The following is a 70,313-nucleotide window of genomic DNA, read 5'->3' on the forward strand; positions in this document are numbered from 1 at the left end:
CCACCCCCTTGGCCCCCAATCCTCACCCCCCTACTGCACCATGGTAGGGCATGGATTGGGATAGTGGGCGGGCAGCAGGCAGAGGGAGCAGACGGGGTGATTCCGGGCTTGGGGTTGGGTTGGGGTTGGGGTTGGGGTTGGGGTTTGGGTCGGGGTTGTACCTGAACTCGATACTCCTGCAGATCCAGCATGGCCGCCAGGGCCTCGCGTTCCTCAAACGTCCCATAGGGTTTCTCCTTAAAGAATGTCTCCAGGACCCGCAGCTGTTCTGCGCTGAACACCGTGCGCGGCCGCTGCCTCCTCTTCCTCGGGGCGCCCGGGGACAGCCCGAAGCCTGGCAGAAGGGGGAAAGGGCGTCAGAGGAGCTCCGGGGCTGTCCCCCGCCTAACGGGCCTGGGCCACCCACACCCGTAAGCAGGTGGGGGCTTCGGGCTTGAGGGCGGGGGGTGGGGGGAAACAGGGCTTGTGCGTGGGCGCATGGCATGTGGCCCAGGGGCCCCGACCCGGCCCCTGCCCGCCCGGGCCACCCGCCGCTCTAGGGCTCGGCGTCCGCATCTCCCAAAAGAGCCTGGGACCAGCGCCCGTGTTCTTTTTTCCGGGGCCCAGAGCCAGGCAGGGCGGGGCCCTCAGACTCACCCAGGCTTCCCCTCCCGCGGCCCTCACCCCGCCATTGTCGTCCCACCCCCCAAAACGCACTAAGCCTGACAGAGAAGCTGGCCTCGGCCTGGATGCCCAGGGGTCTCCATCCCCCACCACAGGATCCCACCTACGGTTCCCAGGCCCTCACGGTGGGCCCAGACTCACCGCTGGGAGACCCGGGTCCTTGCATCCTGGATGCTGCTGGGCCCTCTGCGTTTGACGCTCTGGCAAGCAGCCCTGTGATCGCCTCCTTAAATCCGTGGTAGGCACTCGCCACCCACACGTCACAACCTATGGGGCTCTTCCCTCAGGCCCCGCCCCTTGTGCAGCTGTGTGTTTGCGTGTGCGTGCGTGCGTGCGTGTGTGTATGTGTGTGGGCGGGCGTGGTGTGTAGCGCCTGGGGGCAGGGTGCGCGGGGAGGCGCAATCATTGATTAGTCGTTTGATGGAGCACCTACTGCACCCGCTGCACGCCCCCGGACCTGGGAGACCTCAATGGACAGACAGCCTCGTTCCTGCCCTTAAGAGGACTGCCCCCGGGGGACTTTTTATTAGAATCCACAGGAGAGACAGTGACCTGGGTGATGAATGCTAAAGGGAAGGAAAGCATGAGATGTCATTGCTAGACTCAGTTCACCTTCTGAACTGCCTCGCCCTGTCCCAGGGTCGGGTCTCCCCTAACTGGCCGTGATTTCTGCTTTCCTGTCAGCACGTTGGTCACCGCGACAGTGGATGGCCCTGATGTCCCCAAGGGACAACCCAACCGATTCCTTGTTTTATAAATTGTGTCCAGAGGTTCCCTTCTCCATGACCTCTAAATGAAAAACAGGGTGTTAGAATCAAAATAGTAGGTGTGACATGCTGCTGATTGGATGGGCAAAGCTGAGAAGAGGGGCCAGGCTTGGCTTTGGGGGAGAGGATTGGGAACCGGGCCTTTTTTTTTTGCCTTGGCGTGTGGGCTGCTCTATGAGACAGACTTGTTGATATCTGTACAGCTCCCTCAGCCAAAGACCACGAGTAGGACACCAGTGGTGGAGCAAATGTCGGTTTCTTTACTTTTTAAGAACGTTTTGAAGAAATGTTGTTACTTTTTGATGAGAGAGAGAGAGAGAGAGAGAGAGAGAGAGAGAGAGAGAGAGATGTGACAGAAACATGGGTTGATTGCCTCCCAAAAGCACCCTTACCAGAGCCAGGGATAGAACGTGCAACCAGGTGTGTGCCCTTGACCAGGACTCCTTTGACCCAGACCGGAGCCCTCAGCTTTCCAATCCCTGACAGGATGCTCTAACCTCCTGAGCCACACCGGTAGGGCCCCATTTGTATCTCAATGGGAGCTGGTCCGCCATTTACATGTAAAGAGATTATTGCTACTTAGGTGTTCTTGTCATTGTTTGGGTTGCTGATTGCCTTAGGGCCCTCTGTTCCTCTTCACACCACACCCCCCTTTTTTTGGTATGACACCGCTCTCTTGTCCAACATGTTGAGGACTTTCTGCAGTGCTATGTTTGAATTCCTTTCTCTTATTTCTTGTGTACCTCCTGGTGTGTGGTTACCTGGACCCTTAACTTATGCCAAATTACCAGCCTCCCCATAAAGTGGAGGTTGAACTTTCGGAGGAAAGGAAGACGGACAGACACACACACACACACACACACACACACACACACACACGCACGCCCCGCTGCCCAAACCACCCGGAAGCTAAAGCCCCACCTCACACCACACACGTTCACTGCTAGATGTATTAAAGGACAGTTTACAACCGGGAAAGCAGAGACCGTGGTGGACAGGGGGGTTTCTGTAGAGTTTTATGTCAATTTGAAAATAAACCACCTCGTCAAAAATCATTTTTAACTTTTATTAATAAATTCATTCGGTTTTACAGCACCAGTTTGTCACAGATGGAACGGACAAACAGATATATGAAAAGGCAATGGGAAGCACTGAAATAGTCATTAAAATCCAGCAATTCTACCGATTGAAAAAAAATTCAGGCCGGACAAATGTTTGTGACACTTCATTGGCAGGAAATAGAGTCAACTGCAGTTAATGAAGAAAAAGGAGCCCTATATGCGGGCCATTATTACAGTAAAAGCCCAAACACGTGAGGAGTCCTCCTGGTGTCCAATTTTGCCGCGAGAAGGGGGTCCATTGTGCGAGTGCAGGGAATGCCGTAGGAGAAGCACAAGGCAGCCAGGACTCACAGGTGTGCAGACAGGAAAAGCTATCCCAGTCCTCTGGGTGCCATGGCGCGCTGCCAGGAGGAGCATGGAGGCTGGGCCGGGTTCCTCGGAAAGTTCTGGCAGCAGTTCCTAATGGGGGCAGCCTGGGCGAGGGAGGTGCAGCCCTGGGGACTCCTGGCCGCCTGTCCAGGACACCACGCGCATGCGCAGTGGGGGCGAGGTGGATGCTTAGAGCAACTGGCGGCCATGACGCACTGCCCAGCGCCTCTGGCGCCAGCCCGGCCCCGCGTGGGCGCACACTCTGGTCGCCTAGGGTGCCGCGGCATCTGCAGGACTTGGCGACCCGGTAACTGGAACAGGTCCACGTCGCTGTCGCCCACAAAGTCATACATACCAGGGCCTGGGGGAGGAGAAGGGCTCCTCCAAGCCCTCTAGGGCAGAGAGCAGTTCTGTGAAATCAGGCTCTGGGGAGGCATTCCGGGCGGCTTCGGGTTCGTCTTCGGCGTTGACTTCATCACCGGGGACCTGAGGCCAGACTGTGGCCTCGGCTGGAGCTGGAGCTGGAGCTGGAGCTGGATCTGGATCTGGAGCGGGAGCGGGAACGGGAGCGGGAGCAGGAGCGGCAGCAGGCGTAGGTACAGGTGCAGGTGCAGGTGCAGGTGCAGCGGGGACCATGCCCCGGACGCCCAGGGCGGGGTGCCAGCAGGCCTGGCTGTAGCTGGAGGCGCTGGCATCTGCTGCTGGCAAGACTTGCCAGGAGCTGTGCGGAGGGAGCACGGGGCTGGCAGGGAGCGCAAGGCCCTCCTGGAAGGAAGGGTACGCAGGCGCAGGCGCGGGCTGAGGGGCGCAGGCTCCCGGTTCCTGGGGCAAAGCGTGCTGGGCTCCAGGGCTTTTCTGCCCGCGCGGTGGTCTCTGCAGCCTGCGCTCTTTGGCCCTGCGGTTCTGGAGCCACACCTAGGGAGAGAGGGAACGGAACGGGAGCAAGTGTGAGAGGGGAGAAGCTCAGTGTGCACACACCTGCGATCGCCGGCCAGGGGCTGAGGAGGCTCAGGGAAGAAGGGCCGGCCTAAAACCTCTCCCTCCGCCCCCAGATCCCACAATTGGCCCCGGGTTGGCCAGGGCTCCGGGAGAGGCGCAAAGAGCAGGAGGGGCAGAGCTGGGACACCCAGAAACCAGGAAGGGGTCTGCGTGAGAGGGTCCCCGTGTTCCCAGAGGCTCGGCGGTCTGGGGGCGAGCGTGGGGAGAAGCGAGGGGCTGTATCGTGTTGGCCAGTTTGTCCCACACCGGGCTGAGGTGGACTCGGGGGCCAGGCCCTGGACCACACGGGTGACCCTGGGCAGCGCTAGGTCCTTCTGGCCTGGTCTCCCGCTTCCCACGCCCTTCTATCTCCCCCCTCTCCCTTCCCCCCACCCCCTTGGCCCCCAATCCTCACCCCCCTACTGCACCATGGTAGGGCATGGATTGGGATAGTGGGCGGGCAGCAGGCAGAGGGAGCAGACGGGGTGATTCCGGGCTTGGGGTTGGGTTGGGGTTGGGGTTGGGGTTGGGGTTTGGGTCGGGGTTGTACCTGAACTCGATACTCCTGCAGATCCAGCATGGCCGCCAGGGCCTCGCGTTCCTCAAACGTCCCATAGGGTTTCTCCTTAAAGAATGTCTCCAGGACCCGCAGCTGTTCTGCGCTGAACACCGTGCGCGGCCGCTGCCTCCTCTTCCTCGGGGCGCCCGGGGACAGCCCGAAGCCTGGCAGAAGGGGGAAAGGGCGTCAGAGGAGCTCCGGGGCTGTCCCCCGCCTAACGGGCCTGGGCCACCCACACCCGTAAGCAGGTGGGGGCTTCGGGCTTGAGGGCGGGGGGTGGGGGGAAACAGGGCTTGTGCGTGGGCGCATGGCATGTGGCCCAGGGGCCCCGACCCGGCCCCTGCCCGCCCGGGCCACCCGCCGCTCTAGGGCTCGGCGTCCGCATCTCCCAAAAGAGCCTGGGACCAGCGCCCGTGTTCTTTTTTCCGGGGCCCAGAGCCAGGCAGGGCGGGGCCCTCAGACTCACCCAGGCTTCCCCTCCCGCGGCCCTCACCCCGCCATTGTCGTCCCACCCCCCAAAACGCACTAAGCCTGACAGAGAAGCTGGCCTCGGCCTGGATGCCCAGGGGTCTCCATCCCCCACCACAGGATCCCACCTACGGTTCCCAGGCCCTCACGGTGGGCCCAGACTCACCGCTGGGAGACCCGGGTCCTTGCATCCTGGATGCTGCTGGGCCCTCTGCGTTTGACGCTCTGGCAAGCAGCCCTGTGATCGCCTCCTTAAATCCGTGGTAGGCACTCGCCACCCACACGTCACAACCTATGGGGCTCTTCCCTCAGGCCCCGCCCCTTGTGCAGCTGTGTGTTTGCGTGTGCGTGCGTGCGTGCGTGTGTGTATGTGTGTGGGCGGGCGTGGTGTGTAGCGCCTGGGGGCAGGGTGCGCGGGGAGGCGCAATCATTGATTAGTCGTTTGATGGAGCACCTACTGCACCCGCTGCACGCCCCCGGACCTGGGAGACCTCAATGGACAGACAGCCTCGTTCCTGCCCTTAAGAGGACTGCCCCCGGGGGACTTTTTATTAGAATCCACAGGAGAGACAGTGACCTGGGTGATGAATGCTAAAGGGAAGGAAAGCATGAGATGTCATTGCTAGACTCAGTTCACCTTCTGAACTGCCTCGCCCTGTCCCAGGGTCGGGTCTCCCCTAACTGGCCGTGATTTCTGCTTTCCTGTCAGCACGTTGGTCACCGCGACAGTGGATGGCCCTGATGTCCCCAAGGGACAACCCAACCGATTCCTTGTTTTATAAATTGTGTCCAGAGGTTCCCTTCTCCATGACCTCTAAATGAAAAACAGGGTGTTAGAATCAAAATAGTAGGTGTGACATGCTGCTGATTGGATGGGCAAAGCTGAGAAGAGGGGCCAGGCTTGGCTTTGGGGGAGAGGATTGGGAACCGGGCCTTTTTTTTTTGCCTTGGCGTGTGGGCTGCTCTATGAGACAGACTTGTTGATATCTGTACAGCTCCCTCAGCCAAAGACCACGAGTAGGACACCAGTGGTGGAGCAAATGTCGGTTTCTTTACTTTTTAAGAACGTTTTGAAGAAATGTTGTTACTTTTTGATGAGAGAGAGAGAGAGAGAGAGAGAGAGAGATGTGACAGAAACATGGGTTGATTGCCTCCCAAAAGCACCCTTACCAGAGCCAGGGATAGAACGTGCAACCAGGTGTGTGCCCTTGACCAGGACTCCTTTGACCCAGACCGGAGCCCTCAGCTTTCCAATCCCTGACAGGATGCTCTAACCTCCTGAGCCACACCGGTAGGGCCCCATTTGTATCTCAATGGGAGCTGGTCCGCCATTTACATGTAAAGAGATTATTGCTACTTAGGTGTTCTTGTCATTGTTTGGGTTGCTGATTGCCTTAGGGCCCTCTGTTCCTCTTCACACCACACCCCCCTTTTTTTGGTATGACACCGCTCTCTTGTCCAACATGTTGAGGACTTTCTGCAGTGCTATGTTTGAATTCCTTTCTCTTATTTCTTGTGTACCTCCTGGTGTGTGGTTACCTGGACCCTTAACTTATGCCAAATTACCAGCCTCCCCATAAAGTGGAGGTTGAACTTTCGGAGGAAAGGAAGACGGACAGACACACACACACACACACACACACACACACGCACGCCCCGCTGCCCAAACCACCCGGAAGCTAAAGCCCCACCTCACACCACACACGTTCACTGCTAGATGTATTAAAGGACAGTTTACAACCGGGAAAGCAGAGACCGTGGTGGACAGGGGGGTTTCTGTAGAGTTTTATGTCAATTTGAAAATAAACCACCTCGTCAAAAATCATTTTTAACTTTTATTAATAAATTCATTCGGTTTTACAGCACCAGTTTGTCACAGATGGAACGGACAAACAGATATATGAAAAGGCAATGGGAAGCACTGAAATAGTCATTAAAATCCAGCAATTCTACCGATTGAAAAAAAATTCAGGCCGGACAAATGTTTGTGACACTTCATTGGCAGGAAATAGAGTCAACTGCAGTTAATGAAGAAAAAGGAGCCCTATATGCGGGCCATTATTACAGTAAAAGCCCAAACACGTGAGGAGTCCTCCTGGTGTCCAATTTTGCCGCGAGAAGGGGGTCCATTGTGCGAGTGCAGGGAATGCCGTAGGAGAAGCACAAGGCAGCCAGGACTCACAGGTGTGCAGACAGGAAAAGCTATCCCAGTCCTCTGGGTGCCATGGCGCGCTGCCAGGAGGAGCATGGAGGCTGGGCCGGGTTCCTCGGAAAGTTCTGGCAGCAGTTCCTAATGGGGGCAGCCTGGGCGAGGGAGGTGCAGCCCTGGGGACTCCTGGCCGCCTGTCCAGGACACCACGCGCATGCGCAGTGGGGGCGAGGTGGATGCTTAGAGCAACTGGCGGCCATGACGCACTGCCCAGCGCCTCTGGCGCCAGCCCGGCCCCGCGTGGGCGCACACTCTGGTCGCCTAGGGTGCCGCGGCATCTGCAGGACTTGGCGACCCGGTAACTGGAACAGGTCCACGTCGCTGTCGCCCACAAAGTCATACATACCAGGGCCTGGGGGAGGAGAAGGGCTCCTCCAAGCCCTCTAGGGCAGAGAGCAGTTCTGTGAAATCAGGCTCTGGGGAGGCATTCCGGGCGGCTTCGGGTTCGTCTTCGGCGTTGACTTCATCACCGGGGACCTGAGGCCAGACTGTGGCCTCGGCTGGAGCTGGAGCTGGAGCTGGAGCTGGATCTGGATCTGGAGCGGGAGCGGGAACGGGAGCGGGAGCAGGAGCGGCAGCAGGCGTAGGTACAGGTGCAGGTGCAGGTGCAGGTGCAGCGGGGACCATGCCCCGGACGCCCAGGGCGGGGTGCCAGCAGGCCTGGCTGTAGCTGGAGGCGCTGGCATCTGCTGCTGGCAAGACTTGCCAGGAGCTGTGCGGAGGGAGCACGGGGCTGGCAGGGAGCGCAAGGCCCTCCTGGAAGGAAGGGTACGCAGGCGCAGGCGCGGGCTGAGGGGCGCAGGCTCCCGGTTCCTGGGGCAAAGCGTGCTGGGCTCCAGGGCTTTTCTGCCCGCGCGGTGGTCTCTGCAGCCTGCGCTCTTTGGCCCTGCGGTTCTGGAGCCACACCTAGGGAGAGAGGGAACGGAACGGGAGCAAGTGTGAGAGGGGAGAAGCTCAGTGTGCACACACCTGCGATCGCCGGCCAGGGGCTGAGGAGGCTCAGGGAAGAAGGGCCGGCCTAAAACCTCTCCCTCCGCCCCCAGATCCCACAATTGGCCCCGGGTTGGCCAGGGCTCCGGGAGAGGCGCAAAGAGCAGGAGGGGCAGAGCTGGGACACCCAGAAACCAGGAAGGGGTCTGCGTGAGAGGGTCCCCGTGTTCCCAGAGGCTCGGCGGTCTGGGGGCGAGCGTGGGGAGAAGCGAGGGGCTGTATCGTGTTGGCCAGTTTGTCCCACACCGGGCTGAGGTGGACTCGGGGGCCAGGCCCTGGACCACACGGGTGACCCTGGGCAGCGCTAGGTCCTTCTGGCCTGGTCTCCCGCTTCCCACGCCCTTCTATCTCCCCCCTCTCCCTTCCCCCCACCCCCTTGGCCCCCAATCCTCACCCCCCTACTGCACCATGGTAGGGCATGGATTGGGATAGTGGGCGGGCAGCAGGCAGAGGGAGCAGACGGGGTGATTCCGGGCTTGGGGTTGGGTTGGGGTTGGGGTTGGGGTTGGGGTTTGGGTCGGGGTTGTACCTGAACTCGATACTCCTGCAGATCCAGCATGGCCGCCAGGGCCTCGCGTTCCTCAAACGTCCCATAGGGTTTCTCCTTAAAGAATGTCTCCAGGACCCGCAGCTGTTCTGCGCTGAACACCGTGCGCGGCCGCTGCCTCCTCTTCCTCGGGGCGCCCGGGGACAGCCCGAAGCCTGGCAGAAGGGGGAAAGGGCGTCAGAGGAGCTCCGGGGCTGTCCCCCGCCTAACGGGCCTGGGCCACCCACACCCGTAAGCAGGTGGGGGCTTCGGGCTTGAGGGCGGGGGGTGGGGGGAAACAGGGCTTGTGCGTGGGCGCATGGCATGTGGCCCAGGGGCCCCGACCCGGCCCCTGCCCGCCCGGGCCACCCGCCGCTCTAGGGCTCGGCGTCCGCATCTCCCAAAAGAGCCTGGGACCAGCGCCCGTGTTCTTTTTTCCGGGGCCCAGAGCCAGGCAGGGCGGGGCCCTCAGACTCACCCAGGCTTCCCCTCCCGCGGCCCTCACCCCGCCATTGTCGTCCCACCCCCCAAAACGCACTAAGCCTGACAGAGAAGCTGGCCTCGGCCTGGATGCCCAGGGGTCTCCATCCCCCACCACAGGATCCCACCTACGGTTCCCAGGCCCTCACGGTGGGCCCAGACTCACCGCTGGGAGACCCGGGTCCTTGCATCCTGGATGCTGCTGGGCCCTCTGCGTTTGACGCTCTGGCAAGCAGCCCTGTGATCGCCTCCTTAAATCCGTGGTAGGCACTCGCCACCCACACGTCACAACCTATGGGGCTCTTCCCTCAGGCCCCGCCCCTTGTGCAGCTGTGTGTTTGCGTGTGCGTGCGTGCGTGCGTGTGTGTATGTGTGTGGGCGGGCGTGGTGTGTAGCGCCTGGGGGCAGGGTGCCCGGAGAGGCGCAATCATTGATTAGTCGTTTGATGGAGCACCTACTGCACCCGCTGCACGCCCCCGGACCTGGGAGACCTCAATGGACAGACAGCCTCGTTCCTGCCCTTAAGAGGACTGCCCCCGGGGGACTTTTTATTAGAATCCACAGGAGAGACAGTGACCTGGGTGATGAATGCTAAAGGGAAGGAAAGCATGAGATGTCATTGCTAGACTCAGTTCACCTTCTGAACTGCCTCGCCCTGTCCCAGGGTCGGGTCTCCCCTAACTGGCCGTGATTTCTGCTTTCCTGTCAGCACGTTGGTCACCGCGACAGTGGATGGCCCTGATGTCCCCAAGGGACAACCCAACCGATTCCTTGTTTTATAAATTGTGTCCAGAGGTTCCCTTCTCCATGACCTCTAAATGAAAAACAGGGTGTTAGAATCAAAATAGTAGGTGTGACATGCTGCTGATTGGATGGGCAAAGCTGAGAAGAGGGGCCAGGCTTGGCTTTGGGGGAGAGGATTGGGAACCGGGCCTTTTTTTTTTGCCTTGGCGTGTGGGCTGCTCTATGAGACAGACTTGTTGATATCTGTACAGCTCCCTCAGCCAAAGACCACGAGTAGGACACCAGTGGTGGAGCAAATGTCGGTTTCTTTACTTTTTAAGAACGTTTTGAAGAAATGTTGTTACTTTTTGATGAGAGAGAGAGAGAGAGAGAGAGAGAGAGAGAGAGAGAGAGATGTGACAGAAACATGGGTTGATTGCCTCCCAAAAGCACCCTTACCAGAGCCAGGGATAGAACGTGCAACCAGGTGTGTGCCCTTGACCAGGACTCCTTTGACCCAGACCGGAGCCCTCAGCTTTCCAATCCCTGACAGGATGCTCTAACCTCCTGAGCCACACCGGTAGGGCCCCATTTGTATCTCAATGGGAGCTGGTCCGCCATTTACATGTAAAGAGATTATTGCTACTTAGGTGTTCTTGTCATTGTTTGGGTTGCTGATTGCCTTAGGGCCCTCTGTTCCTCTTCACACCACACCCCCCTTTTTTTGGTATGACACCGCTCTCTTGTCCAACATGTTGAGGACTTTCTGCAGTGCTATGTTTGAATTCCTTTCTCTTATTTCTTGTGTACCTCCTGGTGTGTGGTTACCTGGACCCTTAACTTATGCCAAATTACCAGCCTCCCCATAAAGTGGAGGTTGAACTTTCGGAGGAAAGGAAGACGGACAGACACACACACACACACACACACACACACACACACACGCACGCCCCGCTGCCCAAACCACCCGGAAGCTAAAGCCCCACCTCACACCACACACGTTCACTGCTAGATGTATTAAAGGACAGTTTACAACCGGGAAAGCAGAGACCGTGGTGGACAGGGGGGTTTCTGTAGAGTTTTATGTCAATTTGAAAATAAACCACCTCGTCAAAAATCATTTTTAACTTTTATTAATAAATTCATTCGGTTTTACAGCACCAGTTTGTCACAGATGGAACGGACAAACAGATATATGAAAAGGCAATGGGAAGCACTGAAATAGTCATTAAAATCCAGCAATTCTACCGATTGAAAAAAAATTCAGGCCGGACAAATGTTTGTGACACTTCATTGGCAGGAAATAGAGTCAACTGCAGTTAATGAAGAAAAAGGAGCCCTATATGCGGGCCATTATTACAGTAAAAGCCCAAACACGTGAGGAGTCCTCCTGGTGTCCAATTTTGCCGCGAGAAGGGGGTCCATTGTGCGAGTGCAGGGAATGCCGTAGGAGAAGCACAAGGCAGCCAGGACTCACAGGTGTGCAGACAGGAAAAGCTATCCCAGTCCTCTGGGTGCCATGGCGCGCTGCCAGGAGGAGCATGGAGGCTGGGCCGGGTTCCTCGGAAAGTTCTGGCAGCAGTTCCTAATGGGGGCAGCCTGGGCGAGGGAGGTGCAGCCCTGGGGACTCCTGGCCGCCTGTCCAGGACACCACGCGCATGCGCAGTGGGGGCGAGGTGGATGCTTAGAGCAACTGGCGGCCATGACGCACTGCCCAGCGCCTCTGGCGCCAGCCCGGCCCCGCGTGGGCGCACACTCTGGTCGCCTAGGGTGCCGCGGCATCTGCAGGACTTGGCGACCCGGTAACTGGAACAGGTCCACGTCGCTGTCGCCCACAAAGTCATACATACCAGGGCCTGGGGGAGGAGAAGGGCTCCTCCAAGCCCTCTAGGGCAGAGAGCAGTTCTGTGAAATCAGGCTCTGGGGAGGCATTCCGGGCGGCTTCGGGTTCGTCTTCGGCGTTGACTTCATCACCGGGGACCTGAGGCCAGACTGTGGCCTCGGCTGGAGCTGGAGCTGGAGCTGGAGCTGGATCTGGATCTGGAGCGGGAGCGGGAACGGGAGCGGGAGCAGGAGCGGCAGCAGGCGTAGGTACAGGTGCAGGTGCAGGTGCAGGTGCAGCGGGGACCATGCCCCGGACGCCCAGGGCGGGGTGCCAGCAGGCCTGGCTGTAGCTGGAGGCGCTGGCATCTGCTGCTGGCAAGACTTGCCAGGAGCTGTGCGGAGGGAGCACGGGGCTGGCAGGGAGCGCAAGGCCCTCCTGGAAGGAAGGGTACGCAGGCGCAGGCGCGGGCTGAGGGGCGCAGGCTCCCGGTTCCTGGGGCAAAGCGTGCTGGGCTCCAGGGCTTTTCTGCCCGCGCGGTGGTCTCTGCAGCCTGCGCTCTTTGGCCCTGCGGTTCTGGAGCCACACCTAGGGAGAGAGGGAACGGAACGGGAGCAAGTGTGAGAGGGGAGAAGCTCAGTGTGCACACACCTGCGATCGCCGGCCAGGGGCTGAGGAGGCTCAGGGAAGAAGGGCCGGCCTAAAACCTCTCCCTCCGCCCCCAGATCCCACAATTGGCCCCGGGTTGGCCAGGGCTCCGGGAGAGGCGCAAAGAGCAGGAGGGGCAGAGCTGGGACACCCAGAAACCAGGAAGGGGTCTGCGTGAGAGGGTCCCCGTGTTCCCAGAGGCTCGGCGGTCTGGGGGCGAGCGTGGGGAGAAGCGAGGGGCTGTATCGTGTTGGCCAGTTTGTCCCACACCGGGCTGAGGTGGACTCGGGGGCCAGGCCCTGGACCACACGGGTGACCCTGGGCAGCGCTAGGTCCTTCTGGCCTGGTCTCCCGCTTCCCACGCCCTTCTATCTCCCCCCTCTCCCTTCCCCCCACCCCCTTGGCCCCCAATCCTCACCCCCCTACTGCACCATGGTAGGGCATGGATTGGGATAGTGGGCGGGCAGCAGGCAGAGGGAGCAGACGGGGTGATTCCGGGCTTGGGGTTGGGTTGGGGTTGGGGTTGGGGTTGGGGTTTGGGTCGGGGTTGTACCTGAACTCGATACTCCTGCAGATCCAGCATGGCCGCCAGGGCCTCGCGTTCCTCAAACGTCCCATAGGGTTTCTCCTTAAAGAATGTCTCCAGGACCCGCAGCTGTTCTGCGCTGAACACCGTGCGCGGCCGCTGCCTCCTCTTCCTCGGGGCGCCCGGGGACAGCCCGAAGCCTGGCAGAAGGGGGAAAGGGCGTCAGAGGAGCTCCGGGGCTGTCCCCCGCCTAACGGGCCTGGGCCACCCACACCCGTAAGCAGGTGGGGGCTTCGGGCTTGAGGGCGGGGGGTGGGGGGAAACAGGGCTTGTGCGTGGGCGCATGGCATGTGGCCCAGGGGCCCCGACCCGGCCCCTGCCCGCCCGGGCCACCCGCCGCTCTAGGGCTCGGCGTCCGCATCTCCCAAAAGAGCCTGGGACCAGCGCCCGTGTTCTTTTTTCCGGGGCCCAGAGCCAGGCAGGGCGGGGCCCTCAGACTCACCCAGGCTTCCCCTCCCGCGGCCCTCACCCCGCCATTGTCGTCCCACCCCCCAAAACGCACTAAGCCTGACAGAGAAGCTGGCCTCGGCCTGGATGCCCAGGGGTCTCCATCCCCCACCACAGGATCCCACCTACGGTTCCCAGGCCCTCACGGTGGGCCCAGACTCACCGCTGGGAGACCCGGGTCCTTGCATCCTGGATGCTGCTGGGCCCTCTGCGTTTGACGCTCTGGCAAGCAGCCCTGTGATCGCCTCCTTAAATCCGTGGTAGGCACTCGCCACCCACACGTCACAACCTATGGGGCTCTTCCCTCAGGCCCCGCCCCTTGTGCAGCTGTGTGTTTGCGTGTGCGTGCGTGCGTGCGTGTGTGTATGTGTGTGGGCGGGCGTGGTGTGTAGCGCCTGGGGGCAGGGTGCGCGGGGAGGCGCAATCATTGATTAGTCGTTTGATGGAGCACCTACTGCACCCGCTGCACGCCCCCGGACCTGGGAGACCTCAATGGACAGACAGCCTCGTTCCTGCCCTTAAGAGGACTGCCCCCGGGGGACTTTTTATTAGAATCCACAGGAGAGACAGTGACCTGGGTGATGAATGCTAAAGGGAAGGAAAGCATGAGATGTCATTGCTAGACTCAGTTCACCTTCTGAACTGCCTCGCCCTGTCCCAGGGTCGGGTCTCCCCTAACTGGCCGTGATTTCTGCTTTCCTGTCAGCACGTTGGTCACCGCGACAGTGGATGGCCCTGATGTCCCCAAGGGACAACCCAACCGATTCCTTGTTTTATAAATTGTGTCCAGAGGTTCCCTTCTCCATGACCTCTAAATGAAAAACAGGGTGTTAGAATCAAAATAGTAGGTGTGACATGCTGCTGATTGGATGGGCAAAGCTGAGAAGAGGGGCCAGGCTTGGCTTTGGGGGAGAGGATTGGGAACCGGGCCTTTTTTTTTGGCCTTGGCGTGTGGGCTGCTCTATGAGACAGACTTGTTGATATCTGTACAGCTCCCTCAGCCAAAGACCACGAGTAGGACACCAGTGGTGGAGCAAATGTCGGTTTCTTTACTTTTTAAGAACGTTTTGAAGAAATGTTGTTACTTTTTGATGAGAGAGAGAGAGAGAGAGAGAGAGAGAGAGAGAGAGAGAGAGAGATGTGACAGAAACATGGGTTGATTGCCTCCCAAAAGCACCCTTACCAGAGCCAGGGATAGAACGTGCAACCAGGTGTGTGCCCTTGACCAGGACTCCTTTGACCCAGACCGGAGCCCTCAGCTTTCCAATCCCTGACAGGATGCTCTAACCTCCTGAGCCACACCGGTAGGGCCCCATTTGTATCTCAATGGGAGCTGGTCCGCCATTTACATGTAAAGAGATTATTGCTACTTAGGTGTTCTTGTCATTGTTTGGGTTGCTGATTGCCTTAGGGCCCTCTGTTCCTCTTCACACCACACCCCCCTTTTTTTGGTATGACACCGCTCTCTTGTCCAACATGTTGAGGACTTTCTGCAGTGCTATGTTTGAATTCCTTTCTCTTATTTCTTGTGTACCTCCTGGTGTGTGGTTACCTGGACCCTTAACTTATGCCAAATTACCAGCCTCCCCATAAAGTGGAGGTTGAACTTTCGGAGGAAAGGAAGACGGACAGACACACACACACACACACACACACACACACGCACGCCCCGCTGCCCAAACCACCCGGAAGCTAAAGCCCCACCTCACACCACACACGTTCACTGCTAGATGTATTAAAGGACAGTTTACAACCGGGAAAGCAGAGACCGTGGTGGACAGGGGGGTTTCTGTAGAGTTTTATGTCAATTTGAAAATAAACCACCTCGTCAAAAATCATTTTTAACTTTTATTAATAAATTCATTCGGTTTTACAGCACCAGTTTGTCACAGATGGAACGGACAAACAGATATATGAAAAGGCAATGGGAAGCACTGAAATAGTCATTAAAATCCAGCAATTCTACCGATTGAAAAAAAATTCAGGCCGGACAAATGTTTGTGACACTTCATTGGCAGGAAATAGAGTCAACTGCAGTTAATGAAGAAAAAGGAGCCCTATATGCGGGCCATTATTACAGTAAAAGCCCAAACACGTGAGGAGTCCTCCTGGTGTCCAATTTTGCCGCGAGAAGGGGGTCCATTGTGCGAGTGCAGGGAATGCCGTAGGAGAAGCACAAGGCAGCCAGGACTCACAGGTGTGCAGACAGGAAAAGCTATCCCAGTCCTCTGGGTGCCATGGCGCGCTGCCAGGAGGAGCATGGAGGCTGGGCCGGGTTCCTCGGAAAGTTCTGGCAGCAGTTCCTAATGGGGGCAGCCTGGGCGAGGGAGGTGCAGCCCTGGGGACTCCTGGCCGCCTGTCCAGGACACCACGCGCATGCGCAGTGGGGGCGAGGTGGATGCTTAGAGCAACTGGCGGCCATGACGCACTGCCCAGCGCCTCTGGCGCCAGCCCGGCCCCGCGTGGGCGCACACTCTGGTCGCCTAGGGTGCCGCGGCATCTGCAGGACTTGGCGACCCGGTAACTGGAACAGGTCCACGTCGCTGTCGCCCACAAAGTCATACATACCAGGGCCTGGGGGAGGAGAAGGGCTCCTCCAAGCCCTCTAGGGCAGAGAGCAGTTCTGTGAAATCAGGCTCTGGGGAGGCATTCCGGGCGGCTTCGGGTTCGTCTTCGGCGTTGACTTCATCACCGGGGACCTGAGGCCAGACTGTGGCCTCGGCTGGAGCTGGAGCTGGAGCTGGAGCTGGATCTGGATCTGGAGCGGGAGCGGGAACGGGAGCGGGAGCAGGAGCGGCAGCAGGCGTAGGTACAGGTGCAGGTGCAGGTGCAGGTGCAGCGGGGACCATGCCCCGGACGCCCAGGGCGGGGTGCCAGCAGGCCTGGCTGTAGCTGGAGGCGCTGGCATCTGCTGCTGGCAAGACTTGCCAGGAGCTGTGCGGAGGGAGCACGGGGCTGGCAGGGAGCGCAAGGCCCTCCTGGAAGGAAGGGTACGCAGGCGCAGGCGCGGGCTGAGGGGCGCAGGCTCCCGGTTCCTGGGGCAAAGCGTGCTGGGCTCCAGGGCTTTTCTGCCCGCGCGGTGGTCTCTGCAGCCTGCGCTCTTTGGCCCTGCGGTTCTGGAGCCACACCTAGGGAGAGAGGGAACGGAACGGGAGCAAGTGTGAGAGGGGAGAAGCTCAGTGTGCACACACCTGCGATCGCCGGCCAGGGGCTGAGGAGGCTCAGGGAAGAAGGGCCGGCCTAAAACCTCTCCCTCCGCCCCCAGATCCCACAATTGGCCCCGGGTTGGCCAGGGCTCCGGGAGAGGCGCAAAGAGCAGGAGGGGCAGAGCTGGGACACCCAGAAACCAGGAAGGGGTCTGCGTGAGAGGGTCCCCGTGTTCCCAGAGGCTCGGCGGTCTGGGGGCGAGCGTGGGGAGAAGCGAGGGGCTGTATCGTGTTGGCCAGTTTGTCCCACACCGGGCTGAGGTGGACTCGGGGGCCAGGCCCTGGACCACACGGGTGACCCTGGGCAGCGCTAGGTCCTTCTGGCCTGGTCTCCCGCTTCCCACGCCCTTCTATCTCCCCCCTCTCCCTTCCCCCCACCCCCTTGGCCCCCAATCCTCACCCCCCTACTGCACCATGGTAGGGCATGGATTGGGATAGTGGGCGGGCAGCAGGCAGAGGGAGCAGACGGGGTGATTCCGGGCGTGGGGTTGGGTTGGGGTTGGGGTTGGGGTTGGGGTTTGGGTCGGGGTTGTACCTGAACTCGATACTCCTGCAGATCCAGCATGGCCGCCAGGGCCTCGCGTTCCTCAAACGTCCCATAGGGTTTCTCCTTAAAGAATGTCTCCAGGACCCGCAGCTGTTCTGCGCTGAACACCGTGCGCGGCCGCTGCCTCCTCTTCCTCGGGGCGCCCGGGGACAGCCCGAAGCCTGGCAGAAGGGGGAAAGGGCGTCAGAGGAGCTCCGGGGCTGTCCCCCACCTAACGGGCCTGGGCCACCCACACCCGTAAGCAGGTGGGGGCTTCGGGCTTGAGGGCGGGGGGTGGGGGGAAACAGGGCTTGTGCGTGGGCGCATGGCATGTGGCCCAGGGGCCCCGACCCGGCCCCTGCCCGCCCGGGCCACCCGCCGCTCTAGGGCTCGGCGTCCGCATCTCCCAAAAGAGCCTGGGACCAGCGCCCGTGTTCTTTTTTCCGGGGCCCAGAGCCAGGCAGGGCGGGGCCCTCAGACTCACCCAGGCTTCCCCTCCCGCGGCCCTCACCCCGCCATTGTCGTCCCACCCCCCAAAACGCACTAAGCCTGACAGAGAAGCTGGCCTCGGCCTGGATGCCCAGGGGTCTCCATCCCCCACCACAGGATCCCACCTACGGTTCCCAGGCCCTCACGGTGGGCCCAGACTCACCGCTGGGAGACCCGGGTCCTTGCATCCTGGATGCTGCTGGGCCCTCTGCGTTTGACGCTCTGGCAAGCAGCCCTGTGATCGCCTCCTTAAATCCGTGGTAGGCACTCGCCACCCACACGTCACAACCTATGGGGCTCTTCCCTCAGGCCCCGCCCCTTGTGCAGCTGTGTGTTTGCGTGTGCGTGCGTGCGTGCGTGTGTGTATGTGTGTGGGCGGGCGTGGTGTGTAGCGCCTGGGGGCAGGGTGCGCGGGGAGGCGCAATCATTGATTAGTCGTTTGATGGAGCACCTACTGCACCCGCTGCACGCCCCCGGACCTGGGAGACCTCAATGGACAGACAGCCTCGTTCCTGCCCTTAAGAGGACTGCCCCCGGGGGACTTTTTATTAGAATCCACAGGAGAGACAGTGACCTGGGTGATGAATGCTAAAGGGAAGGAAAGCATGAGATGTCATTGCTAGACTCAGTTCACCTTCTGAACTGCCTCGCCCTGTCCCAGGGTCGGGTCTCCCCTAACTGGCCGTGATTTCTGCTTTCCTGTCAGCACGTTGGTCACCGCGACAGTGGATGGCCCTGATGTCCCCAAGGGACAACCCAACCGATTCCTTGTTTTATAAATTGTGTCCAGAGGTTCCCTTCTCCATGACCTCTAAATGAAAAACAGGGTGTTAGAATCAAAATAGTAGGTGTGACATGCTGCTGATTGGATGGGCAAAGCTGAGAAGAGGGGCCAGGCTTGGCTTTGGGGGAGAGGATTGGGAACCGGGCCTTTTTTTTTTGCCTTGGCGTGTGGGCTGCTCTATGAGACAGACTTGTTGATATCTGTACAGCTCCCTCAGCCAAAGACCACGAGTAGGACACCAGTGGTGGAGCAAATGTCGGTTTCTTTACTTTTTAAGAACGTTTTGAAGAAATGTTGTTACTTTTTGATGAGAGAGAGAGAGAGAGAGAGAGAGAGAGAGAGAGAGAGAGAGAGAGATGTGACAGAAACATGGGTTGATTGCCTCCCAAAAGCACCCTTACCAGAGCCAGGGATAGAACGTGCAACCAGGTGTGTGCCCTTGACCAGGACTCCTTTGACCCAGACCGGAGCCCTCAGCTTTCCAATCCCTGACAGGATGCTCTAACCTCCTGAGCCACACCGGTAGGGCCCCATTTGTATCTCAATGGGAGCTGGTCCGCCATTTACATGTAAAGAGATTATTGCTACTTAGGTGTTCTTGTCATTGTTTGGGTTGCTGATTGCCTTAGGGCCCTCTGTTCCTCTTCACACCACACCCCCCCTTTTTTTGGTATGACACCGCTCTCTTGTCCAACATGTTGAGGACTTTCTGCAGTGCTATGTTTGAATTCCTTTCTCTTATTTCTTGTGTACCTCCTGGTGTGTGGTTACCTGGACCCTTAACTTATGCCAAATTACCAGCCTCCCCATAAAGTGGAGGTTGAACTTTCGGAGGAAAGGAAGACGGACAGACACACACACACACACACACACACACACACACACGCACGCCCCGCTGCCCAAACCACCCGGAAGCTAAAGCCCCACCTCACACCACACACGTTCACTGCTAGATGTATTAAAGGACAGTTTACAACCGGGAAAGCAGAGACCGTGGTGGACAGGGGGGTTTCTGTAGAGTTTTATGTCAATTTGAAAATAAACCACCTCGTCAAAAATCATTTTTAACTTTTATTAATAAATTCATTCGGTTTTACAGCACCAGTTTGTCACAGATGGAACGGACAAACAGATATATGAAAAGGCAATGGGAAGCACTGAAATAGTCATTAAAATCCAGCAATTCTACCGATTGAAAAAAAATTCAGGCCGGACAAATGTTTGTGACACTTCATTGGCAGGAAATAGAGTCAACTGCAGTTAATGAAGAAAAAGGAGCCCTATATGCGGGCCATTATTACAGTAAAAGCCCAAACACGTGAGGAGTCCTCCTGGTGTCCAATTTTGCCGCGAGAAGGGGGTCCATTGTGCGAGTGCAGGGAATGCCGTAGGAGAAGCACAAGGCAGCCAGGACTCACAGGTGTGCAGACAGGAAAAGCTATCCCAGTCCTCTGGGTGCCATGGCGCGCTGCCAGGAGGAGCATGGAGGCTGGGCCGGGTTCCTCGGAAAGTTCTGGCAGCAGTTCCTAATGGGGGCAGCCTGGGCGAGGGAGGTGCAGCCCTGGGGACTCCTGGCCGCCTGTCCAGGACACCACGCGCATGCGCAGTGGGGGCGAGGTGGATGCTTAGAGCAACTGGCGGCCATGACGCACTGCCCAGCGCCTCTGGCGCCAGCCCGGCCCCGCGTGGGCGCACACTCTGGTCGCCTAGGGTGCCGCGGCATCTGCAGGACTTGGCGACCCGGTAACTGGAACAGGTCCACGTCGCTGTCGCCCACAAAGTCATACATACCAGGGCCTGGGGGAGGAGAAGGGCTCCTCCAAGCCCTCTAGGGCAGAGAGCAGTTCTGTGAAATCAGGCTCTGGGGAGGCATTCCGGGCGGCTTCGGGTTCGTCTTCGGCGTTGACTTCATCACCGGGGACCTGAGGCCAGACTGTGGCCTCGGCTGGAGCTGGAGCTGGAGCTGGAGCTGGATCTGGATCTGGAGCGGGAGCGGGAACGGGAGCGGGAGCAGGAGCGGCAGCAGGCGTAGGTACAGGTGCAGGTGCAGGTGCAGGTGCAGCGGGGACCATGCCCCGGACGCCCAGGGCGGGGTGCCAGCAGGCCTGGCTGTAGCTGGAGGCGCTGGCATCTGCTGCTGGCAAGACTTGCCAGGAGCTGTGCGGAGGGAGCACGGGGCTGGCAGGGAGCGCAAGGCCCTCCTGGAAGGAAGGGTACGCAGGCGCAGGCGCGGGCTGAGGGGCGCAGGCTCCCGGTTCCTGGGGCAAAGCGTGCTGGGCTCCAGGGCTTTTCTGCCCGCGCGGTGGTCTCTGCAGCCTGCGCTCTTTGGCCCTGCGGTTCTGGAGCCACACCTAGGGAGAGAGGGAACGGAACGGGAGCAAGTGTGAGAGGGGAGAAGCTCAGTGTGCACACACCTGCGATCGCCGGCCAGGGGCTGAGGAGGCTCAGGGAAGAAGGGCCGGCCTAAAACCTCTCCCTCCGCCCCCAGATCCCACAATTGGCCCCGGGTTGGCCAGGGCTCCGGGAGAGGCGCAAAGAGCAGGAGGGGCAGAGCTGGGACACCCAGAAACCAGGAAGGGGTCTGCGTGAGAGGGTCCCCGTGTTCCCAGAGGCTCGGCGGTCTGGGGGCGAGCGTGGGGAGAAGCGAGGGGCTGTATCGTGTTGGCCAGTTTGTCCCACACCGGGCTGAGGTGGACTCGGGGGCCAGGCCCTGGACCACACGGGTGACCCTGGGCAGCGCTAGGTCCTTCTGGCCTGGTCTCCCGCTTCCCACGCCCTTCTATCTCCCCCCTCTCCCTTCCCCCCACCCCCTTGGCCCCCAATCCTCACCCCCCTACTGCACCATGGTAGGGCATGGATTGGGATAGTGGGCGGGCAGCAGGCAGAGGGAGCAGACGGGGTGATTCCGGGCTTGGGGTTGGGTTGGGGTTGGGGTTGGGGTTGGGGTTTGGGTCGGGGTTGTACCTGAACTCGATACTCCTGCAGATCCAGCATGGCCGCCAGGGCCTCGCGTTCCTCAAACGTCCCATAGGGTTTCTCCTTAAAGAATGTCTCCAGGACCCGCAGCTGTTCTGCGCTGAACACCGTGCGCGGCCGCTGCCTCCTCTTCCTCGGGGCGCCCGGGGACAGCCCGAAGCCTGGCAGAAGGGGGAAAGGGCGTCAGAGGAGCTCCGGGGCTGTCCCCCGCCTAACGGGCCTGGGCCACCCACACCCGTAAGCAGGTGGGGGCTTCGGGCTTGAGGGCGGGGGGTGGGGGGAAACAGGGCTTGTGCGTGGGCGCATGGCATGTGGCCCAGGGGCCCCGACCCGGCCCCTGCCCGCCCGGGCCACCCGCCGCTCTAGGGCTCGGCGTCCGCATCTCCCAAAAGAGCCTGGGACCAGCGCCCGTGTTCTTTTTTCCGGGGCCCAGAGCCAGGCAGGGCGGGGCCCTCAGACTCACCCAGGCTTCCCCTCCCGCGGCCCTCACCCCGCCATTGTCGTCCCACCCCCCAAAACGCACTAAGCCTGACAGAGAAGCTGGCCTCGGCCTGGATGCCCAGGGGTCTCCATCCCCCACCACAGGATCCCACCTACGGTTCCCAGGCCCTCACGGTGGGCCCAGACTCACCGCTGGGAGACCCGGGTCCTTGCATCCTGGATGCTGCTGGGCCCTCTGCGTTTGACGCTCTGGCAAGCAGCCCTGTGATCGCCTCCTTAAATCCGTGGTAGGCACTCGCCACCCACACGTCACAACCTATGGGGCTCTTCCCTCAGGCCCCGCCCCTTGTGCAGCTGTGTGTTTGCGTGTGCGTGCGTGCGTGCGTGTGTGTATGTGTGTGGGCGGGCGTGGTGTGTAGCGCCTGGGGGCAGGGTGCGCGGGGAGGCGCAATCATTGATTAGTCGTTTGATGGAGCACCTACTGCACCCGCTGCACGCCCCCGGACCTGGGAGACCTCAATGGACAGACAGCCTCGTTCCTGCCCTTAAGAGGACTGCCCCCGGGGGACTTTTTATTAGAATCCACAGGAGAGACAGTGACCTGGGTGATGAATGCTAAAGGGAAGGAAAGCATGAGATGTCATTGCTAGACTCAGTTCACCTTCTGAACTGCCTCGCCCTGTCCCAGGGTCGGGTCTCCCCTAACTGGCCGTGATTTCTGCTTTCCTGTCAGCACGTTGGTCACCGCGACAGTGGATGGCCCTGATGTCCCCAAGGGACAACCCAACCGATTCCTTGTTTTATAAATTGTGTCCAGAGGTTCCCTTCTCCATGACCTCTAAATGAAAAACAGGGTGTTAGAATCAAAATAGTAGGTGTGACATGCTGCTGATTGGATGGGCAAAGCTGAGAAGAGGGGCCAGGCTTGGCTTTGGGGGAGAGGATTGGGAACCGGGCCTTTTTTTTTTGCCTTGGCGTGTGGGCTGCTCTATGAGACAGACTTGTTGATATCTGTACAGCTCCCTCAGCCAAAGACCACGAGTAGGACACCAGTGGTGGAGCAAATGTCGGTTTCTTTACTTTTTAAGAACGTTTTGAAGAAATGTTGTTACTTTTTGATGAGAGAGAGAGAGAGAGAGAGAGAGAGAGAGAGAGAGAGAGAGAGATGTGACAGAAACATGGGTTGATTGCCTCCCAAAAGCACCCTTACCAGAGCCAGGGATAGAACGTGCAACCAGGTGTGTGCCCTTGACCAGGACTCCTTTGACCCAGACCGGAGCCCTCAGCTTTCCAATCCCTGACAGGATGCTCTAACCTCCTGAGCCACACCGGTAGGGCCCCATTTGTATCTCAATGGGAGCTGGTCCGCCATTTACATGTAAAGAGATTATTGCTACTTAGGTGTTCTTGTCATTGTTTGGGTTGCTGATTGCCTTAGGGCCCTCTGTTCCTCTTCACACCACACCCCCCTTTTTTTGGTATGACACCGCTCTCTTGTCCAACATGTTGAGGACTTTCTGCAGTGCTATGTTTGAATTCCTTTCTCTTATTTCTTGTGTACCTCCTGGTGTGTGGTTACCTGGACCCTTAACTTATGCCAAATTACCAGCCTCCCCATAAAGTGGAGGTTGAACTTTCGGAGGAAAGGAAGACGGACAGACACACACACACACACACACACACACACGCACGCCCCGCTGCCCAAACCACCCGGAAGCTAAAGCCCCACCTCACACCACACACGTTCACTGCTAGATGTATTAAAGGACAGTTTACAACCGGGAAAGCAGAGACCGTGGTGGACAGGGGGGTTTCTGTAGAGTTTTATGTCAATTTGAAAATAAACCACCTCGTCAAAAATCATTTTTAACTTTTATTAATAAATTCATTCGGTTTTACAGCACCAGTTTGTCACAGATGGAACGGACAAACAGATATATGAAAAGGCAATGGGAAGCACTGAAATAGTCATTAAAATCCAGCAATTCTACCGATTGAAAAAAAATTCAGGCCGGACAAATGTTTGTGACACTTCATTGGCAGGAAATAGAGTCAACTGCAGTTAATGAAGAAAAAGGAGCCCTATATGCGGGCCATTATTACAGTAAAAGCCCAAACACGTGAGGAGTCCTCCTGGTGTCCAATTTTGCCGCGAGAAGGGGGTCCATTGTGCGAGTGCAGGGAATGCCGTAGGAGAAGCACAAGGCAGCCAGGACTCACAGGTGTGCAGACAGGAAAAGCTATCCCAGTCCTCTGGGTGCCATGGCGCGCTGCCAGCAGGAGCATGGAGGCTGGGCCGGGTTCCTCGGAAAGTTCTGGCAGCAGTTCCTAATGGGGGCAGCCTGGGCGAGGGAGGTGCAGCCCTGGGGACTCCTGGCCGCCTGTCCAGGACACCACGCGCATGCGCAGTGGGGGCGAGGTGGATGCTTAGAGCAACTGGCGGCCATGACGCACTGCCCAGCGCCTCTGGCGCCAGCCCGGCCCCGCGTGGGCGCACACTCTGGTCGCCTAGGGTGCCGCGGCATCTGCAGGACTTGGCGACCCGGTAACTGGAACAGGTCCACGTCGCTGTCGCCCACAAAGTCATACATACCAGGGCCTGGGGGAGGAGAAGGGCTCCTCCAAGCCCTCTAGGGCAGAGAGCAGTTCTGTGAAATCAGGCTCTGGGGAGGCATTCCGGGCGGCTTCGGGTTCGTCTTCGGCGTTGACTTCATCACCGGGGACCTGAGGCCAGACTGTGGCCTCGGCTGGAGCTGGAGCTGGAGCTGGAGCTGGATCTGGATCTGGAGCGGGAGCGGGAACGGGAGCGGGAGCAGGAGCGGCAGCAGGCGTAGGTACAGGTGCAGGTGCAGGTGCAGGTGCAGCGGGGACCATGCCCCGGACGCCCAGGGCGGGGTGCCAGCAGGCCTGGCTGTAGCTGGAGGCGCTGGCATCTGCTGCTGGCAAGACTTGCCAGGAGCTGTGCGGAGGGAGCACGGGGCTGGCAGGGAGCGCAAGGCCCTCCTGGAAGGAAGGGTACGCAGGCGCAGGCGCGGGCTGAGGGGCGCAGGCTCCCGGTTCCTGGGGCAAAGCGTGCTGGGCTCCAGGGCTTTTCTGCCCGCGCGGTGGTCTCTGCAGCCTGCGCTCTTTGGCCCTGCGGTTCTGGAGCCACACCTAGGGAGAGAGGGAACGGAACGGGAGCAAGTGTGAGAGGGGAGAAGCTCAGTGTGCACACACCTGCGATCGCCGGCCAGGGGCTGAGGAGGCTCAGGGAAGAAGGGCCGGCCTAAAACCTCTCCCTCCGCCCCCAGATCCCACAATTGGCCCCGGGTTGGCCAGGGCTCCGGGAGAGGCGCAAAGAGCAGGAGGGGCAGAGCTGGGACACCCAGAAACCAGGAAGGGGTCTGCGTGAGAGGGTCCCCGTGTTCCCAGAGGCTCGGCGGTCTGGGGGCGAGCGTGGGGAGAAGCGAGGGGCTGTATCGTGTTGGCCAGTTTGTCCCACACCGGGCTGAGGTGGACTCGGGGGCCAGGCCCTGGACCACACGGGTGACCCTGGGCAGCGCTAGGTCCTTCTGGCCTGGTCTCCCGCTTCCCACGCCCTTCTATCTCCCCCCTCTCCCTTCCCCCCACCCCCTTGGCCCCCAATCCTCACCCCCCTACTGCACCATGGTAGGGCATGGATTGGGATAGTGGGCGGGCAGCAGGCAGAGGGAGCAGACGGGGTGATTCCGGGCTTGGGGTTGGGTTGGGGTTGGGGTTGGGGTTGGGGTTTGGGTCGGGGTTGTACCTGAACTCGATACTCCTGCAGATCCAGCATGGCCGCCAGGGCCTCGCGTTCCTCAAACGTCCCATAGGGTTTCTCCTTAAAGAATGTCTCCAGGACCCGCAGCTGTTCTGCGCTGAACACCGTGCGCGGCCGCTGCCTCCTCTTCCTCGGGGCGCCCGGGGACAGCCCGAAGCCTGGCAGAAGGGGGAAAGGGCGTCAGAGGAGCTCCGGGGCTGTCCCCCGCCTAACGGGCCTGGGCCACCCACACCCGTAAGCAGGTGGGGGCTTCGGGCTTGAGGGCGGGGGGTGGGGGGAAACAGGGCTTGTGCGTGGGCGCATGGCATGTGGCCCAGGGGCCCCGACCCGGCCCCTGCCCGCCCGGGCCACCCGCCGCTCTAGGGCTCGGCGTCCGCATCTCCCAAAAGAGCCTGGGACCAGCGCCCGTGTTCTTTTTTCCGGGGCCCAGAGCCAGGCAGGGCGGGGCCCTCAGACTCACCCAGGCTTCCCCTCCCGCGGCCCTCACCCCGCCATTGTCGTCCCACCCCCCAAAACGCACTAAGCCTGACAGAGAAGCTGGCCTCGGCCTGGATGCCCAGGGGTCTCCATCCCCCACCACAGGATCCCACCTACGGTTCCCAGGCCCTCACGGTGGGCCCAGACTCACCGCTGGGAGACCCGGGTCCTTGCATCCTGGATGCTGCTGGGCCCTCTGCGTTTGACGCTCTGGCAAGCAGCCCTGTGATCGCCTCCTTAAATCCGTGGTAGGCACTCGCCACCCACACGTCACAACCTATGGGGCTCTTCCCTCAGGCCCCGCCCCTTGTGCAGCTGTGTGTTTGCGTGTGCGTGCGTGCGTGCGTGTGTGTATGTGTGTGGGCGGGCGTGGTGTGTAGCGCCTGGGGGCAGGGTGCGCGGGGAGGCGCAATCATTGATTAGTCGTTTGATGGAGCACCTACTGCACCCGCTGCACGCCCCCGGACCTGGGAGACCTCAATGGACAGACAGCCTCGTTCCTGCCCTTAAGAGGACTGCCCCCGGGGGACTTTTTATTAGAATCCACAGGAGAGACAGTGACCTGGGTGATGAATGCTAAAGGGAAGGAAAGCATGAGATGTCATTGCTAGACTCAGTTCACCTTCTGAACTGCCTCGCCCTGTCCCAGGGTCGGGTCTCCCCTAACTGGCCGTGATTTCTGCTTTCCTGTCAGCACGTTGGTCACCGCGACAGTGGATGGCCCTGATGTCCCCAAGGGACAACCCAACCGATTCCTTGTTTTATAAATTGTGTCCAGAGGTTCCCTTCTCCATGACCTCTAAATGAAAAACAGGGTGTTAGAATCAAAATAGTAGGTGTGACATGCTGCTGATTGGATGGGCAAAGCTGAGAAGAGGGGCCAGGCTTGGCTTTGGGGGAGAGGATTGGGAACCGGGCCTTTTTTTTTTGCCTTGGCGTGTGGGCTGCTCTATGAGACAGACTTGTTGATATCTGTACAGCTCCCTCAGCCAAAGACCACGAGTAGGACACCAGTGGTGGAGCAAATGTCGGTTTCTTTACTTTTTAAGAACGTTTTGAAGAAATGTTGTTACTTTTTGATGAGAGAGAGAGAGAGAGAGAGAGAGAGAGAGAGAGAGAGAGATGTGACAGAAACATGGGTTGATTGCCTCCCAAAAGCACCCTTACCAGAGCCAGGGATAGAACGTGCAACCAGGTGTGTGCCCTTGACCAGGACTCCTTTGACCCAGACCGGAGCCCTCAGCTTTCCAATCCCTGACAGGATGCTCTAACCTCCTGAGCCACACCGGTAGGGCCCCATTTGTATCTCAATGGGAGCTGGTCCGCCATTTACATGTAAAGAGATTATTGCTACTTAGGTGTTCTTGTCATTGTTTGGGTTGCTGATTGCCTTAGGGCCCTCTGTTCCTCTTCACACCACACCCCCCTTTTTTTGGTATGACACCGCTCTCTTGTCCAACATGTTGAGGACTTTCTGCAGTGCTATGTTTGAATTCCTTTCTCTTATTTCTTGTGTACCTCCTGGTGTGTGGTTACCTGGACCCTTAACTTATGCCAAATTACCAGCCTCCCCATAAAGTGGAGGTTGAACTTTCGGAGGAAAGGAAGACGGACAGACACACACACACACACACACACACACACACGCACGCCCCGCTGCCCAAACCACCCGGAAGCTAAAGCCCCACCTCACACCACACACGTTCACTGCTAGATGTATTAAAGGACAGTTTACAACCGGGAAAGCAGAGACCGTGGTGGACAGGGGGGTTTCTGTAGAGTTTTATGTCAATTTGAAAATAAACCACCTCGTCAAAAATCATTTTTAACTTTTATTAATAAATTCATTCGGTTTTACAGCACCAGTTTGTCACAGATGGAACGGACAAACAGATATATGAAAAGGCAATGGGAAGCACTGAAATAGTCATTAAAATCCAGCAATTCTACCGATTGAAAAAAAATTCAGGCCGGACAAATGTTTGTGACACTTCATTGGCAGGAAATAGAGTCAACTGCAGTTAATGAAGAAAAAGGAGCCCTATATGCGGGCCATTATTACAGTAAAAGCCCAAACACGTGAGGAGTCCTCCTGGTGTCCAATTTTGCCAAGAGAAGGGGGTCCATTGTGCGAGTGCAGGGAATGCCGTAGGAGAAGCACAAGGCAGCCAGGACTCACAGGTGTGCAGACAGGAAAAGCTATCCCAGTCCTCTGGGTGCCATGGCGCGCTGCCAGGAGGAGCATGGAGGCTGGGCCGGGTTCCTCGGAAAGTTCTGGCAGCAGTTCCTAATGGGGGCAGCCTGGGCGAGGGAGGTGCAGCCCTGGGGACTCCTGGCCGCCTGTCCAGGACACCACGCGCATGCGCAGTGGGGGCGAGGTGGATGCTTAGAGCAACTGGCGGCCATGACGCACTGCCCAGCGCCTCTGGCGCCAGCCCGGCCCCGCGTGGGCGCACACTCTGGTCGCCTAGGGTGCCGCGGCATCTGCAGGACTTGGCGACCCGGTAACTGGAACAGGTCCACGTCGCTGTCGCCCACAAAGTCATACATACCAGGGCCTGGGGGAGGAGAAGGGCTCCTCCAAGCCCTCTAGGGCAGAGAGCAGTTCTGTGAAATCAGGCTCTGGGGAGGCATTCCGGGCGGCTTCGGGTTCGTCTTCGGCGTTGACTTCATCACCGGGGACCTGAGGCCAGACTGTGGCCTCGGCTGGAGCTGGAGCTGGAGCTGGAGCTGGATCTGGATCTGGAGCGGGAGCGGGAACGGGAGCGGGAGCAGGAGCGGCAGCAGGCGTAGGTACAGGTGCAGGTGCAGGTGCAGGTGCAGCGGGGACCATGCCCCGGACGCCCAGGGCGGGGTGCCAGCAGGCCTGGCTGTAGCTGGAGGCGCTGGCATCTGCTGCTGGCAAGACTTGCCAGGAGCTGTGCGGAGGGAGCACGGGGCTGGCAGGGAGCGCAAGGCCCTCCTGGAAGGAAGGGTACGCAGGCGCAGGCGCGGGCTGAGGGGCGCAGGCTCCCGGTTCCTGGGGCAAAGCGTGCTGGGCTCCAGGGCTTTTCTGCCCGCGCGGTGGTCTCTGCAGCCTGCGCTCTTTGGCCCTGCGGTTCTGGAGCCACACCTAGGGAGAGAGGGAACGGAACGGGAGCAAGTGTGAGAGGGGAGAAGCTCAGTGTGCACACACCTGCGATCGCCGGCCAGGGGCTGAGGAGGCTCAGGGAAGAAGGGCCGGCCTAAAACCTCTCCCTCCGCCCCCAGATCCCACAATTGGCCCCGGGTTGGCCAGGGCTCCGGGAGAGGCGCAAAGAGCAGGAGGGGCAGAGCTGGGACACCCAGAAACCAGGAAGGGGTCTGCGTGAGAGGGTCCCCGTGTTCCCAGAGGCTCGGCGGTCTGGGGGCGAGCGTGGGGAGAAGCGAGGGGCTGTATCGTGTTGGCCAGTTTGTCCCACACCGGGCTGAGGTGGACTCGGGGGCCAGGCCCTGGACCACACGGGTGACCCTGGGCAGCGCTAGGTCCTTCTGGCCTGGTCTCCCGCTTCCCACGCCCTTCTATCTCCCCCCTCTCCCTTCCCCCCACCCCCTTGGCCCCCAATCCTCACCCCCCTACTGCACCATGGTAGGGCATGGATTGGGATAGTGGGCGGGCAGCAGGCAGAGGGAGCAGACGGGGTGATTCCGGGCTTGGGGTTGGGTTGGGGTTGGGGTTGGGGTTGGGGTTTGGGTCGGGGTTGTACCTGAACTCGATACTCCTGCAGATCCAGCATGGCCGCCAGGGCCTCGCGTTCCTCAAACGTCCCATAGGGTTTCTCCTTAAAGAATGTCTCCAGGACCCGCAGCTGTTCTGCGCTGAACACCGTGCGCGGCCGCTGCCTCCTCTTCCTCGGGGCGCCCGGGGACAGCCCGAAGCCTGGCAGAAGGGGGAAAGGGCGTCAGAGGAGCTCCGGGGCTGTCCCCCGCCTAACGGGCCTGGGCCACCCACACCCGTAAGCAGGTGGGGGCTTCGGGCTTGAGGGCGGGGGGTGGGGGGAAACAGGGCTTGTGCGTGGGCGCATGGCATGTGGCCCAGGGGCCCCGACCCGGCCCCTGCCCGCCCGGGCCACCCGCCGCTCTAGGGCTCGGCGTCCGCATCTCCCAAAAGAGCCTGGGACCAGCGCCCGTGTTCTTTTTTCCGGGGCCCAGAGCCAGGCAGGGCGGGGCCCTCAGACTCACCCAGGCTTCCCCTCCCGCGGCCCTCACCCCGCCATTGTCGTCCCACCCCCCAAAACGCACTAAGCCTGACAGAGAAGCTGGCCTCGGCCTGGATGCCCAGGGGTCTCCATCCCCCACCACAGGATCCCACCTACGGTTCCCAGGCCCTCACGGTGGGCCCAGACTCACCGCTGGGAGACCCGGGTCCTTGCATCCTGGATGCTGCTGGGCCCTCTGCGTTTGACGCTCTGGCAAGCAGCCCTGTGATCGCCTCCTTAAATCCGTGGTAGGCACTCGCCACCCACACGTCACAACCTATGGGGCTCTTCCCTCAGGCCCCGCCCCTTGTGCAGCTGTGTGTTTGCGTGTGCGTGCGTGCGTGCGTGTGTGTATGTGTGTGGGCGGGCGTGGTGTGTAGCGCCTGGGGGCAGGGTGCGCGGGGAGGCGCAATCATTGATTAGTCGTTTGATGGAGCACCTACTGCACCCGCTGCACGCCCCCGGACCTGGGAGACCTCAATGGACAGACAGCCTCGTTCCTGCCCTTAAGAGGACTGCCCCCGGGGGACTTTTTATTAGAATCCACAGGAGAGACAGTGACCTGGGTGATGAATGCTAAAGGGAAGGAAAGCATGAGATGTCATTGCTAGACTCAGTTCACCTTCTGAACTGCCTCGCCCTGTCCCAGGGTCGGGTCTCCCCTAACTGGCCGTGATTTCTGCTTTCCTGTCAGCACGTTGGTCACCGCGACAGTGGATGGCCCTGATGTCCCCAAGGGACAACCCAACCGATTCCTTGTTTTATAAATTGTGTCCAGAGGTTCCCTTCTCCATGACCTCTAAATGAAAAACAGGGTGTTAGAATCAAAATAGTAGGTGTGACATGCTGCTGATTGGATGGGCAAAGCTGAGAAGAGGGGCCAGGCTTGGCTTTGGGGGAGAGGATTGGGAACCGGGCCTTTTTTTTTTGCCTTGGCGTGTGGGCTGCTCTATGAGACAGACTTGTTGATATCTGTACAGCTCCCTCAGCCAAAGACCACGAGTAGGACACCAGTGGTGGAGCAAATGTCGGTTTCTTTACTTTTTAAGAACGTTTTGAAGAAATGTTGTTACTTTTTGATGAGAGAGAGAGAGAGAGAGAGAGAGAGAGAGAGAGAGAGAGAGATGTGACAGAAACATGGGTTGATTGCCTCCCAAAAGCACCCTTACCAGAGCCAGGGATAGAACGTGCAACCAGGTGTGTGCCCTTGACCAGGACTCCTTTGACCCAGACCGGAGCCCTCAGCTTTCCAATCCCTGACAGGATGCTCTAACCTCCTGAGCCACACCGGTAGGGCCCCATTTGTATCTCAATGGGAGCTGGTCCGCCATTTACATGTAAAGAGATTATTGCTACTTAGGTGTTCTTGTCATTGTTTGGGTTGCTGATTGCCTTAGGGCCCTCTGTTCCTCTTCACACCACACCCCCCCTTTTTTTGGTATGACACCGCTCTCTTGTCCAACATGTTGAGGACTTTCTGCAGTGCTATGTTTGAATTCCTTTCTCTTATTTCTTGTGTACCTCCTGGTGTGTGGTTACCTGGACCCTTAACTTATGCCAAATTACCAGCCTCCCCATAAAGTGGAGGTTGAACTTTCGGAGGAAAGGAAGACGGACAGACACACACACACACACACACACACACACACGCACGCCCCGCTGCCCAAACCACCCGGAAGCTAAAGCCCCACCTCACACCACACACGTTCACTGCTAGATGTATTAAAGGACAGTTTACAACCGGGAAAGCAGAGACCGTGGTGGACAGGGGGGTTTCTGTAGAGTTTTATGTCAATTTGAAAATAAACCACCTCGTCAAAAATCATTTTTAACTTTTATTAATAAATTCATTCGGTTTTACAGCACCAGTTTGTCACAGATGGAACGGACAAACAGATATATGAAAAGGCAATGGGAAGCACTGAAATAGTCATTAAAATCCAGCAATTCTACCGATTGAAAAAAAATTCAGGCCGGACAAATGTTTGTGACACTTCATTGGCAGGAAATAGAGTCAACTGCAGTTAATGAAGAAAAAGGAGCCCTATATGCGGGCCATTATTACAGTAAAAGCCCAAACACGTGAGGAGTCCTCCTGGTGTCCAATTTTGCCGCGAGAAGGGGGTCCATTGTGCGAGTGCAGGGAATGCCGTAGGAGAAGCACAAGGCAGCCAGGACTCACAGGTGTGCAGACAGGAAAAGCTATCCCAGTCCTCTGGGTGCCATGGCGCGCTGCCAGGAGGAGCATGGAGGCTGGGCCGGGTTCCTCGGAAAGTTCTGGCAGCAGTTCCTAATGGGGGCAGCCTGGGCGAGGGAGGTGCAGCCCTGGGGACTCCTGGCCGCCTGTCCAGGACACCACGCGCATGCGCAGTGGGGGCGAGGTGGATGCTTAGAGCAACTGGCGGCCATGACGCACTGCCCAGCGCCTCTGGCGCCAGCCCGGCCCCGCGTGGGCGCACACTCTGGTCGCCTAGGGTGCCGCGGCATCTGCAGGACTTGGCGACCCGGTAACTGGAACAGGTCCACGTCGCTGTCGCCCACAAAGTCATACATACCAGGGCCTGGGGGAGGAGAAGGGCTCCTCCAAGCCCTCTAGGGCAGAGAGCAGTTCTGTGAAATCAGGCTCTGGGGAGGCATTCCGGGCGGCTTCGGGTTCGTCTTCGGCGTTGACTTCATCACCGGGGACCTGAGGCCAGACTGTGGCCTCGGCTGGAGCTGGAGCTGGAGCTGGAGCTGGATCTGGATCTGGAGCGGGAGCGGGAACGGGAGCGGGAGCAGGAGCGGCAGCAGGCGTAGGTACAGGTGCAGGTGCAGGTGCAGGTGCAGCGGGGACCATGCCCCGGACGCCCAGGGCGGGGTGCCAGCAGGCCTGGCTGTAGCTGGAGGCGCTGGCATCTGCTGCTGGCAAGACTTGCCAGGAGCTGTGCGGAGGGAGCACGGGGCTGGCAGGGAGCGCAAGGCCCTCCTGGAAGGAAGGGTACGCAGGCGCAGGCGCGGGCTGAGGGGCGCAGGCTCCCGGTTCCTGGGGCAAAGCGTGCTGGGCTCCAGGGCTTTTCTGCCCGCGCGGTGGTCTCTGCAGCCTGCGCTCTTTGGCCCTGCGGTTCTGGAGCCACACCTAGGGAGAGAGGGAACGGAACGGGAGCAAGTGTGAGAGGGGAGAAGCTCAGTGTGCACACACCTGCGATCGCCGGCCAGGGGCTGAGGAGGCTCAGGGAAGAAGGGCCGGCCTAAAACCTCTCCCTCCGCCCCCAGATCCCACAATTGGCCCCGGGTTGGCCAGGGCTCCGGGAGAGGCGCAAAGAGCAGGAGGGGCAGAGCTGGGACACCCAGAAACCAGGAAGGGGTCTGCGTGAGAGGGTCCCCGTGTTCCCAGAGGCTCGGCGGTCTGGGGGCGAGCGTGGGGAGAAGCGAGGGGCTGTATCGTGTTGGCCAGTTTGTCCCACACCGGGCTGAGGTGGACTCGGGGGCCAGGCCCTGGACCACACGGGTGACCCTGGGCAGCGCTAGGTCCTTCTGGCCTGGTCTCCCGCTTCCCACGCCCTTCTATCTCCCCCCTCTCCCTTCCCCCCACCCCCTTGGCCCCCAATCCTCACCCCCCTACTGCACCATGGTAGGGCATGGATTGGGATAGTGGGCGGGCAGCAGGCAGAGGGAGCAGACGGGGTGATTCCGGGCTTGGGGTTGGGTTGGGGTTGGGGTTGGGGTTGGGGTTTGGGTCGGGGTTGTACCTGAACTCGATACTCCTGCAGATCCAGCATGGCCGCCAGGGCCTCGCGTTCCTCAAACGTCCCATAGGGTTTCTCCTTAAAGAATGTCTCCAGGACCCGCAGCTGTTCTGCGCTGAACACCGTGCGCGGCCGCTGCCTCCTCTTCCTCGGGGCGCCCGGGGACAGCCCGAAGCCTGGCAGAAGGGGGAAAGGGCGTCAGAGGAGCTCCGGGGCTGTCCCCCGCCTAACGGGCCTGGGCCACCCACACCCGTAAGCAGGTGGGGGCTTCGGGCTTGAGGGCGGGGGGTGGGGGGAAACAGGGCTTGTGCGTGGGCGCATGGCATGTGGCCCAGGGGCCCCGACCCGGCCCCTGCCCGCCCGGGCCACCCGCCGCTCTAGGGCTCGGCGTCCGCATCTCCCAAAAGAGCCTGGGACCAGCGCCCGTGTTCTTTTTTCCGGGGCCCAGAGCCAGGCAGGGCGGGGCCCTCAGACTCACCCAGGCTTCCCCTCCCGCGGCCCTCACCCCGCCATTGTCGTCCCACCCCCCAAAACGCACTAAGCCTGACAGAGAAGCTGGCCTCGGCCTGGATGCCCAGGGGTCTCCATCCCCCACCACAGGATCCCACCTACGGTTCCCAGGCCCTCACGGTGGGCCCAGACTCACCGCTGGGAGACCCGGGTCCTTGCATCCTGGATGCTGCTGGGCCCTCTGCGTTTGACGCTCTGGCAAGCAGCCCTGTGATCGCCTCCTTAAATCCGTGGTAGGCACTCGCCACCCACACGTCACAACCTATGGGGCTCTTCCCTCAGGCCCCGCCCCTTGTGCAGCTGTGTGTTTGCGTGTGCGTGCGTGCGTGCGTGTGTGTATGTGTGTGGGCGGGCGTGGTGTGTAGCGCCTGGGGGCAGGGTGCGCGGGGAGGCGCAATCATTGATTAGTCGTTTGATGGAGCACCTACTGCACCCGCTGCACGCCCCCGGACCTGGGAGACCTCAATGGACAGACAGCCTCGTTCCTGCCCTTAAGAGGACTGCCCCCGGGGGACTTTTTATTAGAATCCACAGGAGAGACAGTGACCTGGGTGATGAATGCTAAAGGGAAGGAAAGCATGAGATGTCATTGCTAGACTCAGTTCACCTTCTGAACTGCCTCGCCCTGTCCCAGGGTCGGGTCTCCCCTAACTGGCCGTGATTTCTGCTTTCCTGTCAGCACGTTGGTCACCGCGACAGTGGATGGCCCTGATGTCCCCAAGGGACAACCCAACCGATTCCTTGTTTTATAAATTGTGTCCAGAGGTTCCCTTCTCCATGACCTCTAAATGAAAAACAGGGTGTTAGAATCAAAATAGTAGGTGTGACATGCTGCTGATTGGATGGGCAAAGCTGAGAAGAGGGGCCAGGCTTGGCTTTGGGGGAGAGGATTGGGAACCGGGCCTTTTTTTTTTGCCTTGGCGTGTGGGCTGCTCTATGAGACAGACTTGTTGATATCTGTACAGCTCCCTCAGCCAAAGACCACGAGTAGGACACCAGTGGTGGAGCAAATGTCGGTTTCTTTACTTTTTAAGAACGTTTTGAAGAAATGTTGTTACTTTTTGATGAGAGAGAGAGAGAGAGAGAGAGAGAGAGAGAGAGAGAGAGATGTGACAGAAACATGGGTTGATTGCCTCCCAAAAGCACCCTTACCAGAGCCAGGGATAGAACGTGCAACCAGGTGTGTGCCCTTGACCAGGACTCCTTTGACCCAGACCGGAGCCCTCAGCTTTCCAATCCCTGACAGGATGCTCTAACCTCCTGAGCCACACCGGTAGGGCCCCATTTGTATCTCAATGGGAGCTGGTCCGCCATTTACATGTAAAGAGATTATTGCTACTTAGGTGTTCTTGTCATTGTTTGGGTTGCTGATTGCCTTAGGGCCCTCTGTTCCTCTTCACACCACACCCCCCTTTTTTTGGTATGACACCGCTCTCTTGTCCAACATGTTGAGGACTTTCTGCAGTGCTATGTTTGAATTCCTTTCTCTTATTTCTTGTGTACCTCCTGGTGTGTGGTTACCTGGACCCTTAACTTATGCCAAATTACCAGCCTCCCCATAAAGTGGAGGTTGAACTTTCGGAGGAAAGGAAGACGGACAGACACACACACACACACACACACACACACACACGCACGCCCCGCTGCCCAAACCACCCGGAAGCTAAAGCCCCACCTCACACCACACACGTTCACTGCTAGATGTATTAAAGGACAGTTTACAACCGGGAAAGCAGAGACCGTGGTGGACAGGGGGGTTTCTGTAGAGTTTTATGTCAATTTGAAAATAAACCACCTCGTCAAAAATCATTTTTAACTTTTATTAATAAATTCATTCGGTTTTACAGCACCAGTTTGTCACAGATGGAACGGACAAACAGATATATGAAAAGGCAATGGGAAGCACTGAAATAGTCATTAAAATCCAGCAATTCTACCGATTGAAAAAAAATTCAGGCCGGACAAATGTTTGTGACACTTCATTGGCAGGAAATAGAGTCAACTGCAGTTAATGAAGAAAAAGGAGCCCTATATGCGGGCCATTATTACAGTAAAAGCCCAAACACGTGAGGAGTCCTCCTGGTGTCCAATTTTGCCGCGAGAAGGGGGTCCATTGTGCGAGTGCAGGGAATGCCGTAGGAGAAGCACAAGGCAGCCAGGACTCACAGGTGTGCAGACAGGAAAAGCTATCCCAGTCCTCTGGGTGCCATGGCGCGCTGCCAGGAGGAGCATGGAGGCTGGGCCGGGTTCCTCGGAAAGTTCTGGCAGCAGTTCCTAATGGGGGCAGCCTGGGCGAGGGAGGTGCAGCCCTGGGGACTCCTGGCCGCCTGTCCAGGACACCACGCGCATGCGCAGTGGGGGCGAGGTGGATGCTTAGAGCAACTGGCGGCCATGACGCACTGCCCAGCGCCTCTGGCGCCAGCCCGGCCCCGCGTGGGCGCACACTCTGGTCGCCTAGGGTGCCGCGGCATCTGCAGGACTTGGCGACCCGGTAACTGGAACAGGTCCACGTCGCTGTCGCCCACAAAGTCATACATACCAGGGCCTGGGGGAGGAGAAGGGCTCCTCCAAGCCCTCTAGGGCAGAGAGCAGTTCTGTGAAATCAGGCTCTGGGGAGGCATTCCGGGCGGCTTCGGGTTCGTCTTCGGCGTTGACTTCATCACCGGGGACCTGAGGCCAGACTGTGGCCTCGGCTGGAGCTGGAGCTGGAGCTGGAGCTGGATCTGGATCTGGAGCGGGAGCGGGAACGGGAGCGGGAGCAGGAGCGGCAGCAGGCGTAGGTACAGGTGCAGGTGCAGGTGCAGGTGCAGCGGGGACCATGCCCCGGACGCCCAGGGCGGGGTGCCAGCAGGCCTGGCTGTAGCTGGAGGCGCTGGCATCTGCTGCTGGCAAGACTTGCCAGGAGCTGTGCGGAGGGAGCACGGGGCTGGCAGGGAGCGCAAGGCCCTCCTGGAAGGAAGGGTACGCAGGCGCAGGCGCGGGCTGAGGGGCGCAGGCTCCCGGTTCCTGGGGCAAAGCGTGCTGGGCTCCAGGGCTTTTCTGCCCGCGCGGTGGTCTCTGCAGCCTGCGCTCTTTGGCCCTGCGGTTCTGGAGCCACACCTAGGGAGAGAGGGAACGGAACGGGAGCAAGTGTGAGAGGGGAGAAGCTCAGTGTGCACACACCTGCGATCGCCGGCCAGGGGCTGAGGAGGCTCAGGGAAGAAGGGCCGGCCTAAAACCTCTCCCTCCGCCCCCAGATCCCACAATTGGCCCCGGGTTGGCCAGGGCTCCGGGAGAGGCGCAAAGAGCAGGAGGGGCAGAGCTGGGACACCCAGAAACCAGGAAGGGGTCTGCGTGAGAGGGTCCCCGTGTTCCCAGAGGCTCGGCGGTCTGGGGGCGAGCGTGGGGAGAAGCGAGGGGCTGTATCGTGTTGGCCAGTTTGTCCCACACCGGGCTGAGGTGGACTCGGGGGCCAGGCCCTGGACCACACGGGTGACCCTGGGCAGCGCTAGGTCCTTCTGGCCTGGTCTCCCGCTTCCCACGCCCTTCTATCTCCCCCCTCTCCCTTCCCCCCACCCCCTTGGCCCCCAATCCTCACCCCCCTACTGCACCATGGTAGGGCATGGATTGGGATAGTGGGCGGGCAGCAGGCAGAGGGAGCAGACGGGGTGATTCCGGGCTTGGGGTTGGGTTGGGGTTGGGGTTGGGGTTGGGGTTTGGGTCGGGGTTGTACCTGAACTCGATACTCCTGCAGATCCAGCATGGCCGCCAGGGCCTCGCGTTCCTCAAACGTCCCATAGGGTTTCTCCTTAAAGAATGTCTCCAGGACCCGCAGCTGTTCTGCGCTGAACACCGTGCGCGGCCGCTGCCTCCTCTTCCTCGGGGCGCCCGGGGACAGCCCGAAGCCTGGCAGAAGGGGGAAAGGGCGTCAGAGGAGCTCCGGGGCTGTCCCCCGCCTAACGGGCCTGGGCCACCCACACCCGTAAGCAGGTGGGGGCTTCGGGCTTGAGGGCGGGGGGTGGGGGGAAACAGGGCTTGTGCGTGGGCGCATGGCATGTGGCCCAGGGGCCCCGACCCGGCCCCTGCCCGCCCGGGCCACCCGCCGCTCTAGGGCTCGGCGTCCGCATCTCCCAAAAGAGCCTGGGACCAGCGCCCGTGTTCTTTTTTCCGGGGCCCAGAGCCAGGCAGGGCGGGGCCCTCAGACTCACCCAGGCTTCCCCTCCCGCGGCCCTCACCCCGCCATTGTCGTCCCACCCCCCAAAACGCACTAAGCCTGACAGAGAAGCTGGCCTCGGCCTGGATGCCCAGGGGTCTCCATCCCCCACCACAGGATCCCACCTACGGTTCCCAGGCCCTCACGGTGGGCCCAGACTCACCGCTGGGAGACCCGGGTCCTTGCATCCTGGATGCTGCTGGGCCCTCTGCGTTTGACGCTCTGGCAAGCAGCCCTGTGATCGCCTCCTTAAATCCGTGGTAGGCACTCGCCACCCACACGTCACAACCTATGGGGCTCTTCCCTCAGGCCCCGCCCCTTGTGCAGCTGTGTGTTTGCGTGTGCGTGCGTGCGTGCGTGTGTGTATGTGTGTGGGCGGGCGTGGTGTGTAGCGCCTGGGGGCAGGGTGCGCGGGGAGGCGCAATCATTGATTAGTCGTTTGATGGAGCACCTACTGCACCCGCTGCACGCCCCCGGACCTGGGAGACCTCAATGGACAGACAGCCTCGTTCCTGCCCTTAAGAGGACTGCCCCCGGGGGACTTTTTATTAGAATCCACAGGAGAGACAGTGACCTGGGTGATGAATGCTAAAGGGAAGGAAAGCATGAGATGTCATTGCTAGACTCAGTTCACCTTCTGAACTGCCTCGCCCTGTCCCAGGGTCGGGTCTCCCCTAACTGGCCGTGATTTCTGCTTTCCTGTCAGCACGTTGGTCACCGCGACAGTGGATGGCCCTGATGTCCCCAAGGGACAACCCAACCGATTCCTTGTTTTATAAATTGTGTCCAGAGGTTCCCTTCTCCATGACCTCTAAATGAAAAACAGGGTGTTAGAATCAAAATAGTAGGTGTGACATGCTGCTGATTGGATGGGCAAAGCTGAGAAGAGGGGCCAGGCTTGGCTTTGGGGGAGAGGATTGGGAACCGGGCCTTTTTTTTTTGCCTTGGCGTGTGGGCTGCTCTATGAGACAGACTTGTTGATATCTGTACAGCTCCCTCAGCCAAAGACCACGAGTAGGACACCAGTGGTGGAGCAAATGTCGGTTTCTTTACTTTTTAAGAACGTTTTGAAGAAATGTTGTTACTTTTTGATGAGAGAGAGAGAGAGAGAGAGAGAGAGAGAGAGAGAGAGAGAGATGTGACAGAAACATGGGTTGATTGCCTCCCAAAAGCACCCTTACCAGAGCCAGGGATAGAACGTGCAACCAGGTGTGTGCCCTTGACCAGGACTCCTTTGACCCAGACCGGAGCCCTCAGCTTTCCAATCCCTGACAGGATGCTCTAACCTCCTGAGCCACACCGGTAGGGCCCCATTTGTATCTCAATGGGAGCTGGTCCGCCATTTACATGTAAAGAGATTATTGCTACTTAGGTGTTCTTGTCATTGTTTGGGTTGCTGATTGCCTTAGGGCCCTCTGTTCCTCTTCACACCACACCCCCCTTTTTTTGGTATGACACCGCTCTCTTGTCCAACATGTTGAGGACTTTCTGCAGTGCTATGTTTGAATTCCTTTCTCTTATTTCTTGTGTACCTCCTGGTGTGTGGTTACCTGGACCCTTAACTTATGCCAAATTACCAGCCTCCCCATAAAGTGGAGGTTGAACTTTCGGAGGAAAGGAAGACGGACAGACACACACACACACACACACACACACACACACGCACGCCCCGCTGCCCAAACCACCCGGAAGCTAAAGCCCCACCTCACACCACACACGTTCACTGCTAGATGTATTAAAGGACAGTTTACAACCGGGAAAGCAGAGACCGTGGTGGACAGGGGGGTTTCTGTAGAGTTTTATGTCAATTTGAAAATAAACCACCTCGTCAAAAATCATTTTTAACTTTTATTAATAAATTCATTCGGTTTTACAGCACCAGTTTGTCACAGATGGAACGGACAAACAGATATATGAAAAGGCAATGGGAAGCACTGAAATAGTCATTAAAATCCAGCAATTCTACCGATTGAAAAAAAATTCAGGCCGGACAAATGTTTGTGACACTTCATTGGCAGGAAATAGAGTCAACTGCAGTTAATGAAGAAAAAGGAGCCCTATATGCGGGCCATTATTACAGTAAAAGCCCAAACACGTGAGGAGTCCTCCTGGTGTCCAATTTTGCCGCGAGAAGGGGGTCCATTGTGCGAGTGCAGGGAATGCCGTAGGAGAAGCACAAGGCAGCCAGGACTCACAGGTGTGCAGACAGGAAAAGCTATCCCAGTCCTCTGGGTGCCATGGCGCGCTGCCAGGAGGAGCATGGAGGCTGGGCCGGGTTCCTCGGAAAGTTCTGGCAGCAGTTCCTAATGGGGGCAGCCTGGGCGAGGGAGGTGCAGCCCTGGGGACTCCTGGCCGCCTGTCCAGGACACCACGCGCATGCGCAGTGGGGGCGAGGTGGATGCTTAGAGCAACTGGCGGCCATGACGCACTGCCCAGCGCCTCTGGCGTGGGCGCACACTCTGGTCGCCTAGGGTGCCGCGGCATCTGCAGGACTTGGCGACCCGGTAACTGGAACAGGTCCACGTCGCTGTCGCCCACAAAGTCATACATACCAGGGCCTGGGGGAGGAGAAGGGCTCCTCCAAGCCCTCTAGGGCAGAGAGCAGTTCTGTGAAATCAGGCTCTGGGGAGGCATTCCGGGCGGCTTCGGGTTCGTCTTCGGCGTTGACTTCATCACCGGGGACCTGAGGCCAGACTGTGGCCTCGGCTGGAGCTGGAGCTGGAGCTGGAGCTGGATCTGGATCTGGAGCGGGAGCGGGAACGGGAGCGGGAGCAGGAGCGGCAGCAGGCGTAGGTACAGGTGCAGGTGCAGGTGCAGGTGCAGCGGGGACCATGCCCCGGACGCCCAGGGCGGGGTGCCAGCAGGCCTGGCTGTAGCTGGAGGCGCTGGCATCTGCTGCTGGCAAGACTTGCCAGGAGCTGTGCGGAGGGAGCACGGGGCTGGCAGGGAGCGCAAGGCCCTCCTGGAAGGAAGGGTACGCAGGCGCAGGCGCGGGCTGAGGGGCGCAGGCTCCCGGTTCCTGGGGCAAAGCGTGCTGGGCTCCAGGGCTTTTCTGCCCGCGCGGTGGTCTCTGCAGCCTGCGCTCTTTGGCCCTGCGGTTCTGGAGCCACACCTAGGGAGAGAGGGAACGGAACGGGAGCAAGTGTGAGAGGGGAGAAGCTCAGTGTGCACACACCTGCGATCGCCGGCCAGGGGCTGAGGAGGCTCAGGGAAGAAGGGCCGGCCTAAAACCTCTCCCTCCGCCCCCAGATCCCACAATTGGCCCCGGGTTGGCCAGGGCTCCGGGAGAGGCGCAAAGAGCAGGAGGGGCAGAGCTGGGACACCCAGAAACCAGGAAGGGGTCTGCGTGAGAGGGTCCCCGTGTTCCCAGAGGCTCGGCGGTCTGGGGGCGAGCGTGGGGAGAAGCGAGGGGCTGTATCGTGTTGGCCAGTTTGTCCCACACCGGGCTGAGGTGGACTCGGGGGCCAGGCCCTGGACCACACGGGTGACCCTGGGCAGCGCTAGGTCCTTCTGGCCTGGTCTCCCGCTTCCCACGCCCTTCTATCTCCCCCCTCTCCCTTCCCCCCACCCCCTTGGCCCCCAATCCTCACCCCCCTACTGCACCATGGTAGGGCATGGATTGGGATAGTGGGCGGGCAGCAGGCAGAGGGAGCAGACGGGGTGATTCCGGGCTTGGGGTTGGGTTGGGGTTGGGGTTGGGGTTGGGGTTTGGGTCGGGGTTGTACCTGAACTCGATACTCCTGCAGATCCAGCATGGCCGCCAGGGCCTCGCGTTCCTCAAACGTCCCATAGGGTTTCTCCTTAAAGAATGTCTCCAGGACCCGCAGCTGTTCTGCGCTGAACACCGTGCGCGGCCGCTGCCTCCTCTTCCTCGGGGCGCCCGGGGACAGCCCGAAGCCTGGCAGAAGGGGGAAAGGGCGTCAGAGGAGCTCCGGGGCTGTCCCCCGCCTAACGGGCCTGGGCCACCCACACCCGTAAGCAGGTGGGGGCTTCGGGCTTGAGGGCGGGGGGTGGGGGGAAACAGGGCTTGTGCGTGGGCGCATGGCATGTGGCCCAGGGGCCCCGACCCGGCCCCTGCCCGCCCGGGCCACCCGCCGCTCTAGGGCTCGGCGTCCGCATCTCCCAAAAGAGCCTGGGACCAGCGCCCGTGTTCTTTTTTCCGGGGCCCAGAGCCAGGCAGGGCGGGGCCCTCAGACTCACCCAGGCTTCCCCTCCCGCGGCCCTCACCCCGCCATTGTCGTCCCACCCCCCAAAACGCACTAAGCCTGACAGAGAAGCTGGCCTCGGCCTGGATGCCCAGGGGTCTCCATCCCCCACCACAGGATCCCACCTACGGTTCCCAGGCCCTCACGGTGGGCCCAGACTCACCGCTGGGAGACCCGGGTCCTTGCATCCTGGATGCTGCTGGGCCCTCTGCGTTTGACGCTCTGGCAAGCAGCCCTGTGATCGCCTCCTTAAATCCGTGGTAGGCACTCGCCACCCACACGTCACAACCTATGGGGCTCTTCCCTCAGGCCCCGCCCCTTGTGCAGCTGTGTGTTTGCGTGTGCGTGCGTGCGTGCGTGTGTGTATGTGTGTGGGCGGGCGTGGTGTGTAGCGCCTGGGGGCAGGGTGCGCGGGGAGGCGCAATCATTGATTAGTCGTTTGATGGAGCACCTACTGCACCCGCTGCACGCCCCCGGACCTGGGAGACCTCAATGGACAGACAGCCTCGTTCCTGCCCTTAAGAGGACTGCCCCCGGGGGACTTTTTATTAGAATCCACAGGAGAGACAGTGACCTGGGTGATGAATGCTAAAGGGAAGGAAAGCATGAGATGTCATTGCTAGACTCAGTTCACCTTCTGAACTGCCTCGCCCTGTCCCAGGGTCGGGTCTCCCCTAACTGGCCGTGATTTCTGCTTTCCTGTCAGCACGTTGGTCACCGCGACAGTGGATGGCCCTGATGTCCCCAAGGGACAACCCAACCGATTCCTTGTTTTATAAATTGTGTCCAGAGGTTCCCTTCTCCATGACCTCTAAATGAAAAACAGGGTGTTAGAATCAAAATAGTAGGTGTGACATGCTGCTGATTGGATGGGCAAAGCTGAGAAGAGGGGCCAGGCTTGGCTTTGGGGGAGAGGATTGGGAACCGGGCCTTTTTTTTTTGCCTTGGCGTGTGGGCTGCTCTATGAGACAGACTTGTTGATATCTGTACAGCTCCCTCAGCCAAAGACCACGAGTAGGACACCAGTGGTGGAGCAAATGTCGGTTTCTTTACTTTTTAAGAACGTTTTGAAGAAATGTTGTTACTTTTTGATGAGAGAGAGAGAGAGAGAGAGAGAGAGAGAGAGAGAGAGATGTGACAGAAACATGGGTTGATTGCCTCCCAAAAGCACCCTTACCAGAGCCAGGGATAGAACGTGCAACCAGGTGTGTGCCCTTGACCAGGACTCCTTTGACCCAGACCGGAGCCCTCAGCTTTCCAATCCCTGACAGGATGCTCTAACCTCCTGAGCCACACCGGTAGGGCCCCATTTGTATCTCAATGGGAGCTGGTCCGCCATTTACATGTAAAGAGATTATTGCTACTTAGGTGTTCTTGTCATTGTTTGGGTTGCTGATTGCCTTAGGGCCCTCTGTTCCTCTTCACACCACACCCCCCTTTTTTTGGTATGACACCGCTCTCTTGTCCAACATGTTGAGGACTTTCTGCAGTGCTATGTTTGAATTCCTTTCTCTTATTTCTTGTGTACCTCCTGGTGTGTGGTTACCTGGACCCTTAACTTATGCCAAATTACCAGCCTCCCCATAAAGTGGAGGTTGAACTTTCGGAGGAAAGGAAGACGGACAGACACACACACACACACACACACACACACACACACGCACGCCCCGCTGCCCAAACCACCCGGAAGCTAAAGCCCCACCTCACACCACACACGTTCACTGCTAGATGTATTAAAGGACAGTTTACAACCGGGAAAGCAGAGACCGTGGTGGACAGGGGGGTTTCTGTAGAGTTTTATGTCAATTTGAAAATAAACCACCTCGTCAAAAATCATTTTTAACTTTTATTAATAAATTCATTCGGTTTTACAGCACCAGTTTGTCACAGATGGAACGGACAAACAGATATATGAAAAGGCAATGGGAAGCACTGAAATAGTCATTAAAATCCAGCAATTCTACCGATTGAAAAAAAATTCAGGCCGGACAAATGTTTGTGACACTTCATTGGCAGGAAATAGAGTCAACTGCAGTTAATGAAGAAAAAGGAGCCCTATATGCGGGCCATTATTACAGTAAAAGCCCAAACACGTGAGGAGTCCTCCTGGTGTCCAATTTTGCCGCGAGAAGGGGGTCCATTGTGCGAGTGCAGGGAATGCCGTAGGAGAAGCACAAGGCAGCCAGGACTCACAGGTGTGCAGACAGGAAAAGCTATCCCAGTCCTCTGGGTGCCATGGCGCGCTGCCAGGAGGAGCATGGAGGCTGGGCCGGGTTCCTCGGAAAGTTCTGGCAGCAGTTCCTAATGGGGGCAGCCTGGGCGAGGGAGGTGCAGCCCTGGGGACTCCTGGCCGCCTGTCCAGGACACCACGCGCATGCGCAGTGGGGGCGAGGTGGATGCTTAGAGCAACTGGCGGCCATGACGCACTGCCCAGCGCCTCTGGCGCCAGCCCGGCCCCGCGTGGGCGCACACTCTGGTCGCCTAGGGTGCCGCGGCATCTGCAGGACTTGGCGACCCGGTAACTGGAACAGGTCCACGTCGCTGTCGCCCACAAAGTCATACATACCAGGGCCTGGGGGAGGAGAAGGGCTCCTCCAAGCCCTCTAGGGCAGAGAGCAGTTCTGTGAAATCAGGCTCTGGGGAGGCATTCCGGGCGGCTTCGGGTTCGTCTTCGGCGTTGACTTCATCACCGGGGACCTGAGGCCAGACTGTGGCCTCGGCTGGAGCTGGAGCTGGAGCTGGAGCTGGATCTGGATCTGGAGCGGGAGCGGGAACGGGAGCGGGAGCAGGAGCGGCAGCAGGCGTAGGTACAGGTGCAGGTGCAGGTGCAGGTGCAGCGGGGACCATGCCCCGGACGCCCAGGGCGGGGTGCCAGCAGGCCTGGCTGTAGCTGGAGGCGCTGGCATCTGCTGCTGGCAAGACTTGCCAGGAGCTGTGCGGAGGGAGCACGGGGCTGGCAGGGAGCGCAAGGCCCTCCTGGAAGGAAGGGTACGCAGGCGCAGGCGCGGGCTGAGGGGCGCAGGCTCCCGGTTCCTGGGGCAAAGCGTGCTGGGCTCCAGGGCTTTTCTGCCCGCGCGGTGGTCTCTGCAGCCTGCGCTCTTTGGCCCTGCGGTTCTGGAGCCACACCTAGGGAGAGAGGGAACGGAACGGGAGCAAGTGTGAGAGGGGAGAAGCTCAGTGTGCACACACCTGCGATCGCCGGCCAGGGGCTGAGGAGGCTCAGGGAAGAAGGGCCGGCCTAAAACCTCTCCCTCCGCCCCCAGATCCCACAATTGGCCCCGGGTTGGCCAGGGCTCCGGGAGAGGCGCAAAGAGCAGGAGGGGCAGAGCTGGGACACCCAGAAACCAGGAAGGGGTCTGCGTGAGAGGGTCCCCGTGTTCCCAGAGGCTCGGCGGTCTGGGGGCGAGCGTGGGGAGAAGCGAGGGGCTGTATCGTGTTGGCCAGTTTGTCCCACACCGGGCTGAGGTGGACTCGGGGGCCAGGCCCTGGACCACACGGGTGACCCTGGGCAGCGCTAGGTCCTTCTGGCCTGGTCTCCCGCTTCCCACGCCCTTCTATCTCCCCCCTCTCCCTTCCCCCCACCCCCTTGGCCCCCAATCCTCACCCCCCTCCTGCACCATGGTAGGGCATGGATTGGGATAGTGGGCGGGCAGCAGGCAGAGGGAGCAGACGGGGTGATTCCGGGCTTGGGGTTGGGTTGGGGTTGGGGTTGGGGTTGGGGTTTGGGTCGGGGTTGTACCTGAACTCGATACTCCTGCAGATCCAGCATGGCCGCCAGGGCCTCGCGTTCCTCAAACGTCCCATAGGGTTTCTCCTTAAAGAATGTCTCCAGGACCCGCAGCTGTTCTGCGCTGAACACCGTGCGCGGCCGCTGCCTCCTCTTCCTCGGGGCGCCCGGGGACAGCCCGAAGCCTGGCAGAAGGGGGAAAGGGCGTCAGAGGAGCTCCGGGGCTGTCCCCCGCCTAACGGGCCTGGGCCACCCACACCCGTAAGCAGGTGGGGGCTTCGGGCTTGAGGGCGGGGGGTGGGGGGAAACAGGGCTTGTGCGTGGGCGCATGGCATGTGGCCCAGGGGCCCCGACCCGGCCCCTGCCCGCCCGGGCCACCCGCCGCTCTAGGGCTCGGCGTCCGCATCTCCCAAAAGAGCCTGGGACCAGCGCCCGTGTTCTTTTTTCCGGGGCCCAGAGCCAGGCAGGGCGGGGCCCTCAGACTCACCCAGGCTTCCCCTCCCGCGGCCCTCACCCCGCCATTGTCGTCCCACCCCCCAAAACGCACTAAGCCTGACAGAGAAGCTGGCCTCGGCCTGGATGCCCAGGGGTCTCCATCCCCCACCACAGGATCCCACCTACGGTTCCCAGGCCCTCACGGTGGGCCCAGACTCACCGCTGGGAGACCCGGGTCCTTGCATCCTGGATGCTGCTGGGCCCTCTGCGTTTGACGCTCTGGCAAGCAGCCCTGTGATCGCCTCCTTAAATCCGTGGTAGGCACTCGCCACCCACACGTCACAACCTATGGGGCTCTTCCCTCAGGCCCCGCCCCTTGTGCAGCTGTGTGTTTGCGTGTGCGTGCGTGCGTGCGTGTGTGTATGTGTGTGGGCGGGCGTGGTGTGTAGCGCCTGGGGGCAGGGTGCGCGGGGAGGCGCAATCATTGATTAGTCGTTTGATGGAGCACCTACTGCACCCGCTGCACGCCCCCGGACCTGGGAGACCTCAATGGACAGACAGCCTCGTTCCTGCCCTTAAGAGGACTGCCCCCGGGGGACTTTTTATTAGAATCCACAGGAGAGACAGTGACCTGGGTGATGAATGCTAAAGGGAAGGAAAGCATGAGATGTCATTGCTAGACTCAGTTCACCTTCTGAACTGCCTCGCCCTGTCCCAGGGTCGGGTCTCCCCTAACTGGCCGTGATTTCTGCTTTCCTGTCAGCACGTTGGTCACCGCGACAGTGGATGGCCCTGATGTCCCCAAGGGACAACCCAACCGATTCCTTGTTTTATAAATTGTGTCCAGAGGTTCCCTTCTCCATGACCTCTAAATGAAAAACAGGGTGTTAGAATCAAAATAGTAGGTGTGACATGCTGCTGATTGGATGGGCAAAGCTGAGAAGAGGGGCCAGGCTTGGCTTTGGGGGAGAGGATTGGGAACCGGGCCTTTTTTTTTTGCCTTGGCGTGTGGGCTGCTCTATGAGACAGACTTGTTGATATCTGTACAGCTCCCTCAGCCAAAGACCACGAGTAGGACACCAGTGGTGGAGCAAATGTCGGTTTCTTTACTTTTTAAGAACGTTTTGAAGAAATGTTGTTACTTTTTGATGAGAGAGAGAGAGAGAGAGAGAGAGAGAGAGAGAGAGAGATGTGACAGAAACATGGGTTGATTGCCTCCCAAAAGCACCCTTACCAGAGCCAGGGATAGAACGTGCAACCAGGTGTGTGCCCTTGACCAGGACTCCTTTGACCCAGACCGGAGCCCTCAGCTTTCCAATCCCTGACAGGATGCTCTAACCTCCTGAGCCACACCGGTAGGGCCCCATTTGTATCTCAATGGGAGCTGGTCCGCCATTTACATGTAAAGAGATTATTGCTACTTAGGTGTTCTTGTCATTGTTTGGGTTGCTGATTGCCTTAGGGCCCTCTGTTCCTCTTCACACCACACCCCCCTTTTTTTGGTATGACACCGCTCTCTTGTCCAACATGTTGAGGACTTTCTGCAGTGCTATGTTTGAATTCCTTTCTCTTATTTCTTGTGTACCTCCTGGTGTGTGGTTACCTGGACCCTTAACTTATGCCAAATTACCAGCCTCCCCATAAAGTGGAGGTTGAACTTTCGGAGGAAAGGAAGACGGACAGACACACACACACACACACACACACACACACACACGCACGCCCCGCTGCCCAAACCACCCGGAAGCTAAAGCCCCACCTCACACCACACACGTTCACTGCTAGATGTATTAAAGGACAGTTTACAACCGGGAAAGCAGAGACCGTGGTGGACAGGGGGGTTTCTGTAGAGTTTTATGTCAATTTGAAAATAAACCACCTCGTCAAAAATCATTTTTAACTTTTATTAATAAATTCATTCGGTTTTACAGCACCAGTTTGTCACAGATGGAACGGACAAACAGATATATGAAAAGGCAATGGGAAGCACTGAAATAGTCATTAAAATCCAGCAATTCTACCGATTGAAAAAAAATTCAGGCCGGACAAATGTTTGTGACACTTCATTGGCAGGAAATAGAGTCAACTGCAGTTAATGAAGAAAAAGGAGCCCTATATGCGGGCCATTATTACAGTAAAAGCCCAAACACGTGAGGAGTCCTCCTGGTGTCCAATTTTGCCGCGAGAAGGGGGTCCATTGTGCGAGTGCAGGGAATGCCGTAGGAGAAGCACAAGGCAGCCAGGACTCACAGGTGTGCAGACAGGAAAAGCTATCCCAGTCCTCTGGGTGCCATGGCGCGCTGCCAGGAGGAGCATGGAGGCTGGGCCGGGTTCCTCGGAAAGTTCTGGCAGCAGTTCCTAATGGGGGCAGCCTGGGCGAGGGAGGTGCAGCCCTGGGGACTCCTGGCCGCCTGTCCAGGACACCACGCGCATGCGCAGTGGGGGCGAGGTGGATGCTTAGAGCAACTGGCGGCCATGACGCACTGCCCAGCGCCTCTGGCGCCAGCCCGGCCCCGCGTGGGCGCACACTCTGGTCGCCTAGGGTGCCGCGGCATCTGCAGGACTTGGCGACCCGGTAACTGGAACAGGTCCACGTCGCTGTCGCCCACAAAGTCATACATACCAGGGCCTGGGGGAGGAGAAGGGCTCCTCCAAGCCCTCTAGGGCAGAGAGCAGTTCTGTGAAATCAGGCTCTGGGGAGGCATTCCGGGCGGCTTCGGGTTCGTCTTCGGCGTTGACTTCATCACCGGGGACCTGAGGCCAGACTGTGGCCTCGGCTGGAGCTGGAGCTGGAGCTGGAGCTGGATCTGGATCTGGAGCGGGAGCGGGAACGGGAGCGGGAGCAGGAGCGGCAGCAGGCGTAGGTACAGGTGCAGGTGCAGGTGCAGGTGCAGCGGGGACCATGCCCCGGACGCCCAGGGCGGGGTGCCAGCAGGCCTGGCTGTAGCTGGAGGCGCTGGCATCTGCTGCTGGCAAGACTTGCCAGGAGCTGTGCGGAGGGAGCACGGGGCTGGCAGGGAGCGCAAGGCCCTCCTGGAAGGAAGGGTACGCAGGCGCAGGCGCGGGCTGAGGGGCGCAGGCTCCCGGTTCCTGGGGCAAAGCGTGCTGGGCTCCAGGGCTTTTCTGCCCGCGCGGTGGTCTCTGCAGCCTGCGCTCTTTGGCCCTGCGGTTCTGGAGCCACACCTAGGGAGAGAGGGAACGGAACGGGAGCAAGTGTGAGAGGGGAGAAGCTCAGTGTGCACACACCTGCGATCGCCGGCCAGGGGCTGAGGAGGCTCAGGGAAGAAGGGCCGGCCTAAAACCTCTCCCTCCGCCCCCAGATCCCACAATTGGCCCCGGGTTGGCCAGGGCTCCGGGAGAGGCGCAAAGAGCAGGAGGGGCAGAGCTGGGACACCCAGAAACCAGGAAGGGGTCTGCGTGAGAGGGTCCCCGTGTTCCCAGAGGCTCGGCGGTCTGGGGGCGAGCGTGGGGAGAAGCGAGGGGCTGTATCGTGTTGGCCAGTTTGTCCCACACCGGGCTGAGGTGGACTCGGGGGCCAGGCCCTGGACCACACGGGTGACCCTGGGCAGCGCTAGGTCCTTCTGGCCTGGTCTCCCGCTTCCCACGCCCTTCTATCTCCCCCCTCTCCCTTCCCCCCACCCCCTTGGCCCCCAATCCTCACCCCCCTCCTGCACCATGGTAGGGCATGGATTGGGATAGTGGGCGGGCAGCAGGCAGAGGGAGCAGACGGGGTGATTCCGGGCTTGGGGTTGGGTTGGGGTTGGGGTTGGGGTTGGGGTTTGGGTCGGGGTTGTACCTGAACTCGATACTCCTGCAGATCCAGCATGGCCGCCAGGGCCTCGCGTTCCTCAAACGTCCCATAGGGTTTCTCCTTAAAGAATGTCTCCAGGACCCGCAGCTGTTCTGCGCTGAACACCGTGCGCGGCCGCTGCCTCCTCTTCCTCGGGGCGCCCGGGGACAGCCCGAAGCCTGGCAGAAGGGGGAAAGGGCGTCAGAGGAGCTCCGGGGCTGTCCCCCGCCTAACGGGCCTGGGCCACCCACACCCGTAAGCAGGTGGGGGCTTCGGGCTTGAGGGCGGGGGGTGGGGGGAAACAGGGCTTGTGCGTGGGCGCATGGCATGTGGCCCAGGGGCCCCGACCCGGCCCCTGCCCGCCCGGGCCACCCGCCGCTCTAGGGCTCGGCGTCCGCATCTCCCAAAAGAGCCTGGGACCAGCGCCCGTGTTCTTTTTTCCGGGGCCCAGAGCCAGGCAGGGCGGGGCCCTCAGACTCACCCAGGCTTCCCCTCCCGCGGCCCTCACCCCGCCATTGTCGTCCCACCCCCCAAAACGCACTAAGCCTGACAGAGAAGCTGGCCTCGGCCTGGATGCCCAGGGGTCTCCATCCCCCACCACAGGATCCCACCTACGGTTCCCAGGCCCTCACGGTGGGCCCAGACTCACCGCTGGGAGACCCGGGTCCTTGCATCCTGGATGCTGCTGGGCCCTCTGCGTTTGACGCTCTGGCAAGCAGCCCTGTGATCGCCTCCTTAAATCCGTGGTAGGCACTCGCCACCCACACGTCACAACCTATGGGGCTCTTCCCTCAGGCCCCGCCCCTTGTGCAGCTGTGTGTTTGCGTGTGCGTGCGTGCGTGCGTGTGTGTATGTGTGTGGGCGGGCGTGGTGTGTAGCGCCTGGGGGCAGGGTGCGCGGGGAGGCGCAATCATTGATTAGTCGTTTGATGGAGCACCTACTGCACCCGCTGCACGCCCCCGGACCTGGGAGACCTCAATGGACAGACAGCCTCGTTCCTGCCCTTAAGAGGACTGCCCCCGGGGGACTTTTTATTAGAATCCACAGGAGAGACAGTGACCTGGGTGATGAATGCTAAAGGGAAGGAAAGCATGAGATGTCATTGCTAGACTCAGTTCACCTTCTGAACTGCCTCGCCCTGTCCCAGGGTCGGGTCTCCCCTAACTGGCCGTGATTTCTGCTTTCCTGTCAGCACGTTGGTCACCGCGACAGTGGATGGCCCTGATGTCCCCAAGGGACAACCCAACCGATTCCTTGTTTTATAAATTGTGTCCAGAGGTTCCCTTCTCCATGACCTCTAAATGAAAAACAGGGTGTTAGAATCAAAATAGTAGGTGTGACATGCTGCTGATTGGATGGGCAAAGCTGAGAAGAGGGGCCAGGCTTGGCTTTGGGGGAGAGGATTGGGAACCGGGCCTTTTTTTTTTGCCTTGGCGTGTGGGCTGCTCTATGAGACAGACTTGTTGATATCTGTACAGCTCCCTCAGCCAAAGACCACGAGTAGGACACCAGTGGTGGAGCAAATGTCGGTTTCTTTACTTTTTAAGAACGTTTTGAAGAAATGTTGTTACTTTTTGATGAGAGAGAGAGAGAGAGAGAGAGAGAGAGAGAGATGTGACAGAAACATGGGTTGATTGCCTCCCAAAAGCACCCTTACCAGAGCCAGGGATAGAACGTGCAACCAGGTGTGTGCCCTTGACCAGGACTCCTTTGACCCAGACCGGAGCCCTCAGCTTTCCAATCCCTGACAGGATGCTCTAACCTCCTGAGCCACACCGGTAGGGCCCCATTTGTATCTCAATGGGAGCTGGTCCGCCATTTACATGTAAAGAGATTATTGCTACTTAGGTGTTCTTGTCATTGTTTGGGTTGCTGATTGCCTTAGGGCCCTCTGTTCCTCTTCACACCACACCCCCCTTTTTTTGGTATGACACCGCTCTCTTGTCCAACATGTTGAGGACTTTCTGCAGTGCTATGTTTGAATTCCTTTCTCTTATTTCTTGTGTACCTCCTGGTGTGTGGTTACCTGGACCCTTAACTTATGCCAAATTACCAGCCTCCCCATAAAGTGGAGGTTGAACTTTCGGAGGAAAGGAAGACGGACAGACACACACACACACACACACACACACACACGCACGCCCCGCTGCCCAAACCACCCGGAAGCTAAAGCCCCACCTCACACCACACACGTTCACTGCTAGATGTATTAAAGGACAGTTTACAACCGGGAAAGCAGAGACCGTGGTGGACAGGGGGGTTTCTGTAGAGTTTTATGTCAATTTGAAAATAAACCACCTCGTCAAAAATCATTTTTAACTTTTATTAATAAATTCATTCGGTTTTACAGCACCAGTTTGTCACAGATGGAACGGACAAACAGATATATGAAAAGGCAATGGGAAGCACTGAAATAGTCATTAAAATCCAGCAATTCTACCGATTGAAAAAAAATTCAGGCCGGACAAATGTTTGTGACACTTCATTGGCAGGAAATAGAGTCAACTGCAGTTAATGAAGAAAAAGGAGCCCTATATGCGGGCCATTATTACAGTAAAAGCCCAAACACGTGAGGAGTCCTCCTGGTGTCCAATTTTGCCGCGAGAAGGGGGTCCATTGTGCGAGTGCAGGGAATGCCGTAGGAGAAGCACAAGGCAGCCAGGACTCACAGGTGTGCAGACAGGAAAAGCTATCCCAGTCCTCTGGGTGCCATGGCGCGCTGCCAGGAGGAGCATGGAGGCTGGGCCGGGTTCCTCGGAAAGTTCTGGCAGCAGTTCCTAATGGGGGCAGCCTGGGCGAGGGAGGTGCAGCCCTGGGGACTCCTGGCCGCCTGTCCAGGACACCACGCGCATGCGCAGTGGGGGCGAGGTGGATGCTTAGAGCAACTGGCGGCCATGACGCACTGCCCAGCGCCTCTGGCGCCAGCCCGGCCCCGCGTGGGCGCACACTCTGGTCGCCTAGGGTGCCGCGGCATCTGCAGGACTTGGCGACCCGGTAACTGGAACAGGTCCACGTCGCTGTCGCCCACAAAGTCATACATACCAGGGCCTGGGGGAGGAGAAGGGCTCCTCCAAGCCCTCTAGGGCAGAGAGCAGTTCTGTGAAATCAGGCTCTGGGGAGGCATTCCGGGCGGCTTCGGGTTCGTCTTCGGCGTTGACTTCATCACCGGGGACCTGAGGCCAGACTGTGGCCTCGGCTGGAGCTGGAGCTGGAGCTGGAGCTGGATCTGGATCTGGAGCGGGAGCGGGAACGGGAGCGGGAGCAGGAGCGGCAGCAGGCGTAGGTACAGGTGCAGGTGCAGGTGCAGGTGCAGCGGGGACCATGCCCCGGACGCCCAGGGCGGGGTGCCAGCAGGCCTGGCTGTAGCTGGAGGCGCTGGCATCTGCTGCTGGCAAGACTTGCCAGGAGCTGTGCGGAGGGAGCACGGGGCTGGCAGGGAGCGCAAGGCCCTCCTGGAAGGAAGGGTACGCAGGCGCAGGCGCGGGCTGAGGGGCGCAGGCTCCCGGTTCCTGGGGCAAAGCGTGCTGGGCTCCAGGGCTTTTCTGCCCGCGCGGTGGTCTCTGCAGCCTGCGCTCTTTGGCCCTGCGGTTCTGGAGCCACACCTAGGGAGAGAGGGAACGGAACGGGAGCAAGTGTGAGAGGGGAGAAGCTCAGTGTGCACACACCTGCGATCGCCGGCCAGGGGCTGAGGAGGCTCAGGGAAGAAGGGCCGGCCTAAAACCTCTCCCTCCGCCCCCAGATCCCACAATTGGCCCCGGGTTGGCCAGGGCTCCGGGAGAGGCGCAAAGAGCAGGAGGGGCAGAGCTGGGACACCCAGAAACCAGGAAGGGGTCTGCGTGAGAGGGTCCCCGTGTTCCCAGAGGCTCGGCGGTCTGGGGGCGAGCGTGGGGAGAAGCGAGGGGCTGTATCGTGTTGGCCAGTTTGTCCCACACCGGGCTGAGGTGGACTCGGGGGCCAGGCCCTGGACCACACGGGTGACCCTGGGCAGCGCTAGGTCCTTCTGGCCTGGTCTCCCGCTTCCCACGCCCTTCTATCTCCCCCCTCTCCCTTCCCCCCACCCCCTTGGCCCCCAATCCTCACCCCCCTACTGCACCATGGTAGGGCATGGATTGGGATAGTGGGCGGGCAGCAGGCAGAGGGAGCAGACGGGGTGATTCCGGGCTTGGGGTTGGGTTGGGGTTGGGGTTGGGGTTGGGGTTTGGGTCGGGGTTGTACCTGAACTCGATACTCCTGCAGATCCAGCATGGCCGCCAGGGCCTCGCGTTCCTCAAACGTCCCATAGGGTTTCTCCTTAAAGAATGTCTCCAGGACCCGCAGCTGTTCTGCGCTGAACACCGTGCGCGGCCGCTGCCTCCTCTTCCTCGGGGCGCCCGGGGACAGCCCGAAGCCTGGCAGAAGGGGGAAAGGGCGTCAGAGGAGCTCCGGGGCTGTCCCCCGCCTAACGGGCCTGGGCCACCCACACCCGTAAGCAGGTGGGGGCTTCGGGCTTGAGGGCGGGGGGTGGGGGGAAACAGGGCTTGTGCGTGGGCGCATGGCATGTGGCCCAGGGGCCCCGACCCGGCCCCTGCCCGCCCGGGCCACCCGCCGCTCTAGGGCTCGGCGTCCGCATCTCCCAAAAGAGCCTGGGACCAGCGCCCGTGTTCTTTTTTCCGGGGCCCAGAGCCAGGCAGGGCGGGGCCCTCAGACTCACCCAGGCTTCCCCTCCCGCGGCCCTCACCCCGCCATTGTCGTCCCACCCCCCAAAACGCACTAAGCCTGACAGAGAAGCTGGCCTCGGCCTGGATGCCCAGGGGTCTCCATCCCCCACCACAGGATCCCACCTACGGTTCCCAGGCCCTCACGGTGGGCCCAGACTCACCGCTGGGAGACCCGGGTCCTTGCATCCTGGATGCTGCTGGGCCCTCTGCGTTTGACGCTCTGGCAAGCAGCCCTGTGATCGCCTCCTTAAATCCGTGGTAGGCACTCGCCACCCACACGTCACAACCTATGGGGCTCTTCCCTCAGGCCCCGCCCCTTGTGCAGCTGTGTGTTTGCGTGTGCGTGCGTGCGTGCGTGTGTGTATGTGTGTGGGCGGGCGTGGTGTGTAGCGCCTGGGGGCAGGGTGCGCGGGGAGGCGCAATCATTGATTAGTCGTTTGATGGAGCACCTACTGCACCCGCTGCACGCCCCCGGACCTGGGAGACCTCAATGGACAGACAGCCTCGTTCCTGCCCTTAAGAGGACTGCCCCCGGGGGACTTTTTATTAGAATCCACAGGAGAGACAGTGACCTGGGTGATGAATGCTAAAGGGAAGGAAAGCATGAGATGTCATTGCTAGACTCAGTTCACCTTCTGAACTGCCTCGCCCTGTCCCAGGGTCGGGTCTCCCCTAACTGGCCGTGATTTCTGCTTTCCTGTCAGCACGTTGGTCACCGCGACAGTGGATGGCCCTGATGTCCCCAAGGGACAACCCAACCGATTCCTTGTTTTATAAATTGTGTCCAGAGGTTCCCTTCTCCATGACCTCTAAATGAAAAACAGGGTGTTAGAATCAAAATAGTAGGTGTGACATGCTGCTGATTGGATGGGCAAAGCTGAGAAGAGGGGCCAGGCTTGGCTTTGGGGGAGAGGATTGGGAACCGGGCCTTTTTTTTTTGCCTTGGCGTGTGGGCTGCTCTATGAGACAGACTTGTTGATATCTGTACAGCTCCCTCAGCCAAAGACCACGAGTAGGACACCAGTGGTGGAGCAAATGTCGGTTTCTTTACTTTTTAAGAACGTTTTGAAGAAATGTTGTTACTTTTTGATGAGAGAGAGAGAGAGAGAGAGAGAGAGAGAGAGAGATGTGACAGAAACATGGGTTGATTGCCTCCCAAAAGCACCCTTACCAGAGCCAGGGATAGAACGTGCAACCAGGTGTGTGCCCTTGACCAGGACTCCTTTGACCCAGACCGGAGCCCTCAGCTTTCCAATCCCTGACAGGATGCTCTAACCTCCTGAGCCACACCGGTAGGGCCCCATTTGTATCTCAATGGGAGCTGGTCCGCCATTTACATGTAAAGAGATTATTGCTACTTAGGTGTTCTTGTCATTGTTTGGGTTGCTGATTGCCTTAGGGCCCTCTGTTCCTCTTCACACCACACCCCCCTTTTTTTGGTATGACACCGCTCTCTTGTCCAACATGTTGAGGACTTTCTGCAGTGCTATGTTTGAATTCCTTTCTCTTATTTCTTGTGTACCTCCTGGTGTGTGGTTACCTGGACCCTTAACTTATGCCAAATTACCAGCCTCCCCATAAAGTGGAGGTTGAACTTTCGGAGGAAAGGAAGACGGACAGACACACACACACACACACACACACACACACGCACGCCCCGCTGCCCAAACCACCCGGAAGCTAAAGCCCCACCTCACACCACACACGTTCACTGCTAGATGTATTAAAGGACAGTTTACAACCGGGAAAGCAGAGACCGTGGTGGACAGGGGGGTTTCTGTAGAGTTTTATGTCAATTTGAAAATAAACCACCTCGTCAAAAATCATTTTTAACTTTTATTAATAAATTCATTCGGTTTTACAGCACCAGTTTGTCACAGATGGAACGGACAAACAGATATATGAAAAGGCAATGGGAAGCACTGAAATAGTCATTAAAATCCAGCAATTCTACCGATTGAAAAAAAATTCAGGCCGGACAAATGTTTGTGACACTTCATTGGCAGGAAATAGAGTCAACTGCAGTTAATGAAGAAAAAGGAGCCCTATATGCGGGCCATTATTACAGTAAAAGCCCAAACACGTGAGGAGTCCTCCTGGTGTCCAATTTTGCCGCGAGAAGGGGGTCCATTGTGCGAGTGCAGGGAATGCCGTAGGAGAAGCACAAGGCAGCCAGGACTCACAGGTGTGCAGACAGGAAAAGCTATCCCAGTCCTCTGGGTGCCATGGCGCGCTGCCAGGAGGAGCATGGAGGCTGGGCCGGGTTCCTCGGAAAGTTCTGGCAGCAGTTCCTAATGGGGGCAGCCTGGGCGAGGGAGGTGCAGCCCTGGGGACTCCTGGCCGCCTGTCCAGGACACCACGCGCATGCGCAGTGGGGGCGAGGTGGATGCTTAGAGCAACTGGCGGCCATGACGCACTGCCCAGCGCCTCTGGCGCCAGCCCGGCCCCGCGTGGGCGCACACTCTGGTCGCCTAGGGTGCCGCGGCATCTGCAGGACTTGGCGACCCGGTAACTGGAACAGGTCCACGTCGCTGTCGCCCACAAAGTCATACATACCAGGGCCTGGGGGAGGAGAAGGGCTCCTCCAAGCCCTCTAGGGCAGAGAGCAGTTCTGTGAAATCAGGCTCTGGGGAGGCATTCCGGGCGGCTTCGGGTTCGTCTTCGGCGTTGACTTCATCACCGGGGACCTGAGGCCAGACTGTGGCCTCGGCTGGAGCTGGAGCTGGAGCTGGAGCTGGATCTGGATCTGGAGCGGGAGCGGGAACGGGAGCGGGAGCAGGAGCGGCAGCAGGCGTAGGTACAGGTGCAGGTGCAGGTGCAGGTGCAGCGGGGACCATGCCCCGGACGCCCAGGGCGGGGTGCCAGCAGGCCTGGCTGTAGCTGGAGGCGCTGGCATCTGCTGCTGGCAAGACTTGCCAGGAGCTGTGCGGAGGGAGCACGGGGCTGGCAGGGAGCGCAAGGCCCTCCTGGAAGGAAGGGTACGCAGGCGCAGGCGCGGGCTGAGGGGCGCAGGCTCCCGGTTCCTGGGGCAAAGCGTGCTGGGCTCCAGGGCTTTTCTGCCCGCGCGGTGGTCTCTGCAGCCTGCGCTCTTTGGCCCTGCGGTTCTGGAGCCACACCTAGGGAGAGAGGGAACGGAACGGGAGCAAGTGTGAGAGGGGAGAAGCTCAGTGTGCACACACCTGCGATCGCCGGCCAGGGGCTGAGGAGGCTCAGGGAAGAAGGGCCGGCCTAAAACCTCTCCCTCCGCCCCCAGATCCCACAATTGGCCCCGGGTTGGCCAGGGCTCCGGGAGAGGCGCAAAGAGCAGGAGGGGCAGAGCTGGGACACCCAGAAACCAGGAAGGGGTCTGCGTGAGAGGGTCCCCGTGTTCCCAGAGGCTCGGCGGTCTGGGGGCGAGCGTGGGGAGAAGCGAGGGGCTGTATCGTGTTGGCCAGTTTGTCCCACACCGGGCTGAGGTGGACTCGGGGGCCAGGCCCTGGACCACACGGGTGACCCTGGGCAGCGCTAGGTCCTTCTGGCCTGGTCTCCCGCTTCCCACGCCCTTCTATCTCCCCCCTCTCCCTTCCTCCCACCCCCTTGGCCCCCAATCCTCACCCCCCTCCTGCACCATGGTAGGGCATGGATTGGGATAGTGGGCGGGCAGCAGGCAGAGGGAGCAGACGGGGTGATTCCGGGCTTGGGGTTGGGTTGGGGTTGGGGTTGGGGTTGGGGTTTGGGTCGGGGTTGTACCTGAACTCGATACTCCTGCAGATCCAGCATGGCCGCCAGGGCCTCGCGTTCCTCAAACGTCCCATAGGGTTTCTCCTTAAAGAATGTCTCCAGGACCCGCAGCTGTTCTGCGCTGAACACCGTGCGCGGCCGCTGCCTCCTCTTCCTCGGGGCGCCCGGGGACAGCCCGAAGCCTGGCAGAAGGGGGAAAGGGCGTCAGAGGAGCTCCGGGGCTGTCCCCCGCCTAACGGGCCTGGGCCACCCACACCCGTAAGCAGGTGGGGGCTTCGGGCTTGAGGGCGGGAGGTGGGGGGAAACAGGGCTTGTGCGTGGGCGCATGGCATGTGGCCCAGGGGCCCCGACCCGGCCCCTGCCCGCCCGGGCCACCCGCCGCTCTAGGGCTCGGCGTCCGCATCTCCCAAAAGAGCCTGGGACCAGCGCCCGTGTTCTTTTTTCCGGGGCCCAGAGCCAGGCAGGGCGGGGCCCTCAGACTCACCCAGGCTTCCCCTCCCGCGGCCCTCACCCCGCCATTGTCGTCCCACCCCCCAAAACGCACTAAGCCTGACAGAGAAGCTGGCCTCGGCCTGGATGCCCAGGGGTCTCCATCCCCCACCACAGGATCCCACCTACGGTTCCCAGGCCCTCACGGTGGGCCCAGACTCACCGCTGGGAGACCCGGGTCCTTGCATCCTGGATGCTGCTGGGCCCTCTGCGTTTGACGCTCTGGCAAGCAGCCCTGTGATCGCCTCCTTAAATCCGTGGTAGGCACTCGCCACCCACACGTCACAACCTATGGGGCTCTTCCCTCAGGCCCCGCCCCTTGTGCAGCTGTGTGTTTGCGTGTGCGTGCGTGCGTGCGTGTGTGTATGTGTGTGGGCGGGCGTGGTGTGTAGCGCCTGGGGGCAGGGTGCGCGGGGAGGCGCAATCATTGATTAGTCGTTTGATGGAGCACCTACTGCACCCGCTGCACGCCCCCGGACCTGGGAGACCTCAATGGACAGACAGCCTCGTTCCTGCCCTTAAGAGGACTGCCCCCGGGGGACTTTTTATTAGAATCCACAGGAGAGACAGTGACCTGGGTGATGAATGCTAAAGGGAAGGAAAGCATGAGATGTCATTGCTAGACTCAGTTCACCTTCTGAACTGCCTCGCCCTGTCCCAGGGTCGGGTCTCCCCTAACTGGCCGTGATTTCTGCTTTCCTGTCAGCACGTTGGTCACCGCGACAGTGGATGGCCCTGATGTCCCCAAGGGACAACCCAACCGATTCCTTGTTTTATAAATTGTGTCCAGAGGTTCCCTTCTCCATGACCTCTAAATGAAAAACAGGGTGTTAGAATCAAAATAGTAGGTGTGACATGCTGCTGATTGGATGGGCAAAGCTGAGAAGAGGGGCCAGGCTTGGCTTTGGGGGAGAGGATTGGGAACCGGGCCTTTTTTTTTTGCCTTGGCGTGTGGGCTGCTCTATGAGACAGACTTGTTGATATCTGTACAGCTCCCTCAGCCAAAGACCACGAGTAGGACACCAGTGGTGGAGCAAATGTCGGTTTCTTTACTTTTTAAGAACGTTTTGAAGAAATGTTGTTACTTTTTGATGAGAGAGAGAGAGAGAGAGAGAGAGAGAGAGAGAGAGAGAGATGTGACAGAAACATGGGTTGATTGCCTCCCAAAAGCACCCTTACCAGAGCCAGGGATAGAACGTGCAACCAGGTGTGTGCCCTTGACCAGGACTCCTTTGACCCAGACCGGAGCCCTCAGCTTTCCAATCCCTGACAGGATGCTCTAACCTCCTGAGCCACACCGGTAGGGCCCCATTTGTATCTCAATGGGAGCTGGTCCGCCATTTACATGTAAAGAGATTATTGCTACTTAGGTGTTCTTGTCATTGTTTGGGTTGCTGATTGCCTTAGGGCCCTCTGTTCCTCTTCACACCACACCCCCCTTTTTTTGGTATGACACCGCTCTCTTGTCCAACATGTTGAGGACTTTCTGCAGTGCTATGTTTGAATTCCTTTCTCTTATTTCTTGTGTACCTCCTGGTGTGTGGTTACCTGGACCCTTAACTTATGCCAAATTACCAGCCTCCCCATAAAGTGGAGGTTGAACTTTCGGAGGAAAGGAAGACGGACAGACACACACACACACACACACACACACACACACGCACGCCCCGCTGCCCAAACCACCCGGAAGCTAAAGCCCCACCTCACACCACACACGTTCACTGCTAGATGTATTAAAGGACAGTTTACAACCGGGAAAGCAGAGACCGTGGTGGACAGGGGGGTTTCTGTAGAGTTTTATGTCAATTTGAAAATAAACCACCTCGTCAAAAATCATTTTTAACTTTTATTAATAAATTCATTCGGTTTTACAGCACCAGTTTGTCACAGATGGAACGGACAAACAGATATATGAAAAGGCAATGGGAAGCACTGAAATAGTCATTAAAATCCAGCAATTCTACCGATTGAAAAAAAATTCAGGCCGGACAAATGTTTGTGACACTTCATTGGCAGGAAATAGAGTCAACTGCAGTTAATGAAGAAAAAGGAGCCCTATATGCGGGCCATTATTACAGTAAAAGCCCAAACACGTGAGGAGTCCTCCTGGTGTCCAATTTTGCCGCGAGAAGGGGGTCCATTGTGCGAGTGCAGGGAATGCCGTAGGAGAAGCACAAGGCAGCCAGGACTCACAGGTGTGCAGACAGGAAAAGCTATCCCAGTCCTCTGGGTGCCATGGCGCGCTGCCAGGAGGAGCATGGAGGCTGGGCCGGGTTCCTCGGAAAGTTCTGGCAGCAGTTCCTAATGGGGGCAGCCTGGGCGAGGGAGGTGCAGCCCTGGGGACTCCTGGCCGCCTGTCCAGGACACCACGCGCATGCGCAGTGGGGGCGAGGTGGATGCTTAGAGCAACTGGCGGCCATGACGCACTGCCCAGCGCCTCTGGCGCCAGCCCGGCCCCGCGTGGGCGCACACTCTGGTCGCCTAGGGTGCCGCGGCATCTGCAGGACTTGGCGACCCGGTAACTGGAACAGGTCCACGTCGCTGTCGCCCACAAAGTCATACATACCAGGGCCTGGGGGAGGAGAAGGGCTCCTCCAAGCCCTCTAGGGCAGAGAGCAGTTCTGTGAAATCAGGCTCTGGGGAGGCATTCCGGGCGGCTTCGGGTTCGTCTTCGGCGTTGACTTCATCACCGGGGACCTGAGGCCAGACTGTGGCCTCGGCTGGAGCTGGAGCTGGAGCTGGAGCTGGATCTGGATCTGGAGCGGGAGCGGGAACGGGAGCGGGAGCAGGAGCGGCAGCAGGCGTAGGTACAGGTGCAGGTGCAGGTGCAGGTGCAGCGGGGACCATGCCCCGGACGCCCAGGGCGGGGTGCCAGCAGGCCTGGCTGTAGCTGGAGGCGCTGGCATCTGCTGCTGGCAAGACTTGCCAGGAGCTGTGCGGAGGGAGCACGGGGCTGGCAGGGAGCGCAAGGCCCTCCTGGAAGGAAGGGTACGCAGGCGCAGGCGCGGGCTGAGGGGCGCAGGCTCCCGGTTCCTGGGGCAAAGCGTGCTGGGCTCCAGGGCTTTTCTGCCCGCGCGGTGGTCTCTGCAGCCTGCGCTCTTTGGCCCTGCGGTTCTGGAGCCACACCTAGGGAGAGAGGGAACGGAACGGGAGCAAGTGTGAGAGGGGAGAAGCTCAGTGTGCACACACCTGCGATCGCCGGCCAGGGGCTGAGGAGGCTCAGGGAAGAAGGGCCGGCCTAAAACCTCTCCCTCCGCCCCCAGATCCCACAATTGGCCCCGGGTTGGCCAGGGCTCCGGGAGAGGCGCAAAGAGCAGGAGGGGCAGAGCTGGGACACCCAGAAACCAGGAAGGGGTCTGCGTGAGAGGGTCCCCGTGTTCCCAGAGGCTCGGCGGTCTGGGGGCGAGCGTGGGGAGAAGCGAGGGGCTGTATCGTGTTGGCCAGTTTGTCCCACACCGGGCTGAGGTGGACTCGGGGGCCAGGCCCTGGACCACACGGGTGACCCTGGGCAGCGCTAGGTCCTTCTGGCCTGGTCTCCCGCTTCCCACGCCCTTCTATCTCCCCCCTCTCCCTTCCCCCCACCCCCTTGGCCCCCAATCCTCACCCCCCTCCTGCACCATGGTAGGGCATGGATTGGGATAGTGGGCGGGCAGCAGGCAGAGGGAGCAGACGGGGTGATTCCGGGCTTGGGGTTGGGTTGGGGTTGGGGTTGGGGTTGGGGTTTGGGTCGGGGTTGTACCTGAACTCGATACTCCTGCAGATCCAGCATGGCCGCCAGGGCCTCGCGTTCCTCAAACGTCCCATAGGGTTTCTCCTTAAAGAATGTCTCCAGGACCCGCAGCTGTTCTGCGCTGAACACCGTGCGCGGCCGCTGCCTCCTCTTCCTCGGGGCGCCCGGGGACAGCCCGAAGCCTGGCAGAAGGGGGAAAGGGCGTCAGAGGAGCTCCGGGGCTGTCCCCCGCCTAACGGGCCTGGGCCACCCACACCCGTAAGCAGGTGGGGGCTTCGGGCTTGAGGGCGGGGGGTGGGGGGAAACAGGGCTTGTGCGTGGGCGCATGGCATGTGGCCCAGGGGCCCCGACCTGGCCCCTGCCCGCCCGGGCCACCCGCCGCTCTAGGGCTCGGCGTCCGCATCTCCCAAAAGAGCCTGGGACCAGCGCCCGTGTTCTTTTTTCCGGGGCCCAGAGCCAGGCAGGGCGGGGCCCTCAGACTCACCCAGGCTTCCCCTCCCGCGGCCCTCACCCCGCCATTGTCGTCCCACCCCCCAAAACGCACTAAGCCTGACAGAGAAGCTGGCCTCGGCCTGGATGCCCAGGGGTCTCCATCCCCCACCACAGGATCCCACCTACGGTTCCCAGGCCCTCACGGTGGGCCCAGACTCACCGCTGGGAGACCCGGGTCCTTGCATCCTGGATGCTGCTGGGCCCTCTGCGTTTGACGCTCTGGCAAGCAGCCCTGTGATCGCCTCCTTAAATCCGTGGTAGGCACTTGCCACCCACACGTCACAACCTATGGGGCTCTTCCCTCAGGCCCCGCCCCTTGTGCAGCTGTGTGTTTGCGTGTGCGTGCGTGCGTGCGTGTGTGTATGTGTGTGGGCGGGCGTGGTGTGTAGCGCCTGGGGGCAGGGTGCGCGGGGAGGCGCAATCATTGATTAGTCGTTTGATGGAGCACCTACTGCACCCGCTGCACGCCCCCGGACCTGGGAGACCTCAATGGACAGACAGCCTCGTTCCTGCCCTTAAGAGGACTGCCCCCGGGGGACTTTTTATTAGAATCCACAGGAGAGACAGTGACCTGGGTGATGAATGCTAAAGGGAAGGAAAGCATGAGATGTCATTGCTAGACTCAGTTCACCTTCTGAACTGCCTCGCCCTGTCCCAGGGTCGGGTCTCCCCTAACTGGCCGTGATTTCTGCTTTCCTGTCAGCACGTTGGTCACCGCGACAGTGGATGGCCCTGATGTCCCCAAGGGACAACCCAACCGATTCCTTGTTTTATAAATTGTGTCCAGAGGTTCCCTTCTCCATGACCTCTAAATGAAAAACAGGGTGTTAGAATCAAAATAGTAGGTGTGACATGCTGCTGATTGGATGGGCAAAGCTGAGAAGAGGGGCCAGGCTTGGCTTTGGGGGAGAGGATTGGGAACCGGGCCTTTTTTTTTTGCCTTGGCGTGTGGGCTGCTCTATGAGACAGACTTGTTGATATCTGTACAGCTCCCTCAGCCAAAGACCACGAGTAGGACACCAGTGGTGGAGCAAATGTCGGTTTCTTTACTTTTTAAGAACGTTTTGAAGAAATGTTGTTACTTTTTGATGAGAGAGAGAGAGAGAGAGAGAGAGAGAGAGAGAGAGAGAGATGTGACAGAAACATGGGTTGATTGCCTCCCAAAAGCACCCTTACCAGAGCCAGGGATAGAACGTGCAACCAGGTGTGTGCCCTTGACCAGGACTCCTTTGACCCAGACCGGAGCCCTCAGCTTTCCAATCCCTGACAGGATGCTCTAACCTCCTGAGCCACACCGGTAGGGCCCCATTTGTATCTCAATGGGAGCTGGTCCGCCATTTACATGTAAAGAGATTATTGCTACTTAGGTGTTCTTGTCATTGTTTGGGTTGCTGATTGCCTTAGGGCCCTCTGTTCCTCTTCACACCACACCCCCCTTTTTTTGGTATGACACCGCTCTCTTGTCCAACATGTTGAGGACTTTCTGCAGTGCTATGTTTGAATTCCTTTCTCTTATTTCTTGTGTACCTCCTGGTGTGTGGTTACCTGGACCCTTAACTTATGCCAAATTACCAGCCTCCCCATAAAGTGGAGGTTGAACTTTCGGAGGAAAGGAAGACGGACAGACACACACACACACACACACACACACACACGCACGCCCCGCTGCCCAAACCACCCGGAAGCTAAAGCCCCACCTCACACCACACACGTTCACTGCTAGATGTATTAAAGGACAGTTTACAACCGGGAAAGCAGAGACCGTGGTGGACAGGGGGGTTTCTGTAGAGTTTTATGTCAATTTGAAAATAAACCACCTCGTCAAAAATCATTTTTAACTTTTATTAATAAATTCATTCGGTTTTACAGCACCAGTTTGTCACAGATGGAACGGACAAACAGATATATGAAAAGGCAATGGGAAGCACTGAAATAGTCATTAAAATCCAGCAATTCTACCGATTGAAAAAAAATTCAGGCCGGACAAATGTTTGTGACACTTCATTGGCAGGAAATAGAGTCAACTGCAGTTAATGAAGAAAAAGGAGCCCTATATGCGGGCCATTATTACAGTAAAAGCCCAAACACGTGAGGAGTCCTCCTGGTGTCCAATTTTGCCGCGAGAAGGGGGTCCATTGTGCGAGTGCAGGGAATGCCGTAGGAGAAGCACAAGGCAGCCAGGACTCACAGGTGTGCAGACAGGAAAAGCTATCCCAGTCCTCTGGGTGCCATGGCGCGCTGCCAGGAGGAGCATGGAGGCTGGGCCGGGTTCCTCGGAAAGTTCTGGCAGCAGTTCCTAATGGGGGCAGCCTGGGCGAGGGAGGTGCAGCCCTGGGGACTCCTGGCCGCCTGTCCAGGACACCACGCGCATGCGCAGTGGGGGCGAGGTGGATGCTTAGAGCAACTGGCGGCCATGACGCACTGCCCAGCGCCTCTGGCGCCAGCCCGGCCCCGCGTGGGCGCACACTCTGGTCGCCTAGGGTGCCGCGGCATCTGCAGGACTTGGCGACCCGGTAACTGGAACAGGTCCACGTCGCTGTCGCCCACAAAGTCATACATACCAGGGCCTGGGGGAGGAGAAGGGCTCCTCCAAGCCCTCTAGGGCAGAGAGCAGTTCTGTGAAATCAGGCTCTGGGGAGGCATTCCGGGCGGCTTCGGGTTCGTCTTCGGCGTTGACTTCATCACCGGGGACCTGAGGCCAGACTGTGGCCTCGGCTGGAGCTGGAGCTGGAGCTGGAGCTGGATCTGGATCTGGAGCGGGAGCGGGAACGGGAGCGGGAGCAGGAGCGGCAGCAGGCGTAGGTACAGGTGCAGGTGCAGGTGCAGGTGCAGCGGGGACCATGCCCCGGACGCCCAGGGCGGGGTGCCAGCAGGCCTGGCTGTAGCTGGAGGCGCTGGCATCTGCTGCTGGCAAGACTTGCCAGGAGCTGTGCGGAGGGAGCACGGGGCTGGCAGGGAGCGCAAGGCCCTCCTGGAAGGAAGGGTACGCAGGCGCAGGCGCGGGCTGAGGGGCGCAGGCTCCCGGTTCCTGGGGCAAAGCGTGCTGGGCTCCAGGGCTTTTCTGCCCGCGCGGTGGTCTCTGCAGCCTGCGCTCTTTGGCCCTGCGGTTCTGGAGCCACACCTAGGGAGAGAGGGAACGGAACGGGAGCAAGTGTGAGAGGGGAGAAGCTCAGTGTGCACACACCTGCGATCGCCGGCCAGGGGCTGAGGAGGCTCAGGGAAGAAGGGCCGGCCTAAAACCTCTCCCTCCGCCCCCAGATCCCACAATTGGCCCCGGGTTGGCCAGGGCTCCGGGAGAGGCGCAAAGAGCAGGAGGGGCAGAGCTGGGACACCCAGAAACCAGGAAGGGGTCTGCGTGAGAGGGTCCCCGTGTTCCCAGAGGCTCGGCGGTCTGGGGGCGAGCGTGGGGAGAAGCGAGGGGCTGTATCGTGTTGGCCAGTTTGTCCCACACCGGGCTGAGGTGGACTCGGGGGCCAGGCCCTGGACCACACGGGTGAACCTGGGCAGCGCTAGGTCCTTCTGGCCTGGTCTCCCGCTTCCCACGCCCTTCTATCTCCCCCCTCTCCCTTCCTCCCACCCCCTTGGCCCCCAATCCTCACCCCCCTCCTGCACCATGGTAGGGCATGGATTGGGATAGTGGGCGGGCAGCAGGCAGAGGGAGCAGACGGGGTGATTCCGGGCTTGGGGTTGGGTTGGGGTTGGGGTTGGGGTTGGGGTTTGGGTCGGGGTTGTACCTGAACTCGATACTCCTGCAGATCCAGCATGGCCGCCAGGGCCTCGCGTTCCTCAAACGTCCCATAGGGTTTCTCCTTAAAGAATGTCTCCAGGACCCGCAGCTGTTCTGCGCTGAACACCGTGCGCGGCCGCTGCCTCCTCTTCCTCGGGGCGCCCGGGGACAGCCCGAAGCCTGGCAGAAGGGGGAAAGGGCGTCAGAGGAGCTCCGGGGCTGTCCCCCGCCTAACGGGCCTGGGCCACCCACACCCGTAAGCAGGTGGGGGCTTCGGGCTTGAGGGCGGGGGGTGGGGGGAAACAGGGCTTGTGCGTGGGCGCATGGCATGTGGCCCAGGGGCCCCGACCCGGCCCCTGCCCGCCCGGGCCACCCGCCGCTCTAGGGCTCGGCGTCCGCATCTCCCAAAAGAGCCTGGGACCAGCGCCCGTGTTCTTTTTTCCGGGGCCCAGAGCCAGGCAGGGCGGGGCCCTCAGACTCACCCAGGCTTCCCCTCCCGCGGCCCTCACCCCGCCATTGTCGTCCCACCCCCCAAAACGCACTAAGCCTGACAGAGAAGCTGGCCTCGGCCTGGATGCCCAGGGGTCTCCATCCCCCACCACAGGATCCCACCTACGGTTCCCAGGCCCTCACGGTGGGCCCAGACTCACCGCTGGGAGACCCGGGTCCTTGCATCCTGGATGCTGCTGGGCCCTCTGCGTTTGACGCTCTGGCAAGCAGCCCTGTGATCGCCTCCTTAAATCCGTGGTAGGCACTCGCCACCCACACGTCACAACCTATGGGGCTCTTCCCTCAGGCCCCGCCCCTTGTGCAGCTGTGTGTTTGCGTGTGCGTGCGTGCGTGCGTGTGTGTATGTGTGTGGGCGGGCGTGGTGTGTAGCGCCTGGGGGCAGGGTGCGCGGGGAGGCGCAATCATTGATTAGTCGTTTGATGGAGCACCTACTGCACCCGCTGCACGCCCCCGGACCTGGGAGACCTCAATGGACAGACAGCCTCGTTCCTGCCCTTAAGAGGACTGCCCCCGGGGGACTTTTTATTAGAATCCACAGGAGAGACAGTGACCTGGGTGATGAATGCTAAAGGGAAGGAAAGCATGAGATGTCATTGCTAGACTCAGTTCACCTTCTGAACTGCCTCGCCCTGTCCCAGGGTCGGGTCTCCCCTAACTGGCCGTGATTTCTGCTTTCCTGTCAGCACGTTGGTCACCGCGACAGTGGATGGCCCTGATGTCCCCAAGGGACAACCCAACCGATTCCTTGTTTTATAAATTGTGTCCAGAGGTTCCCTTCTCCATGACCTCTAAATGAAAAACAGGGTGTTAGAATCAAAATAGTAGGTGTGACATGCTGCTGATTGGATGGGCAAAGCTGAGAAGAGGGGCCAGGCTTGGCTTTGGGGGAGAGGATTGGGAACCGGGCCTTTTTTTTTTGCCTTGGCGTGTGGGCTGCTCTATGAGACAGACTTGTTGATATCTGTACAGCTCCCTCAGCCAAAGACCACGAGTAGGACACCAGTGGTGGAGCAAATGTCGGTTTCTTTACTTTTTAAGAACGTTTTGAAGAAATGTTGTTACTTTTTGATGAGAGAGAGAGAGAGAGAGAGAGAGAGAGAGAGAGAGAGAGAGAGAGATGTGACAGAAACATGGGTTGATTGCCTCCCAAAAGCACCCTTACCAGAGCCAGGGATAGAACGTGCAACCAGGTGTGTGCCCTTGACCAGGACTCCTTTGACCCAGACCGGAGCCCTCAGCTTTCCAATCCCTGACAGGATGCTCTAACCTCCTGAGCCACACCGGTAGGGCCCCATTTGTATCTCAATGGGAGCTGGTCCGCCATTTACATGTAAAGAGATTATTGCTACTTAGGTGTTCTTGTCATTGTTTGGGTTGCTGATTGCCTTAGGGCCCTCTGTTCCTCTTCACACCACACCCCCCTTTTTTTGGTATGACACCGCTCTCTTGTCCAACATGTTGAGGACTTTCTGCAGTGCTATGTTTGAATTCCTTTCTCTTATTTCTTGTGTACCTCCTGGTGTGTGGTTACCTGGACCCTTAACTTATGCCAAATTACCAGCCTCCCCATAAAGTGGAGGTTGAACTTTCGGAGGAAAGGAAGACGGACAGACACACACACACACACACACACACACACACACGCACGCCCCGCTGCCCAAACCACCCGGAAGCTAAAGCCCCACCTCACACCACACACGTTCACTGCTAGATGTATTAAAGGACAGTTTACAACCGGGAAAGCAGAGACCGTGGTGGACAGGGGGGTTTCTGTAGAGTTTTATGTCAATTTGAAAATAAACCACCTCGTCAAAAATCATTTTTAACTTTTATTAATAAATTCATTCGGTTTTACAGCACCAGTTTGTCACAGATGGAACGGACAAACAGATATATGAAAAGGCAATGGGAAGCACTGAAATAGTCATTAAAATCCAGCAATTCTACCGATTGAAAAAAAATTCAGGCCGGACAAATGTTTGTGACACTTCATTGGCAGGAAATAGAGTCAACTGCAGTTAATGAAGAAAAAGGAGCCCTATATGCGGGCCATTATTACAGTAAAAGCCCAAACACGTGAGGAGTCCTCCTGGTGTCCAATTTTGCCGCGAGAAGGGGGTCCATTGTGCGAGTGCAGGGAATGCCGTAGGAGAAGCACAAGGCAGCCAGGA

Source organism: Pipistrellus hanaki (assembly GCF_964339955.1).
Source record: "Pipistrellus hanaki genome assembly, chromosome: 21".
In the NCBI taxonomy this organism is placed as follows: Eukaryota; Metazoa; Chordata; class Mammalia; order Chiroptera; family Vespertilionidae; genus Pipistrellus; species Pipistrellus hanaki.